Source organism: Anolis sagrei, chromosome 4, assembly GCF_037176765.1.
Source record: "Anolis sagrei isolate rAnoSag1 chromosome 4, rAnoSag1.mat, whole genome shotgun sequence".
Lineage (NCBI taxonomy): Eukaryota > Metazoa > Chordata > Lepidosauria > Squamata > Dactyloidae > Anolis > Anolis sagrei.
In genome coordinates this window covers 218,325,984-218,390,366 of record NC_090024.1, presented here as the reverse complement: position 1 = coordinate 218,390,366, position 64,383 = coordinate 218,325,984, and the positions used below count along the sequence as shown (strand labels likewise).

Sequence of the window (64,383 nt, the reverse complement as noted above, 5' to 3'; positions counted from 1 at the left end):
GGTTCTGGTAGGGAATTACTAGCAGATTACAGGATTTCTTGTTTTCCAAAGCACAGAAGTCAAATCCCAGGAGAGGAAAAGGGTCTCCAAACTTTTATTGTATCGATCCCCAAGGAAAAGATTAGATTAGTAGATTTCTAGTTTCCCAAAGTACAACATGTAACCCCAAGGAGAGGGAAGGGGCCTTCCAAAGTTTTTTTGTGTTGATCCCCAAGGAAAAGATTAGATTAGTGGATTTCTAGTTTCCCAAAGCACAACATGTAACCCCAAGGAGTGGAAACGGGCCATTATAAGTTTTTTTTGTGTTGATCCCCAAGGAAAATATTAGATTAGTGGATTTCTAGTTTCCCAAAGCACATGTAATCCCAAGGAGAGGAAACGGGACTTTATAAGTTTTATTGTGTTGATCTCCAAGGAAAAGATTAGATTAGTAGATTTCTAGTTTCCCAAAGTACAACGTGTAACCCTAAGGAGAGGAAAGGGGCCTCCAAGCTTTTATTGTGTTCTTCCCCAAGGAAAAGATTAGATTAGTAGATTTCTAGTTTCCAAAAGTACAACGTGTAACCCCAAGGAGAGGAAAGGGGCCTTCCAAAGTTGTATTGTGTTGTTCCCCAAGGAAAAGATTAGATTAGTAGATTTCTAGTTTCCAAAAGTACAATTTGTAACCCCAAGGAGAGAGAAAACCCTTAAAAGTTGTATTCCCTGCTTCAGGAAGGGTGACAGGATTGGGGAAAAGGGTGTGCGTTTTTATAGTGTGTGTTTCACAAAATTGTATAGTTCTTTGTTTCTTCATATAACGTATAACCCTTGCTAACTGTTGTTCTTGTTTACAGTCATTCCTGGACAGACCGTATATTTCTGGAGGACAAATGCAGTGGCGTGTACCTCCTCCATAGCCTCCGGGCCTTTGATGGTTGTCAAGGTTCCTCGACAACCATCAAAGGCTCGGAGGCTATGGGGGAGGGTGAGAAAGAACATCTTCGCCTGCTGTACTTGCAGACATGAGGAGGAGGAGAAGGAGGAAGAGGAGGAGGAGGAGGAAGTGAACCTGAAAGAATCTGAGGAAGTGGTGGAGGTAGAGGAGAAAGAAATGGTGGATGATATCTTGGAATTAGTGGATGTGGAGAGCAAAGAACTTGAAGAGGAACAACTTGAGAAGCTAGAATCGGAATTGGAGGACACGGAGGAAGAAAAACTGGAGGAGGAAAAGCCAGTGATGAAGATCTTGGTGGAGGAAGTACTGGAACTGGTAGATGTGGAGGATACAGAACTCGAAGAACTGGATAAGATAGTTTTAGAGGTGGTGGATGTGAAGAAAGAAAAGTTTGAGCAGAAAGAACAGGAAGAGGAGGAAGTGCTGGAATTGGTAGATTTGGAGGACGACAAAGTGGAAGTGGAAGATCTTGAGAAGACCGTGCTGGAATTAGTAGAAGTGCAGGAGGAAGAACCTAAAGAGGAAAATGTTGAGAAGGTGGTTTTTAAATTGGTGGAAGCGAAGGAGAAAAAATATAAAAAGGAAACACTGGAGGATAAATTTTATAATCTATGTACTATGAAATAGAGTAATGCAGGTCTTAAAGTTCGTCCTTGTGTTGAACATCGAACCTGCCATTTGAGATGTAAGCAAAGTTTTTGTTCTGCTTAGCTTCTTTTTTTTCTGGTTATAATTTTTTATTATACATTTATTAAGTGTGTTTCTTCTCCCACACTGATGAAAAAACAAAGTCTTTTATTTAATAAACAACTGTTGGAAAGGCTAACCAAGTACAGCATTCTTAAAGCTTAATGGCTTAAACATTTGCAATAATTTGAAATACTTTCCTGAAAACTGGAAGTTCTTTTGGGATTGGAAAGAACCTTGTGGGTCACCCAGCCTTCCATCTTCTTTCTAGCAGGATTGATTTTGTTCTTCTTTCAAGCCAGCCAGAAATGCCAGCAGCCTCTGTACAATCTGCCCTCTTTATTTGGTTTTATTTTTCCACTAGTTCTTACAAACAGGTTGTAAATATAGATGGACAGCTTGCAAAGGGATTGACTTGACTTGACTTGCCACTGTTTGGATTACGTGCTTTGCTTTTTGAGGAAGAGGACAGAAGAAAAGTGAAAAGTATTTATTTGCACAGTTAATTTCCAACACAGAGATTCCCTGGCCAACATCTTCACTCAATTCAGAAATCCTCCAAGCTCACACGTTCAGCTCTGAGTTTCCACTTGAATGCCAAATTAACCAAACTATGGGCAGGGAACATAAGCAAAGAAGACTCCGCTGATTAGTACATTTCTCCCATCCATAAGTTGTGAGCATCTTTTTGTTTCAGGACAGGGGGGAAAGCACTGGGTGTTCTGTGGAGCATCCTACTGGAACAAGTACTGAAGTTGTAAAAGAGTTGGGTAATCCAAAGAAAACATTGCTGCTTAATTTCCAGGGCACACTATCACAGGTGGTCCTATATTTGGTAACCTTCTGGATGAACCAGGTGTACACTGAAACAAAAGTGTTCGTTTAGATTCGCATTCCCTTGTATCTCTAAGGCTCAGGGTAGGCAACAACATATGTTATACTGCTGTGTATAAAATTAGCTTTTGGAGAACTCTGAGCCAAACGAGACAATACAACACCGGTGCCTCAATTCACCTCTTTTTAATCTTTCCCACGAACTATTGGAAAGTCCATAATCCATTGGAAATTCTGGTGCACCATAACCTTATTGCAAAGGTAAAAATGATGTCACCTCCATTTGGCAAAATGTGAATCTCTATGGACATAGAGACCACTTGAAAACCACAAGTCAAGAATGGTGTGACCTTGTTAGAAGTCAAATCTTAAGACATGTGATATTCATAAAGTATGAATGTAATAGCACCAAAGGTAGCTCACCTGTTAAACTAAGAAACCATATCTTTAAAGGATAAAGACTGGGCCACTACAAAAATATATCTGGTTAGCAGGGATGGTTGTTTGAAGTAGAATTTGCAGTTGTGATTGCTGTTGCCCAAAAGATATCAACTCCCTTAAAACATGCACTCAAGAGACAAAACAAACTAGTCTTCTTTGAAAAATAACATATCTTGTTTACTAACTTGAATATATTCAGTATACAGGCACATAGTCTTTTAAAATGTCTTTAAGCATATCTTTACTCACTAAAGTCCATGGCACACACATCCATCTCCAATGAAGTTGTAAGCAGACTTACTACATTGAAGTTCATGAACAGACATCTACCTCATTGAAGTCCAAAAGCAAAATAAACACAAAATTGAGTCCTGAGTTTGCACATGCTCGGTACAATCACATCTATAACTCCTCCCACATCAAAGAGATAAGTCAAACTGGCAAACCAACATACACATAGAATGCAGGCTAACAATTGTATATACATTAGCAAACCATGAAGGCTTGGAAGGTTGCTATTTCCAACAAAAATAACCATTGCAAAGAAGTCTAAGTCATATTGGTGCAATGGCATGGAGGTGTCAGATGCCATTCATAAAAATATATGAGCATAGTGGTTACTATTGGCAAGGGAGCTAGAGTTATGGGCAGACAGTGTAGGTTTATAGGGTGCAATGATAAATTATTCCATCTCATTCAGCTGAACAAAATGCCAGCAGAAGCATATGATGAGTCAAGATGAGTGTAAAGGTGTTATATATGTATGTAGGTTTTTGTATGTTTCTGTTATTAGGGAAAGATCAAAGTTTCAAATGATGTGTTATAACAGAGCTGATAGAGAGGGTGGGAGGGAGGGGTGACAAATAGCTTAAGGTTAATGAAACACCAATTCCCTGCAACAATGTAAACTATGAGACTCTAAAGGAAAGGTAACAATCAGACAACTTAACAGGGGACAAACATGAATGTTGGACACGTAGATTAAGTGGGTATTTATTATACGTAGTGTTGATGTATTGTATGTTTTTGTATGTATGTATGTTTGTCGGGGCAAACATTGCCCCTTTTATACTATAAATCAATAAAAATTATTTTTAAAAATGCCAGCAGAAACATATACCAGTTTTTTTTTTTAAAAAAAAAAAATCAGAGCTTTAAAAAATTACTTTTGGGACACTAACATCCAAAATTACTTAGATAGAATGGCCAGGAGAGGATTTTGGAAATCTATCCCATATGAATGAATGAATGAATGAATGAATGAATGAAAACTTATTTATAGCCTGCCCTATCTCCCCGAAGGGGCTCAGGGTGGTTTACAAAAAATACACAGTGGCAAACATTCAATAGCAAACAATAATATGCAAACAAATAAAAAACAATTCAACAAATAACAAAACAACCCAAGTAAACCAAATGTGACACAATACACATAATTACAAACATATTAAATCCTTAAAATCTCATTAAAACATTTCTAGAATTAGGATAAAATTGTTGGAGGTAGATGGTAAACTGCGGATTAACAGGGTGGATATTAGCAGCTCGACAAGAGTGCATATAGATGTACTTAATCCTCCTCCTCTCCATAGGCTAAATTACATAGATGTGTCTTTAGTAGCTTAATCCTCCTCCTCTCCATAGGCTAAATTACATAGATGTGTCTTTAGTAGCTTTTGAAAGGAGAGGAGAGAGGAGGCCATTTTTAATTCTTTAGGGAGGGAGTTCCAGAAGTGGGGAAGGCCCTCTCTCTCGTTCCCACCAGGCACACTTGAAATGGGGGTGGGACCCAGAGGAGGGCTCCCTCAGCCGACTACAGTGCTCATGTTGGTTTGTATACAGATATCTGGTCTTTCAAATAGTCTGGGCTCGAAGTGTCCATATAATGTATGTATTCCTTCTTTGGTTTTGCATTCCTATATGAAAGTGAGTTGAATTGGATGGCCCTTGTGGTCTCTTCCAACTCTGTGATTCTGTAACTCAGTTGAATAGATATATAGCACAAGTCTATGTATATTTTTACAGATACGTTTTAATTTTTCTGAGTCGCTGTTCTGGCCATACTGTCTGGGGAATTTCCAAAAGCAGCTTTTCCGAGCTCTGCTCAGAATTAGATTGCAGTGCATTCTGTACAACCTACTGCCCAATAAGTGGTCATTGGATTGCAGCCCTAATTAAGCATGTTAATGGTTGGTTGGTATTACCTAGAAAATAAATGGCAGAATTGTGCTCTGATGTCCTGAGTGAGTGGTCCTTGTGTGTAAAATCATGGCAGGCGTAGCCCTCAGCTGTTGCGGATCCCAAGGGAACTCAGCAGAATCGTAACCTCTCCACTTGGATCCTGCTAAAGCTTTTTCCATGGAAAATGACACCATTGTTCTTCACACACACACACATTAATCCTGTGGCCACTGAAATGAAAGGAATGCCTTTTATGTGTTTAATTTCTCTGACAAAAAAGCACAGACTGCTCAAAAAACTAGCGGTATAGATAAGTATATGGTAGAAGCATGGCAAATTGGGAAAGGGGCAGTGGAAAAGAAAAACAAATGGTTGGACCTAAGTCCACACCATGCTGAATGAGCTGTTTCATTCAGCTTCCAAAGACTTGACAACTTGTCTCTATGCACCAGTCAGCATAAAACAGAAAATGTACAGTATGTAAAATTTAGCAAAACATGGGTTTTCCTAGGAAAGATGGAGCTACAGCTTGTATATTCATCAGTTAAGCAAATGCAACCCCATTCAAATTTCACCTGCTTCTAAAAGCATGTCCTGTCCTTAAGCATGCCATTTAAGTTGCATATTCTACAGATTAGGCTTTACAAATGGTGATTAGTTGTTCCTGATTGTTTCTTGTCTAATCATCTCTCAACAAAGGATTCCCCCAGGCTGGAACAAGCCACACCTAAAAACTGCCAGGCCATCAAATGTTAATCAAGGTGGCCAATCGAAACATTCACACCTAGCTCCAACAAACAAGAGTTCTTTCTCCCACCCTGGACCTTCCACAGATATATAAACCAGATTTTCCTAGTTTCCAACAGACCTCACATCTCTAAGGATGCCTGGCATAGCCGCAGCCAAAACGTCAGGAGAAAATGCTTCTAGAGCATGGCCATACAGCCTGAAAAACCTACAACAACCCAGTGATTCCGGCCATGAAAGCCTTCGACAATCCTATTCCAATGCATTTGGGCTCATAAGTGAATAACAATAATCTCTCATTGTCTAGTTGAAAAAGCAAAAGAACAGCTGCAGATCTGGCCACAGAACAGGTTGCACAAACATTTCAAGAGAATCTGCAACTCAGCTGCTTCTACAATCCCGGAAGGGTTGTCCTAAATGGTGTTCACTCCAGATTCACAGTAGTTAAACAATACTGCAGAAAACTACTGAAGGAGGTTGCTATACCATATGGCTGAGAACCCCATAGCCTTCCAGTTACTCTGAGGGAGTCTACCGTATGCCATATAGTTGTGGTCAAGTCTACATAGGGACCACCAAATGCAACGCCCAAGGAACATGAAAGTCACTGCAGACTACTTGAACCAGAGAAGTCAGCCATAGCAGAGCACCTGATGAACCAACCTGGACACAGCATATTATTTGAGAACACAGAAATGCTGGACCACTCTAACAAGTACCATGTCAGACTACACAGAGAAGCCATTCAAATCCACAAGCATGTGGACAATTTCAACAGAAAAGAGGAAACCATGAACACGAACAAAATCTGACTACAGTATTAAAAACTCTAAAATAAGGACAGTAAATAAAGAGGAACACTCAAACAACAGGGGAATTCCTGGGATGAAACAATCAGGGCCAGCTAATACCTCTCAACCAAGAATTTCCCTGGGCAGGAATCAGCTTATCTTTGAAGCTGCATGGCCATTCAATGCTAATCAAATTGGCCAATTGCAACATTCACACTTGCCTCAAGCAGGCAAGAGTTCTTTCTCCCACCCTGGACATTCCACAGATATATAAACCTCACTTGCCTAGTTTCCAACAGACCTCACAACCTCTGAGGATGCCTGCCATAGATGTGGGCAAAACGTCAGGAGAGAATGCTTCTGGAACATGGCCTTACAGCCTGGAAAACTCACAACAACCCAGTGATTCCAGCCCTGAAAGCCTTCAACAACACATCTTCCAGATGCTGTTGAATTTCACTTTGTTCCAGCCAGCGTATTTTTTTTCCAATTTATTTATTTTAAAAAATCAAAGAATAAAATTAAAACATAGAATAAAATTAAAACATTAGCAATTGTTATATGCCACAAGTTATATTTTCATGATCTTGAGATGCAAAATTAATCCCTTTGTGGTTATTTGTTCTAGTTCATTCTTTCGAGATGGTTTTGTGGGAAATGATTTTCCTTTCATTAGCCTGAGTCACGTAAGAATCTGAGGAAGTGGTGAAAGTAGAGGATGAAAAACTGGAGGAGAAAGAAATGGTGGATGAAATCTTGGAATTAGTGGATGTGGAGAGCAAAGAACTTGAAGAGGAACAACTTGAGAAGCTAGAATTGGAATTGGAGGACACGGAGGAAGAAAAACTGGAGGAGGAAAAGCCGGTGATGAAGATCTTGGTGGAGGAAGTATTAGAACTGGTAGATGTGGAGGATAGAGAACTCGAAGAACTTGATAAGATAGTGTTAGATGTGGTGGATGTGAAAAAGGAAAAGTTTGAGCAGAAAGAACTGGAAGAGGAGGAAGTGTTGGAATTGGTAGATTTGGAGGACGACGAAGTGGAAGTGGAAGATCTTGAGAAGACAGTGCTGGAAGTGGTAGACGTGCAGGAGGAAGAACCTGAAGAGGACAATCTTGAGAAGGTGGTCTTTAAATTGGTGAAGGAGAAAAAACATAAAAAGGAAGAACTGGAAGATAAATTTTTTAATTTATGTGCTATGAAATAGTTTTTAAAGTTAGTCTTTGGGGTGGAGGACGTAGCTGCCAATTGAGATGTAAGCAAAGTTTTTGTTCTGCTTAGCTTCTTTTTTTTCTGGTTATAATTTTTTATTATACAAGAGGCGAAGCACCCAGGTTACCGGGTGACATAATCCAGGGTAACCTTATTAGCCAAATGTGTTGGAGGAATCTTCCTCAAGGATATTGAGGTAAGACCCTCCCCATTTCTAGCTGTTTTCCGCCACAGGATGCGGACAAGTGTCTACTTTGTCCCATCCCCCCACACCTTAAAACAGCTTGTATAACCTGCTAGCCTGTGGTCCTAAGAAGTTGCCCAACATATGAATGTGAATTAGCTTTGCTGTATGTGTAAATATGTTATATTTTGCTTTTGTATTATTTCAAATAAACTAAGTGCGTGAGTATAAACCGCATAATGAGTCACATTGTATTTGATGAACGGCCTTTGTTTGATAGCATTGTGAAAGTGTATAGCATCATGGTGGGGCAAAGGCTGGGGGTTACACCCAGTCCTCAACCAAACAACGTTATCCATCTTGTATTGTAATATTGTGAACATAGCTTAATCGCAAGGATTCCTTTATGATAAGCCTCTTCACTCCACCATGGGATCTGCCATACCATGACCCGATCAACCGCATCGTTGATGGCGATGTATGCAGACTAGGCGTCGCCTGGCATCCAAGCCACATCTCCGTCGCTCCGCCCCCGCGACTGAGGTCACCGCTCCATATGCCAAACCGGCTGGGCTGTCAAACTCAAACAGAAAGCTACACAACCAGGGAAGAGGGCACCGAACCCTTCTTCCCCCACAAGTTCCATTATCACGCAGTGTGACCTCGTGATACTTTCTCATCAGAGCACCATATGTCACGCGCCTCATGGTAATTCAATTGCAAACAGGTCGCCAAATCGTGCCTGGGTACGATGCCTGCAGCGTTGCTGTATCTACCCCCTCCTGTGGTTTGAGGATGATGGTAGCCTTCACCTATATCCTTATGGGCAACTTAGTGCGATTGCAACGCTCTAACACCTTAGTTAGTGGTTGGAATGCCAAAATTATATTTGAAATATTTTGTGCATCCGGTTAACCTAAACTGATATTGGAGCATAATGAAATAATCGGGCTGAGCTAATGGTTGGTCTAATATGTGAAGTTATTGTCTCTGGCTATCGCCCAGATTGCTGGCATGAGGTCCCGATTAGTAAAATGACTAGTAGTGATTTGTTTAATATTAACACATAACCAGTTTAATCGTTGTATAACAACATTCTTAAACATTTGTCTGACATTTATAACACAATATAACAAACAATCCTTGCGGCCCGTTATAATACAATATGGATAGAGACTACAGTCACATATATCGTATAAGAGAATATAAAATGGGCGCCTGTGTATGGAATAATTTCTCTGTCACGCTGCATAAGCGTGACCTAACTAACCATCCGAGCGTAGCTGTGGCAACTAAAAACATTAGTATTATCTTTTGGTCCGAGACACATGGTGGAACGTGGGACCTTAACCTATCGAGATCACTTTAAGCTTCGTATAAGTTGTATCTTGTATTTCCATGAACTTAAACCCTGGTGGAATCAAAGATTTGGGATTAGGCCACGGGACTACCAAATAGTTGCAAAAATGGGCTCTGGTATTATGGATTGAGCCTGCCGTCTGGACCGGCTTGTTTAGTGGGGCTCTCCATGGTTTATAACTAGGATTTTGTTCGACATAGGAACCCCTGTAGCGCCACAGACAAAACGTGCGGGTATTGTGGGCAGCATGGTCTGTTGTATCATAACCACCCTATTAAGTAACCTAACAATAGAAAAAGACAAACTTAGGAATGGTGACACCCCGCACCCTTAGGGGAAACAAGGGGGTGGGCAGCGGGGGTGGGTGGGCTTTCTTTATCAGTCCCCCACTTTGTCGTGACCAGACAGTCTCTGGATGAAAGCGGAACCGTCGCCCATGTTACAGCGGCGTATTTCCAGCTAATAAGCCAATTAAGGCTATGTTAGAGGCCCTATAATAGCACATCTTCGCAAACCCGCCAAGATTGCTGCTAAATGCAGCCGTTGCTCAAAAAGGGGCAAGACTGTGCCTAATCCCCCCAATGACACCCCTTAAACCTGGGAGCAGCGGAACAAACTGTCACTATATGGAGACCCGAAGGGAAGGGAAACATGACCTGCAAGGCGCCCCAAAAGCACACTTAACGGGCGCCATAGCGGCGCGCCACAACATCGCGCCAGGCCCTCCATGGTCCTCGGTGGGGCAGGTCGGGCCTATCCACCCCCGGCAACCCACCAAGCCAGGAGCGCAGGGCAAGAGAAAAGCTCAACGAGCTGCCCTGGTACCCTTATCAAACCTTCGGCCTCCAATGGCGATCAACCGGACCCGGCATCAGGCGGGAGCCAAAGGCCTTGCCTCCCTCCCAGGCCCACCATACCGACCTGAGCCGCGTGTCCGATCTTCTCGACATCAGGAGAAGACTGAACTGGAGGAAGGCTATTCATCCCCAGGCTCCTCCCCTCAAAGTAGTTCCGGCCGGAACTACTTTGGGTTATTCTCTTCCTTGGGGGGAGAAGGCAAAGCCCTTTTACCTCTCCAGCTTGCTTGGATCGGGGAAAGGTAATTCTTTGCCTTGCTGTGCTGAGATCTACATTGTCAGTGGTTATGGGCACCCAGCAAGCTTCCACTGCTGTCCTGAACCTGCTCTGAACCTGTGCCGAAGCTGCTTTGAACCTGCGTTGAACCTGTTGTGATTGATGGTGAGTGGGGAGATAAACTGCCAGAAGTAACCAGACCAGTTCCAGGATGCTGCAAGAGTGACTTCATATTTGGAACAAACTCTTGATCACAGACAAGATATATGTCACACCTCAGAGTAGAACCACCTTGCTTATGACACCAAAGAACACACCAGCAGTAGTCTTTATAGTTTTATTAAAAGAAAAGATAAAAAGTTCAAAAAGCAAAAGTATTTTTCCAAAGATCAATCCAAGGTAACATAGGCAAACAAGATCCATGAAGGCATAGGCAAGGCAAAGTCCCATGAGAACATGACAAAGTCCTGAAACATGAGCATGAAAAGCTGCAAGATAAATCCAAAGCCTCTTGGTTGAAACGTGAAGTTGCTCTCACAATAAGGTACATTCAAACAGACTGTTGAAAACCCTTGGGCCAACATGAAGGCGTTCCTATGGCCTTGGGCCTCTCTCTCTCCGGCAATCCTGACACTCCTTCGCAATTTCAATTCCAAGCGATCAGCTCTATCTAAACCACCGGCCCCATCAAGGTCAAATCCTTCGTTAGCTTGCTGAGAACTATCTCCCCTTTCCGCATCCTCCTTTCTTTCATCAGGTACCTAGCTCACACTCTCAGTAGTTTCACTTTCCCCAGCGTCAACCCTTGCTGTGGGAAACAACTGAACTCCTGCCCCCTGGTCCTGGTCTTCCTCGTCTAACACAGGAACATCCTTGCTTTGCAACTGACTCTGAATTTGAATCTCATCATCCCCATCCGAATCACTGACACCATCACTCTGTGATTCCAGCTGAGTCACAACAATATACTTCCAGTGCAAGTGATGGTTTTTCTGCAGGTGTAAAAAAGGCTGATGTAAGAGAGAGCTCTCAAAGGGGAAAGAGCAAGAGAACAGTGACATGATGACTTTTAGGTGTTTTTAAAAAATAATATCTCAAAAACTATTAAAAATAATTACATGGGGTAAAAATATTAAACTACATAATAATATCTATAATTGTGCTCAAATTTCACAAAAATGTTGATTAGAATCAGAGATTCAGCATTTTGAAAAATCTCTTATACAGATATTTTCACTTGAAATTGGAATATCTAACAATCAAAGTTTTTCTTTTGGAGTTTAACCTGGGGAGTCTGATTTTGATGTCAGTTTTGGTGGATTATGTCATCTTCATGTCAAAAAAAAGTTGATTAAACATCTGCGATGTCAAAACTTGGGTTCTTCCACTATGTTGGCTATTTCTGCTATTGCAGAGTAAATCGGTGTGAATAAATTATCCAAATTTGGTTGAGGTAGTACTAGCAGTTCTTGAGGAACTCTAATTTTTGCTTTTCATAGACTTAACATGAGGTTTTGGTTAACCAGTAAAAATTCATGAGTAAACTAGGGTTTTTTAACCTGATTTCTTTTGGAGGGTGGTTGAACTCATACCCTCCCTCCTAGGCATGGGGTTACATGGAGTGCATACTTTACTTGCCTAAATTCCTATAACACCATGTAAAAAAATGAACAAAAAATCTATTGCTGGTTTGAAAGTGTTATTTCCCGTTTAATTGTGCAGTACTTGCTTTGACAGTAGTTGTTATATTCCAGAAGCTTTGTTTTTGTGGCTACCGCTAACTATGTTGATTTGATTGAGACTCTCGTGAGATATTCACTAAAAATCTATAACAAAATGTGCTGCAGGATATCCCACAGAAACAAAGTTTTGGCAGTTTTTTAAATTATAGAACCAATTAGGAAATGGCATTTACAATCAAGGAACAAAAATGGTGTTACATAGTGTAATCAGTCCATGGTATCTCCATTTATGACATTCTTAGGCTGGAGCACAGAAAGGCCTCTGTTTATTTGTTTATTTATTTATTTACCACATTTATATCCCACTTTTCTACCCCTAAGGGAACTCAAGGTGGTCTTACAACAGGCAGTAATTTGATGCCATACATACAATATCAAATAAACAATTTCAATTAAAACCAAACAATTAAAACATGAATTATTAAAAATAACAATTAAAATCACACCAACCAAAACATGATCCAGGGCTGCTCCATTTATCGATCACATTGTTTCATAATCACTAATTGCCCTGCTCCAATTACTTATCAACAGCTTGGTCCCAAAACCATGTCTTAAGTTTTTTTTCCTGAAGGTCAGGAGAGAAGGGGCCGATCTCACCGGGGAGGGAGTTCCACAGTCAAGGGGCCACCACCAATCGCACATGTCAGGTTATGTATTCACAGAACCTGACATGTGCAAGAATATCTTTTTCTTTTCTTCAGCACATGCAAAAACATAATTTTCTTTACCGCCTATAGATGTTTCCTTTCTTACTGAAATGAATGGATATGCACTGTACAGTCCAGTATACTCCAGTGTGCAGCTCAAGTAGATGGGAAAGCTTGCTTGGTGTTTTGGGGAGATTTGAGCTAAAGTTCAATTATTCAATCTTCCATTGAAGCTTTTTGCTTATCTGATGTTCCATTCATATTTATGTGCAAAGAAATCCCCTGTTCACCTGGCTGGAAGTTCTCTGCACATATATATCAGAACCACTGGACATGGTGCTTGCATGAATAGCTCCTTGCATAAGAATCTGTCCACATTACATTCAGACTGCTGTATCTACATATATATTTTCCTGATTATTTATCATTACACAAAGGAAATGTTTCCAAAATACTGTGAATCTGATCCACCAGCTCCTTAGAGAAACAAGAGCTCTGGTTCACACTATGAGCTAACTGTCCATTGATAACAGTAGAAAGGTCAAGACTATTGAATGGGTAATAAATTTTCCTTGAGTTCTTCCTCTGGGAGACATTGAGTTTTTGTGTTCTGAGCACTGACATCATCAAATGATGTTGCTATTTTAGCAAGTAATGAGATACTTCATTGAAGTATTTTGCTTACCTTGCAAGGTTGCTTGCTTGCAGTCTACACAAAACTCATAGTGCAAAAGGATATTATGATTTTGGAACATACAAAGAACAAACATCAAATAAAGTGCACACTGGAGAGAGACTTTATTAAATGTGTCGATTCACCCTTGGCTTCTTTTCTTAAGAAAACTCTGAAATTTTTGGGACACCACAAGTCGACAGATGATTTAAAGGCACACAAACAGAGGATGCACTAAACCAGGAGTCCTCAAACGGCCCTCCACGGTCATTTACCCGGCCCTTACTCAGGGTCAACCTAAGTCTGAAATGACTTGAAAGCACACAACAACAACAACAACAACAACAACAACAATCGCATCTCATCAGCCAAAAGCAGGGCCACACTTCCCATTGAAATACTAATAAGCTTACATTTATTAAAATTGTTATTTATTTTAATTATTTATTGTTTCAAAGTGTTTTTGCATTACAAATAAGATATGTGCAGTGTTCATAGGAATTCATTCATGTTTTTTTCAAATTATAATCCGGCCCTCCAACAGTTTGAGGGACTGTTACCAGGCCCTCTGTTTAAAAAGTTTGTGGACCCCTGCTTTAAAGGATAGCTTTTTGCACCACAGTTTGAAAATTCCTCATCTACTGGACATGCTAGAGAAAGGGAAACTGTCAGTTATGATCCCAAAAGACTTTTTCCCTCAGAGCTTTGTTATAGATATGGCTAAAGAAGACCCAAAACTCTATTTATAAAACACCTATGAACAGATGTACATGATTTTATAGTAACAAACAATAAGACCAGTACAATGCATTTCAATATAGAATACATGTAGACTTATAAAACTGTAGACTTGGAGAAATACTAAGGGTAAACTAGTCTGGCAACTCCTCTCTGCCTTTGAAACATGTTCAGAAATTCAAATCAGGGGCAGGCAACTCTGGCAGATCTTGGGGTGGAGGTTTTTTTTACCAGGAAAAATGCAAAACAAGAAGAAAAGAAGTAAAGGAAAGGATTGAAGGAAGAAGTCTAGAAGTCAACTGGTTTTGAAGAATGGATACTTTTGATGTTAAACAGTAACCTAGGACCTGCAACTTATTTAAAAGGTAAATTGCTGCTCTTGGAAACTTCTGGGAGAAGTGAGTGATCTTTTTTTCTGACCAGTAAAAGAGTAGGGGATTCATGAGGGGCCAATGGTGACAAAACAGTTTTCTGATGGACACATGGATCACACTTTGCCCACATTTGCTTTAATTATTTGCAATTGAATCCTGACAAATGACCTCCAAAAAGCAGAGAAGGGTGACCAAAATGATCAAAGATTTAGAAACCAAGCCCTATGAGGAAAGGCTGGGTATATTTACCTTGGAGAAAAGAAGGCTGAGAAGGGACATGATAGCTATATTTGAAAGGATGTCACATTGAGGAGGAGGCATGCTTGTGGTTTTTTTGTTTTTGTTTGATTTGTTTGTTTGTTTTTTGTGACGGTGTGTGTGGCGCCACATATATGTAGAACTGTTAGTTGCAGGATTTAAACTGTCATTTTATTCCTATCTACCTTGTATATGTATGGTTAAATTTTATTGGTTATTATAGCTGTCAATTTATTGTTGTTGTGCACCAATTGGCTTGTTTCCCCAGTTCATTTGTTTAGGCTCCGCCCCTTCCAAGGGAGAAAGGAAAGGTATCCCTCTCACCTTTTTTACCTCAGAAAAAGACTCATTGGATGGACGTGTGCAAAGCTTGGCCCAAAGCCCCTGGTCAAGGCATTTTTTACCACCAACTCTTAGGTTTTTACCCCGGAGACTTATTCTTTATGTTCAGACCACCCTGAATGGAATTGGGAAGTCTCAGGCTCCTTCACACCGGTTTTTTGGCACCATAGGAAGGTCTTGTCCTTCAACATAGGCCATTGAACTGGGGTTGTGGTTTGCTCCGGCATTCACAGCCATTGAGAGAGAGGGAACAGGAAAAGCTTCTCAGCTTATAACTCCTAGGACCCTGGACTTTAGAGTTTATAAAGTGTTTTTCCCTGTTGAAACATCAAGTTTGTGCCTAAGAAAGAGAACTCGTTGTCATCAATAAATACTATTTCGAGTTACCTGTTGTGTTCTGGTCCTTGGGAGTTCCAGTTTCCCTAAAGGAGGGCAAGAAGCAATCCCCTGGGGAATGACGTCACGTCCATGCCTCTTTCTCTAAGGTCTATAACCCCCAGGCGCGACGGCACATTTTTGCTGCTCTGGAAACTAGGACATGGAGCAATTCAAATTGCAGGAAAAAAGATCCCATCTACACATTAGGAAGAACTGCAAGAGCTGTTCAGCAGTGGAATATTGTCTGGGAGTGTGGTGGAGTCTTCTTCTCTGCAGGTTTTTAAGCAGAGGATGGATGGTCATCTGTTGGGTTGCTTTGATTCTGTGTTGCTGAATGGTAAGGGGTAGGACTGGATGACTCTTGTGGTCTCTTCCAACTCACTGATTCTGGTGCATGGGGGAAATATATTCAGCATCTTGAGACACTTCTACACTGTTGTTATATCCCAGGTTCTGATCCCAGATTGTCTGCTTATCCCAGATTATCTGGCAGTGGAGACTCATATAATCTAGTTCAAAGCAGATAACCTGGGATCAGTTCCTGGGAGACAAGGACAGTGTAGAAGGGGCCTTGGTTATTCCCCTAAAATTGAGACTAGAACTGGAAGGAAATTCACTGTTTCATTGACATGAGAGCCCCCAACTTCTTTGAGAAGAGCAATCGAGTGTTTCTCTACTATGATCAAAGCTTGAAAGTAGTACCGCTTTGCAATTACTTGATTCTGAGAAGTATAGTCCAAAAGGTAACATTCCCAAGCTCTGGTTGCAATATGATATATGAAAATATATTGAGATGACCACTGGTACATGGAAAAGCTATCTTGTATTCGGAGGAAAAGGCTTCCTTTTTTAAGGATATTGTTGTTTTTGTCAACTGCTATCAATCTGGCAGTTTAAGAAAAGTGGCAGTTAGCCATTTCAATCTGTACTGCTTCCCAGAATATTTGTAAGGCATCAGCCCTTTCAAATCCTGCCTTAAGCTTTACCTTTCCCAGAATGATTTCATATGAGTTAATGGTGATGGAACTTTTTGACCAACTCATCCGAAAGTCACCAAGTTAGGAAAGGTTGCCTACTGTAACTTACCCGGAACAAACCTGTTCTCTGTAAAGCTGAAACCATTGCCTATGATTCCTCATGTTTACACATTTTTGCCTTTCTCCGTTGTTTCAAATGTTGGATTTATGTTCCTAGGGGTAGGAAACAGTCCCTTTGAACAATGTCAAGTGCTATCTACACTGGAACGGTTACAATAAATTACACAGCCCAACAAAATAATGTGCTGGTGTCCTGGTTGGGGTTATTTGGGGTGCTGATTCAGAAAATTACATTGGATGGACTGCATCAGCTCTAGTTTCTTAGAAATGGTTATCATGATTCTTTATGGGTGAGCAGATGGCGACTGGTATATGGCATGTGATCTGTATCTCAAAAACTAAAGCTGACAGGGGAAAATAGGTACACTATAGATCACTGTTGGAGTCAGCAGGTACACTATACCCAGAAACAAGCCTAACATTTGAGGCACCAAAATGTGGGTTGGACAGTGTTTATATATTAGTTTAACACACACACTCACAAACACAAACACTGTTGGCAATAACACAGTTAGCAGCGAAAGTATGAAAATTCTAAATAAACCAAAGTAAGAAGGGAAATAGGAGAAAGGTCTGGAATCTTGGGTTGCAAACATTTCCATCCTGCATTACAAGCAGATTGACAGCAGAGTTAGTTAGACACAGTGCTGACGTCATGCTGGTGCATAACAAGTGGTCTGAGTGGCAGTTCTATAGTGGGAATGCAGCGGCATCAGCAGGATCTTTTTATTACTCTTCCCAGGAGCTGAAATGCTGACAAAGCACAATATATAGTGGCCCAAAGGAATTAATTTTTCTGTCCAGAAATTTATTGCCCCGTTTATTAAAATCTCACCAAGAACATTATGGAAATACCTTTTTGTTTGTTTTGGCTGAGCATTATGTGACTACTTCTTGCCTAAGACAAGAGTGATTCTTCTCTAGCACTGTGATATTTCATCTATCTGTCATATTTCCACTGGGCCAAACGAAGTGTAACATTTATGTTACTGGTTAGTAATGTTTACATTCCCCTTTTAATCCCATGAATTGAAGGGTGTAGAATCAATGCAGTGTGCCATTACTTGCTTAATGCTATGGAATCCTGGGAGGTGAAGTTTGGTGAGGAACCAGTATTCTTTGGCAGAGAAGGCGAAATAGCTTGTGAAACTACTACCCTCAAGATCCCAGTGTAGCTGAGGGTGACCCCCACTTCCGATAAAAGATAGTTTATAATCAGGGAATGCATCGTTTTGCCAAACGATGTAATGGTGCCTGGATGGTGCCTGCAGACACCCATGAACCCCAGGCCTCTGTCAGGCCCTTCTGATCAATTTTCTGATCAAGCCTCTGAGGGTCAAGGACCAGGCCACTTGAGGACTGGAGACCTTTGGACTTGCTAAATCATTCTTCACAAAGGACATTTCCCCTCTGTGAGGTGAAGGGAATGTCACAGTTTCCCAAACAATGACATTCCCTCTTCCCACTAAACTGGATCACAAGATCCCATCAAGATATCAAAATCGCTGTATCTCTGGACAATGGCCTGGGTCCGACTCACCAGAAAAAAAAATGTTTCAAAGCTTCATGTCAATAGCCAGGTCAGGCTTGAGGGCTCTCACAATCACCCAGATCTCCTTATCAATAGGTCCGGGAAGGGCCAGTCATAACCCTATCATTTAAGCAACTATTTTCTTTTTCTTTTCTTTTCTTTTGCTGTTGTTGCACCTTCTCTCACACCATTGGCTTAGCAGCCGAAGCAGAACCCGAGCTCTCATTGGTGGGGATGCACGAGCCTCCAGCTGCTTCTCCCGGCCTGCTGACGTCAGGGATTCCCCTGACCAATCACAGCAGAGCCAGCTGAAGCGGCGAACATAGGAAATTCAAACACTGAAAATGTATGAAAGATGTATTCTCCTGTATTGGGGTATGTCGGCTTCTTCAGCAGATTACTGCAGCCATCATCCTTTTCCAGCTGGAACAGAAATAAATACCTCGGTGGCTTCTGCTTCAACTTGGTGAGATTTATTCTGGAATATTGGCTTCTTTTCTCACCAGGCTAAACCCACACTGGCTTGGATCTCATTATCCACTATTATTCTAATTTCCTCAATAACACAATTACATGGAGCTACAACAGTTAAAGTGGTGTCTAACTGTATGAATTTTACAGTGTAAATGTATCCTACAAGAGACTACCTCTATGAGTCTATCATCGTCATCGTCATCACCAGCACCATCATCATCATCACCACAGCAAATTAGTATAATTGCAAAGAAACTCCAGCTGAGTGAAAGAGGGTCTAGCCTAGCAAACCTTTTGTATATGGGATATATTGAGTATGGTGATCAGATCATGATATGAATAAACATAACAGTTTAAATAATGCACCAGTAAGGCCTTTTCGCAAACCACCATGAGAATTTCGGGGGGGGGGGGCTGAAGCCCCCCGAGCACACACACACACACCCCCCCCCCCGGCTACATGCCTGCAGCTTTCCTCCTGTGGGATCCATCCGTGGAAAAAGTCCTCCTGGTTTCTCTGGCGCATTGTTCTCAATGCCTGAGAGCATTCAACTCAGGAACTGCTTCTGGAAAGGTGTGAGCAGCTGAGGGACCCAACAAGCAGATACCTTGTGCAGGTGAAGATGGTCTTGGGTGATTTTTTCAACAGACCCCACACTAATCTTCCCATTTTGGACCGGGTTGTGGCACAGATGGCTGGGAGTCAGCTGCATTAAAATCACTACTGACCGAGAGGCCCGGGTTGGAGTGAGCTTCTGGCCATTTGTCTAGCTTGCTGTCAACCTTTGCAGCCCGAAAGACAGTTGCATCTGTCAAGAAGGAAATTTAGGTACCACTCATGCGGGGAGGCTAATTTAACTAATTTACCACACAACAAAACTCTCCAGCAGTGTGCAAAGAATGAGAAAGTACTCCATCGGTGTCACAAGTGGATGGTGAAGCTACAGCTCCCTCGGTGGTTGGAATTCAAAATAGCATACTCTCATGAAGCTGGAAAGTTAAATAGCCTCTGTGTCTGTCTATAGATATTGCGTGTCTATGGCATTGAATGTTTGCCATGTATATGTGCATTGTGATCCATCCTGAGTCCCCTGTGGGGTGAGAAGGGCGGAATATAAATACTGTAAATAAATAAATAAATAGTATGGCGACCTCCACTTGATGGATGGTGTGTTCAACAATACCAGAGTGGGGTCACCCTGGATTTGGAGCTGTTTCCACTAAAATCCGACCACATTGGAACAGACGATGACAGTTCTAGACTCCATCCTGTGATGGGGAATCCTCACCATCAACCTCTTCCATCTCGTCGAAGGTCTCCTTTGGTGTGTGGCCTTTCAAGTCAAGGAACTTGGTGTCTGCTCTGTATTCCACTGGGTCCATTCTCAAACCTCACTCCACTTCAGCACCTGTCCCATCAAGACTGTGATCAGGCCTGAGATGTGCATTGGCACGTAGCCTATAGAGACTTCTATCATGACGCATGTACAGTTTCAGCATCCTGTGATAAATTGAAGTGGGTCAGGGGACGTCTTTAATGAACGCCCCCCGTGTGTAATGGATGGAGGATTTAAATGGGAAAGTGTTAACGGGATTTCAGTAGGACCGTGGTTGGGATGATTGAACCGTGGTTGGGATGATTGTGTTTTGTTGTTCATTCGTTCAGTTGTCTCCGACTCTTCGTGACCTCATGGACCAGCCCATGCCAGAGCTCCCTGTCGGCCATCACCACCCCCAGCTCCTTCAAGGTCAGTCCAGTCACTTCAAAGATGCCATCCATCCATCTTGCCCTTGGTCGGCCCCTCTTCCTTTTGCCTTCCACTTTCCCCAGCATAATTGTCTTCTCTAGGCTTTGCTGTCTCCTCATGATGTGGCCAAAGTACTTCAACTTTGTCTCTAGTATCCTTCCCTCCAATGAGCAGTCGGGCTTTATTTCCTGGAGGATGGACTGGTTGGATCTTCTCGCAGTCCAAGGCACTCTCAGAACTTTCCTCCAACACCACAGTTCAAAAGCATCTATCTTCCTTCGCTCAGCCTTCCCTATGGTCCAGCTCTCACATCCGTAGGTGACTACAGGGAATACCATGGCTTTGACTGGGCGGATCTTTGTTGCCAGTGTGATGTCTCTACTCTTTACTATTTTATCGAGACTGGACATTGCTCTCCTCCCAAGAAGTAAGCGTCTTCTGATTTCCTGGCCACAGTCTGCATCTGCAGTAATCTTTGCACCTAGAAATACAAAGTCTGTCATGGCCTCCACAGTTTCTCCCTCTATTTGCCAGTTGTCAATCATTCTTGTTGCCATAATCTTGGTTTTTTTTATGTTTAGCTGCAACCCAGCTTTTGCGCTTTCTTCTTTCACCTTGATTAGAAGGCTCCTCAGCTCCTCCTCGCTTTTGGCCATCAGAGTGGTGTCATCTGCATATCTGAGGTTGAAGAGTAGATACATGGACATAAAGTTGGACTTTCTCTTCCAACAGAGCAATCAACTTAGCCTTGCTGCAAGTGTAGCCACCTACATCTTCGGCCAAGAATACAAACATTGCACAGCTGTTGTAGGTTGACTCCTTCACCATCCATATTTGGCAGTCATAAGTAGATATTGAACCTCTCCTTCAAATTCCCCCACTCAGAACCCATGCAAAATGCCCCTGTCTGGACTTCCTTGTTAATGAGCTCTTTCTCCACAAGCTATAGGACCTTGTGCTGCAAGTATCCAACACAATGCAACTCACTTCCTCTCTTGAAGTCTTTGGTTTCTTTCCAACATGGCATTATCATTCTATCAACACATTCTATATAATCAAAACCTTGGAGCTTAAAAGTGACCTGAAATGTATTCTATGCATCCATAAGAGTTATGTTTAATTTTATTGTAAGTGTCTGTGGGCTTTGCTTCAATCTGAAAAGTGTATTTGGCTCCCTCTGCTGGCGAAACACTTGAAGTGCACAACCTGGCCAGAATGCATTCATTGATGATTAATAATGAAAACAGTCACCCATTTTCAACTTTTCTTCCCTACTGAAAAACAAAACAAGAAAAATTGTAATAGTTTTAATATTTTCACTTATAATGACGTGGTCAGAAGAATGAGGCAAGCTTTCATTTTTTTAAAAAAAGGGAAGTGTCCTCATTCAAACCACATTTGTGTTCAAGCAACTTGAATTGAAGCCCAAATTGTTGCACGTATTCAGCCATTCAGACATATTTTTTCTCATCATATATAATGGGATCATAATGGCGATCATGATGGCAAGCTGTTTAACCTCAGCAGACTGAAAGCCAAAACCAAGGTTACAACAACATCTGTTATAGAACTCCAGTATGCTGATGACAATGTCATCTGTGCACATACAGAAGATCTACAAGCCACTCTAAACACCTTTGCAGAAACATACAAGAAGCTCAGCCTGTCATTGAACATCAAGAAAACCAAAGTGCTGTTCCAGCAGTCATCAGCCAACCCCTCTCCAATGCCAGAGATACAGCTTAATGGTGTAACATTAGAAAATGATTATCATTTCTGCTACCTTGGCAGCCACCTCTCCACCAAAGTCAACATCGACACTGAAATACAACACCGCCTGAGCTCTGCGAGTGCAGCATTTTTCCAAATGAAGCAGAGAGTGTTTGAGGATCGGGACATCCGTAGGGATACTGTAGGACTGGTATCCGTAGGGATTACCGTAGGACTGGTAATCATGGACAACGAATTTTGGATTGTGATTTTAGTTACGAGATGCATGGGATTATTATTGGTGGCCCAATAATTTGTATTGTATATGTGTTTCATGTTTTAAATTGAATACTGTTTTTTAATTGTTTTTAACTTTTTAGTTGTAAACCGCAATGAGTCGCCGACTTAGGCTGAGATATTAGCGGTATACAAGCGCATAAATAAATAAATAATAAATACCAAGGTGCTTGTTTATAAAGCTATTGTCCTCCCAACCCTGCTCTATGCCTGCGAAACGTGGACTGTCTACAGACGTCACATGCAACTCCTGGAACGATTCCATCAGCGCTGCCTCCGGAAAATCCTGCAAATCTCTTGGAAAGACAGGCGGACAAACGTCAGCACGCTGGAAGAAGCAAAGACCACCAGCATTGAAGCGATGGTCCTCCGCCATCAACACCGCTGGACCGGCCACGTTGTCCAGATGCTCAACCACTGTCTCCCAAAGCAGTTGCTTTACTCCGAACTCAAGAACGGAAAACGGAATATTGGTGGACAGGAAAAGAGATTTAAAGATGGGCTCAAAGCCAACCTTAAAAACTCTGGCATAGACACAGAGAACTGGGAAGCCCTGGCCCTTGAGCACTCCAGGTGGAGGACAGCTGTGACCAGCAATGCTGCAGAATTTGAAGAGGCACGGATGGAGAGTGAAAGAGAGAAACATGTCAAGAGGAAGTCACATCAAGCCAACCCCGACCGGGACTGCCTTCCACCTGGAAACCAATGCCCTCACTGCGGAAGAAGATGCAGATCAAGAATAGGGCTCCACAGTCACCTACGAACCTACAGCCAGGACACTGAACTTGGAGGACCACCATCCTCGGACTACGAGGGATTGCTGACAGCCTTGTATTCTCAAGCTCATCCAAGGCTCAACACACTTCTCTAACAGTCATTCCCTCCCTAACTGTCCTCCTGTTTAAACCAGAACATTTTAAACTGTCACTGAGTAAGTCACTTCTCCTGCAGCCCCTCCCACTGCTTTAGGTATATAGATATAAGGTAACTACAAAGCAAATAAGACATAAACTATAGGACACATTACAAAACAGACCAACATCATATAGAGGAAGCTAGAGAAGGTTGTTTCCCCAACATCCAAGTTTCCATACATTTTTATGAATAGTTTTATTACATTTCCATTCAATTTCATTACAAAATACAATATTTATAATTCATATATTTATTTCATGTCATTCCCTCCGTTGTGCTCTTCATTTCTTCTGGTAAGGGTTATTTCCCATCTTCTTTTCTCAATATTTCTTCAATTATTTTTTTCCATATTCTTTCAAAATCGTTATTTCTCCTTAGGCCTTTTTTAAACCTGTAAATTACATGTTAATGTATCATTTATTGCTAATTTCCATATTTCCTTGTACCATTCTTCTATCTTAATTTCTACCCCTACTTTCCAATTATCCCCCCCCCCTTTTTTTGTGTGTGTGTGCTATTAATGGCCTTGCTGTGTTTAACAACATGGTTATCACAAGTTTCTATACATTTTGATGGAAATGTCCACACTTTCAGAAGACTGGCATTCTTATTTCTATTCCCCATCATTACTGATAAAAGAAGAGAATGTTCTAGAGGCATTTCTCCTGACGTTTCTCCTCAGGATGCTTGCCATAGATGCAGGCGAAACATCAGGAGAAATGCCTCTAGAACATGGCCATATAGCCCGAAAAAACCCACAAGAACTTAGTTATTCCAGCCATGAAAGCCTTCGACAATATATATAAAAAAAGAACTTTGAATTGACTCTGTAGTTTAAAAACTCACAGAATGATCCTTAGACATATGTCACATTCCTCCAATTGTGTTCTTCCATAGGTCACATTCCCCCAATTGGGTTGCTGTGAGTTTTCTGGGCTTGTATGGCCATGTTCCAGAAGCATTCTCTCCTGACGTTTCACCCACATCTATAGCAGGCATCCTCAGAAGTGGAGCCCCCGGTGGCGCAGTGGGTTAAACCCCTGTGCCGGCAGAACTGAAGACCGACAGGTCGCAGGTTTGAATCCGCGGAGAGCGCGGATGAGCTCCCTCTGTCAGCTCCAGCTCCTCATGCGGGGACATAGAATCAAAGAGTTTGAAGAGACCTCATGGGCCATCCAGTCCAACCCCCTGCCAAGAAGCAGGAATATTGCATTCAAATCACCCCTGACAAATGGCCATCCAGCCTCTGTTTAAAAGCTTCCAAAGAAGGAGCCTCCACCACACTCCAGGGCAGAGAGTTCCACTGCTGAATGGCTCTCACAGTCAGGAAGTTCTTCCTCATGTTCAGGTGGAATCTCCTTTCTTGTAGTTTGAAGCCATTGTTCCGCGTCCTAGTCTCCAAGGAAGCAGAAAACAAGCTTGCTCCCTCCTCCCTGTGGCTTCCTCTCACATATTTATACATGGCTATCATATCTCCTCTCAGCCTTCTCTTCTTCAGGCTAAACATGCCCAGCTCCTTAAGCCACTCCTCATAGGGCTTGTTCTCCGGACCCTTGATCATTTTAGTCGCCCTCCTCTGGACACATTCCAGCTTGTCAATCTCTCTCTTGATATTGACCAGAATTGGACACAATATTCCAGGTGTGGTCTTACCAAAACGGAATAGAGGGGTAGCATGACTTGCCTAGATCTAGACACTATGCTCCTATTGATGCAGGCCAAAATCCCATTGGCTTTTTTTGCCGCCACATCACATTGTTGACTCATGAGAGAAGCCTCCCACAAGCATGGTAAAAACATCAAAACATCCGGGCATCCCCTGGGCAACGTCCTTGCAGATGGCTAATTCTCTCACACCAGAAGCAACTTGCAGTTTCTCAAGTTGCTCCTGACATGACCAAAAAAAAAAATTAAAAAATCCTCAGACGTTGTGAGGTCTGTTGGAAACTAGGCAAGTGAGTTTTGTATATCTGTGGAATAATGTCCAGGGTGGGAGAAAGAACTCTTGTCTGCTGGAGGCAAGTGTGAATGTGGCAATTGGCCACTTTGACTAGCATTTAGTGGCCTTGCAGCTTCAAAGCCTGGCTGCTTCCTGCGGGAATCCTTTATTGGAAGGTGTTAGCTGGCCCTGATTGTTTCCTATCTGGAATTCCCCAGTTTTTTTGTTTTTTTTTTTTACTGTCCTGATTTTAGATTTTTTTTTTAATACTGGTAGCCAGATTTTGTTCATTTTCATCTCCTTCCATGTGTCAACACGTCTTCGGTGAGCACACAGCTTCTTTCTTCTCCTCTTCTCACCAAGACAGAATTACCCAAACTGGAACATCGGGAACCGGAAGTATAGCTTGCAATCAACAGAGCCTCTATGTCTCCTCGTCACGCCGCCTTGGGGATTTCGCGCATGCTCAGTCGGACCCGTTGGCTTTGCCTCTCCGTGGGCGACGGTGGCTTAGCAACGGCAGTGGAGTGCTTCCGGGTCAGGTCACGGCCGGTTTCCCCTTCTCCTTTCTTCCTCTTCAGTCTCGCTAGCGCTGGAGTTGGGGTGAGTATGGCTGAGGCGGCTCTTCTTATTTGGTTGTTGTTTTTGATGAGTTGGCTTTCTTCCTATCAGCTTTCTTCACTGTTCATCTTTACAACAATTTATAGATCAGGCCTGGGCAAACTTGGGCCCTCCAGGTGTTTTGGACTTCAACTCCCACCATTCCTAACAGTCTCAGGCCCTTTCCTTTCCCCTCTCAGCCGCTTAAGCGTTAGGGATTGTGGAAGTTGAAGTCCAAAACACCTGGAGGGCCCAAGTTTGCCCAGGCCTGATCTCTTGAAAGGGGAGATATGATGACACCAATAATACTGACTTTAGTCTTCAATTATTTATATATATATATACACACACATACACACACACACACACATACACACACACATAATATCTATATGTATGTTTACAAATGAGACTCTACCTGCCCTTCCAAGTTCATGTCTTCCTCTACTTTTTTGACTGCAGTCCCCATTTTGATTCACAACTTGAGCCAAGTTACAGGAAATCTTATTCTTATTTCAGTGTTGCTATTATTTATTTATACATACCCCCAAGGGAGAGAATAAAATAATAACAATAAAAAACCAGAACAGTGTGTGAATTAAAATACCTGGAGGGCCCAAGTTTGCCCAGGCCTGATCTCTTGAAAGGGGAGATATGATGACATCAATAATACTGACTTTAATCTTCAATTATATATATATGTATATATATATATATATATACACACACACACACACACACCTACATAATATCTATATATATGTTTACAAATGAGACTCTACCTGCCCTTCCAAGTTCATGTCTTCTTCCACTTTTTTGACTGCAGTCCCCATTTTGATTCATAACTTGAGCCAAGTTACAGGAAATCTTATTCTTATTTCAATGTTGCTATTATTTATTTATACATACCCCCAAGAGAGAATAATAATAATAATAAACCAGAACAGTGTGTGAATTAAAACCTAACCTCAGCAGACATTCAAATGAGGCATAAGACCAACTCAGGATACTCATGTGGTGTTTTTGCAAATTTTTTACATTGGTTTTATTGATTGCTTAAATACTTCCAATGTTTAACCCAGTGGTTCCCCAACCTTTGGGCCTCCAGGTGTTTTGGACTTCAACTCCCAGAAAGCTTACCATCAGTTAGGAACTGTGGGAGCTGAAATCCAAAACACCTGGAGGCCCAAAGGTTGGTAACCACTGGGTTAAACATTGGAAGTATTTAAACCAGTGGTTCTCAACCTGGGATACCCAGATGTTTTTGGCCTTCAGCTCCCAGAAATCCTAATAGCTGGTAAACTGGTTGGGATTTCTGGGAGTTGTAGGCCAAAAACATCTGGGGACCCCAGGTTGAGAACCACTGATTTAAACAATCAACAATTTTTTTAAAAAAAAATACACGAAAACACCACATGACGTATACTGAGTTGGTCTTATTTATTTTATTTATTTATTTGCTATACTTGTATACCGCTGCTTCTCAGCCTAGCCGGCGACTTAGCGCGGTTTACAACAAAATATAACAATCGGCAATATACAGTTTAAAAGCATAAAAAACATAGTACACAATACATATATCAACAAACAATCCAATTCAACTCCTGACTAAAATCGTAATCCAGTTTCGTCGTCCATATTGCCAGTCCTTTAATCATTACATTCCTTGCACTGAGTTAACCGAATGCCTGCTCGAACATCCAGGTTTTTAGTCTTCTAGTCTTTATGTATTTATATTTATATCCTGTGGTGTCTCACCATACTGACACTAAAAACGGCTCACAACTTAAGACATACCTATATACAATAATAAAACAGTACAGGTAAAGATTTCCTCTTGACATTAAATCTAGTCGATTCTGACTTTGGAGGGTGGTGGTTGTTGTTTATTCATTCAGTTGCTTCTGACTCTTTATGATCCCATGGACCAACCCACATCAGAGCACCCTGTCAACCGTGGCCACTCCCAGTTCCTTCAAAATCAAGCCAGTCACTTTAGCGGGTGGTGCTCATCTCTATTTCTAAGCTGAAGGGCTGACATTGTCCATGACTGCATGGAGTGCCATTACCTTCCCTGCCAAAGTGGTACCTATTTATCTACTCACAATTGTCCTGATATTTTACTTGTACTCAGAGCAGGGGGTTGCTGTTTGGGCAGAATACAAAGAAGTGGAATGGTTTCAGTTTGGCAACTTTCCCTGATCCAGTGTTTTCATTGTCTACCCTAAAATTATGTAAATTGTATGTGGTATTTATTTTTATTTTCTTAATGTCCAATTGGAAACCCATGTTTGCACTTTCTTCCTTGATTTCCCCCTTTCCCCAGTAGTCATTCCAAGCCTTTGATATTCCCTGTAAGTAATACAGTTTTGTTTATATGTCTTAGAATCATAGAGTTGGAAGAGAGACCACACGGGTCATCTAGCCCAATCCCTTTAAATTGTTGATGCTTGTTCCTCCTATTTGCACAGCTCTTCCCTCAGAATCTAATCCGGATTTGCATATGATAAATTCAGCATACCAGTTAAAAAATACCGTGATTTTTAAAAAGCTACTGGGCAGCAACATTTGAGGGGTAACACTGGTAAAGACTCACACAGAGGTAATAGCTCTAAGGACACCATAACTAATACTTGTTAGTGTTATATATAGAAGAAGGCCATGGTAAATGTCTCCTGGAGCCCTCTGCCTTGACAACCCACTGATAAGACAACCCAAAATGAAATATATACATCTTTGAAATACTTATGAGTAGTTATGGTTTCAAGGAAGCTGGCTGCTGTAGCCAGAATGGAATTTTGTTTGCACAGAGTAAATTATAAATCACTCCAGGTGAGTAATATGCTATCATAACCAGAGCTATAATTATGATTTACATCGCATAGGACATTGTTCTGTCTCAGAGCTGGCTAAAGAAGCTCTTAAAACTGATTGTTATGATCAGATTGAATCAGGTTGAGGTATATGTTGCTCCTTTCAAATCTACTCTATTCTTTAGTGACTCTGGTTTATGGAGTGAAGGGATCCATAGACATGTGGATGTTTAACTACTAAATAAAATACTCAGGTGCTCCTAGAGGGAGCTCAGACCATTTCTGCTTGTTACCAGTTGATCAAGCAATTTGTGGTGGGAGATTAATGAAATTAAGGGGAGAAGGAATCAGAAAATAGCAAGCAGGGAAACAGTAAGGCCTTTACATAGCCCTTTGTAGACAGTGACAAACCTACGGCCCTTCCACACAGCCCTATATCCCAGGTAGGAAATCCCACAATATTTGCTTTGAACTGGATTATCTGAATCCACACTCAGATCATGTGGATTTTCTGTCCTGATATTCTGGGATATAGGGCTATGTGGAAGGGCCCAACATGGATGTCTATTTGAAGACAAAAAATAAATGAAATTTCCCCACTTTTAATTCTTTGGGTTGGTAAGAGACACTGACATATCCAATCAGAATCTGGCAGAAAATATTTTGTGTGCATTTTGCATAGGTAGGTGAAAGCTGATTAAAGTTTATCACTTCTTATCATAAAAAGGATCAGTAAGAACTGAGTAGACGTTTTCTTTCTACAGCTTGTCAACAGAAGACTTATAGCCAGTTTAGTTAAAAAAATTAATGGATATAAACAGGTGTCATCTCGGTGAGTGCTGTTGTCAGCAATGATGGGTCTGGAAAGTTGTAAAATAATGTAACTGATATATTTAGCCCAGCAAAACAATATTTCCTATTTCAGATGTCTCAAGACATACCTGTAAGACTGGTTGGATGCTTTCAGGCCCTTGCTGTCTTACTCCTACATCTCTTTTATTTATTTTATTTTTTCCCCTCTATCCTTGCAGATCTTTCCTTTAACCAATGTCAGGAGATGGTGATGGTGCCCTTAGAAGTCCCTCTGAGGGATCTTTATCAGGAATTGACATCCTGCCAGATGAGTCAAAGTATGTTTGCACACTGTCTGCAGAGCTTATTGCCAAAGCACGTGAAGAGCTGCAGGAAAAACCTGAATGGCGGCTTCGAGATGTGCAAGCCCTCAGAGACATGGTGTGCAAAGACTATCCTAACTTGGGAACCTGTCTAGATGATGCTTTCTTGCTCAGGTTCCTTAGAGCCAGAAAGTTTGATTATGATCGAGCCCTTCAGCTTCTTGTGAACTACCACAGTTGTAGGAGAAGTTGGCCAGAGGTTTTTACAAACTTGAAACCATCTGCTATAAAGCCAGTTTTAGACTCTGGTTTTGTCACTGTGCTTTCTCACCTAGATGATGAAGGGCGCCATGTTGTCTGCATTCGACCAGGTATGATTAACATGTCATTGGTTATCCTTCTACAGTATTTCTTGAAAGTATCTGCTTTTTCTTTTGAGGTAATAAATTGCTCATATGATGAATTCTGTTGTCTTGGTCAGTATTACAAATTGTGTGTTGTGTAGTAGAATTTCCAATCAAATTAGATGGAGGTTTCATTGCAGAATATGATTCTCCCCCCCCCCCCAATTACTTAAGATTTAATCTCTTTTCCACCCCCTTCTTTTTTCTCTCTCCACTGGATAATTAACCAGCGTATTGGTGGGTTTTTTTAACCATTAGGCTATTTTTAAATATATGTTTTATCTATTTATATTTAATCTTTTAAATAAATATCTGTTGTATGTCATCTTGGGCTCCCTGAAAGGTTGGGACATGATAAAAGCAATACATTGCTGTAAGCTTCAACCTTCATCTCCTCAAAGATATGTTTGGTGTTTACTTCAGAAATCCAAGCATATGGAATATGAAAATATATACAGTTGGCAGTGGATTTTTCAATAAGAAAAAAAAACTTATGTGAAGAAGGGCCTCAATGATTAAAAGATGGCTATCATCTATAAGGCATATAGAACATTCAGTCTGGGAATGTACTGTAGGTTTTCTGTTCAGCTTTGTAACTTACCATCTCTGTCTTATAACCATAGACAGATGGACACCAAGTAACTATCCGATTACTGAAAACATTCGTGCCATATACTTAACCTTAGAAAAGCTCATACAGTCTGAGGAGACCCAGGTGAATGGAATTGTAATCCTTGCAGACTACAAAGGAGTCAGCTTATCAAAGGCATCTCATTTTGGTCCCTTTATAGCCAAAAAAGTGATTGGAATTCTTCAGGTAAGATCTGAATTGCTAGAGCGTGAAAATGTGTGTAGTATTCATGATTGCATCTTCTTACTTTTTGTCTCTTAGTGGTCCAGGTCTTTTGTTTTCTCTAAAACACATTTCTTTGGAGGAAGACTCTTCCAAATGCTAGCATACTTTTGCAAAGGAAAGCATAACATCATATTTGTACTCCTTGCTCCATTTAATAAATGGCATGTCCCAACTTACTTTAAAGCCTCAAAGTTGCATCATACAGGCATTCAGTGCTTCAACATGAACAGGTAGGATTGGAGATGCATCAGACAGTATTTTCCCCAGAAATTGGGAAATAAAATAATTACAGAATCACTGGGATCTCTAGAGGACCCCGCTCCTCAGAGCTCAGCAGTAGTGTAATTATTGTGCACCTGGTTTGGGGGGGGGGGGGGGCACTAGCCAGACCTTCCTTTGTCCTACCTTCTCACATTGAAGTACATAATGCCTTTAGGAAGTGGTTCTGGTGCTTTACAGTTAATTGGGAGGTGGCATATGGGTCAGCATAGCAAAAGGTCTGTATGCAGATATTTTACACTGTGCACAGGGGATGTTGAATTGAGGCCAAAACCAGAGCCCTAAATTAAAATGACAACAGCATGCTGGTTCTGATTTTGATATTGGAAACTAAACAGCTAGTAAACGTATAGCCAAGGCTGAAGTTCTGCTCAGCGTGATAATACTACTTAATTTCCTTGCAGACAGCCAATTCTCTCACACCAGAAGTGACCTGCAATTTCTCAAATTGCTCCTGACATTAAAAAATGCTAATGGATGCAGACAGGTTATTTTTGTAGTACTCAGCTGAATTTCATGGAGCTGTAGCTAGTATGAACTGCCTCCTGTTAGGCTAGTATGAACTGCCTCCTGTTACAGCTGAAAAGTTAGTGATTTTGTGGTGAAAGAGATACCCCTGAAGAAAAAGAGGGGAGAAAGCAGATAATATCAGTTATGTGTTTGGAAATAGGCTATCCGTTGAGTTGGTGACCTTGCTGACAGTAAAATGGGAGCAGAATACAATCTCAGAATTTTCTTCAGAAAACTTTAAAATACAGAGGATATCTGCTTAGCAAGTCTGTATGGCAATATCACCAGAGTGTTTTTCAAAAACCTTAGGAGCAGTGCACACTTGAGATACACAGAACACACAATTTCCTAGTGGTTGATAGGCATTTCCTAGTGGTTGGTTACCAGTTGGTAACTGCAAACTAAACCATATGACCCCTTTGTTTGTTATGCTTGTATGTTACAACCTCGGTGCCAATGGCTTATGATATGGGTGATGTATGCGCTCATATGTAGTAGACTGTCAACTTATGGGCACTTGTGAAATTCATAGTGTTTTCTTTGAATGCAATTTTCCTGCATCTTCTCAAGGGGTTGGACTGGATGGCCCACGAGGTCTCTTCCAACTCAATGACTGAATGATTCTATAATTCTATGACTCTTGGGCAAGAAATATTCAGAGACGCTTTCGGCAATCCTTTTCTCTCAAATATAGTCTACAGTCTTGGCATTCATTGGTGGTCTCCAGGTACTGACTCTGCTTAGCTTCCAAATTCAGTACCTGTGCCCTTAGAGTATTTAGAGTACTACTGAGGGACACATAAGACTCTAAACCTGTTTCCTTTTCTTTTTTTTAAGGATGGTTTTCCTATTCGAATAAAAGCTGTCAATATCATAAATGAACCTCGCATATTCAAGGGCATTTTTGCCATCATCAAACCTTTCCTCAAGGAGAAAATAGCAAATCGGGTGAGTGGCCTTCATGTTACCTGGAACAATACCAATGATGTCCTAAGGGTTACAGTAAGGTAGGGCTCTTGTCTGTAAATCTGTGTTGGAAACAGGGTTTCTTTCAGACAATGTTGCTTCCAGTATTATCTGCTAATGCTTAAAGTTATGGCTTCAAAAAAGAGGTGGCGGGGTACCACTGACCTGTGAGTTTTCCAGTCTCCTCTGAATCCGTTCTCTGCAGTGTTTCACCATCCCACTCCATCCACTGGATGCATAAAAACACCTAGAGGTGCTTCCTAAGGACAACATCAGTTAAATGTTAGGGTCCAATCTCTTTCTCCATCTAAAATGAACAACCAGGGGACGCTGATTTTGTAAGAACTAGATGATGTACATGAATTTCAGACGTCCTTATTTCTCTGTACCTCTTCTTGCCTTCAGCATACAATTCAGTTTTTCCTTTCCAAAAGTGATGTGCAGTAATTGGGGTATTGTGTGTCCTCTGCGTTTCAGCATCTATCCAACAACCCTTTTATGTCCTCATTCTGGACCTTTTAGGAAGTCCTGCTCCTACCTTTTCCTTGGAAGTTTTGAATTTGTCAAGTACTGACAGTAGGATATAAAACTACTTTAATGTTCACAGGGGCTGTTTAAATTACCTCTTTAAATGCAGTAGAGGTGATTGCAGGATTGGGAGCTCTTGTAACTCCTGCGGATCAGTCCTTGGAGACTAGTGTTGCTCATGCCAACCATTGTCTGACTTTGAAACCAACATTGAGTGTATATTTCAGAAATATCATGATTAATAATGGGTGTGTGTATATCCTATTTTGACTGAAGCACCAAAGGCTATTTTCTAACCTCTTGTGCCCCACCCAGAAGCTGGCAAGCAACATGAGGCTACTGCTATGATGGAGTGCCAGCTTTCACCCAGAAAGGGAGGGAGGGCAGCAGGGATCCCCTGATGGGCCATGTGTGAGACTTACAGAGGAACAGCAGCATTATTTTTCTGCTTCTCTCTCCTCAACTGCATGGGGCATCCGAGGTAGTTACACCACCCAGTTGCCTCTCTCCCTGTTTCAAATCCACAATCATTTAATTGTCATTGTAATGCTCTTATAGGTTTGATGGCTGTGTGGGTGGAAGTTGGGCTTAGAGCTGCATGCAGGGAGAATGTACACTCTGAGCTCACCATCTAGGAATCTGGGCTTATAAATCCCATTTTAGAGTTGTAATTTCTCTTCTTTTTCTTAGTTTTTTCTTCATGGGTCAGATCAGAGCTCACTCCATCGCAACCTTTCTCCAAGGATCCTTCCAGAAGAGTATGGAGGCATTGCAGGGAAACTGGATATCTCTACCTGGAATGAGCTGCTGCTTGCCTCAGAAGATGATTTCCTGTATGACGTTTCTCACTTGGCTATTTCCAGTGACTATATGCCTCATGACCCATTAATGAGTGGGGAGATAGATGAGAAGCAATGTGATGACTCTTTGCGAAGCTTGAAAACACAACTCTACTCCTGCTATTAACATAGCCGTAAAAGCTTCCGAAAGGTCATTCTACTGTCTGCAAAGGGATTATGAATTCTGCCTTGTTTCTTAAGCTGTAGCCAGATGTGGAGACAGCTGAGGCACTTTATATTGGAACCAAAGCATATTTTTAAAAGAAGCCGTGGAGGAAGGGTGAGGCTCTGTGGCAATCTGGCAAGAGGGTGCATTTGGAGCCACTGTCAGTGTTTGGGCCTCTCTGAAATGAATTCCCCCAAATAATTGGCTAATTAGGTTATATTGCTAAGGTTCAAAGCACAATTACTTGAAAGCAAGAAACACTAAAATTAATGGAATGCATTTCCAAATAGATATGGTTAAGGTTAAAAAACTAGAAGCTCTCAAACTGAAAGGGGAAGAAATGCCTTACAATTGAGGGAATATCTTGGGACTGGGCCGGACTGTGCAACTTGAGTGTTTTGGTCTAGCAGTCCCATCAGCAATAGAATATCCAATGTCAAGGGATTATGGGAGCTGTAGATGAAAAACAACTGAAGGATTACTTTTGTCCTCTCCTGTCATATTGCCATGTTGCCCCTTTTTTTGTGGAAAAAGGCACAAATGTGGTATATAAGACCAGTTGGTTATTTGATGTCAGATAAACTTCATCCTTTTATATTGGTTGACATGTTTCCTTATACATTCCCTTCACATACAAACATATTAGATTTTTGTTTTTCATATGGAGTATCCCAATTCACATTTACTTGAATCTTGTAATTGGCAGATGCCATGGTTATTGCTATAATTGAATGAAAGCACACACTCATTTTGCATAAAAGAAAGCATCAAGCAGTTTATGACTGTTTTTGATACCCATACTTGAACTTGTAAAATAGTTAGGAAAGGAATTGAAAGGAAAAGAAAGAATTTATCATAATTGTTCAGCTGTCAGTTTGTACCCCGTTTGTTAAAATTACATTTTGGTAGAAGGGCAGATAAATTATTGTAGATAGTGCTAGATATCTGTCCCATAAGAGAAAATAATAGTTGTTTAGATACCTTTATTTTGGGGAGATAGCATTTTTGGAGTCTCTGCGCAAACCAAATGTAGACAGGGTGTTGTATAAGCACAATTTTTGATTTGTAAATGGCAATATTTTACATACAATGTGCAGTATTTTGTCCATGTTGTTTTGATCTTGGTATCTTTCAGTTTTGTTTCTGAAGTCCCATGCATCAATGTTTCAGATCTTCCTTTATTGTTGGTTTACTTTCAAGGTGTGTTTTGTGTTCACAGTTGAATGTTCATCCCTATTTCATCCTGTCAAGTTGTAGATGAAGCATTTGATCCCTTTCTTCCCATGCCTCCAGTGCTACAGGATGAAACTTTGATGGGGATTGGAAACCTACACATGTTGTCTATTGTTCCAATGTCAATATTGGAGCAAGTCAGCACTCAACAAAATGGGATTTTGATATCACCTTTTAAACAGTTGGAGCTGTTTGTTGAGGTTTTTAACTTGGTGCCAACTACGACCAGAAACTGGTGCTTATTGTAAATATGAACTTTTAAGGTCTTAAGATATACCATTGTATTATCAGTGCCAAACCTGTATTATTATTATTATGAATAACAACCACCTGCCTCTGTATTGCCAAACCTAAAGGACTGCTACATTGAAGTATAGTTCCCCTTTGAGTAGGCGTGTTGTATGGTATAGTAACTATCCAGAAGGCCGTGAATCCTATTTCTAATTCCTACTGCAGGTCTCCATTGTATTGGTTGAATAGGAACAGTATATATTTTCCATGCTTTATACAGCTGCATTACATAGTACTACATGGATATACAGTAATTAGTAAAAAGTGATTTACCCTTTGTCAGTAAGAGAGATACTTGGTAGGAAGACTTCTTAGAGGTGCATAAATAGGAAAATATGGTCGATGGCATGCAAGGTAGTACTTGCCAGATGTCTTAAAAGACTTTTAAGCCATCATGGCTCAATCAAGAATGGTAAGGATTACAGTCCAAGGCTAGAGTCATGCAAGAGGCATAATCTTTAGTTATGCTGCAATGTATATTTTGGGGGTATTCCACATGAAGGTATTTGATACTTCCTTGCACAAGACACCTTGTCCCAGCTGTGCAGCAACAATGATTAAGGACTGCTGGTGTAACTCCATCTTCCCCTTCCACACACACATAGGAGCTACAGGTGTGTGCTATAGCAGGTTCACTTGCCCACTGTCTTTCCTCGGTACACTAGTCATGCTGAATATATCCAGGAACCCAGCTAGACATGGGCTGGCATGATGGAACTGCACCCAAGAACTCTCCGTTACGCAGCTGGGGAAGTAGATAAAAGAACATCTTCCATTCCCAGCACTAGTGAACTGGTTGCCAATTTGTTTATTGAATTTTGGCCTAACACAGGTCCCCCAGTCTCTAGACATGACTAATGGTAGATGTAGTCAGCAATTTGAAAAGCTACATGTTGCCAAAACATGAACATCCTTTTTAGTGAAGTAAAAATCTTTCATGGCTGTGGTTGAAGTGTACTGCTTAAAACAGCCATTCTGAATCATAGTTCTATTAATTAGTGTACTGTTCTATAATGAGGTTCCACGTGTCAGAAGTTCTAGAAACCAAGTTGAGGTTCTCTAGCCTGCCTGAATATTTGTGAAAAGATTTTCCCAGCTGCTTCCTATATTTTGGTGGCCGCTTTAGACACTTCTTTTGAGCTATTTCTTTTGAATGAGGAAGCTCCAAATAGCACTGAATGGCAAGGTTGATCATGTGCAACAAAGAAAAAAAGGTATTAAGTTTGTTACATTTCATTTCTCTTAAATCCATGTCTACATTTCTCTTAAATCTTTTTTTCAATAGGTCATCCACTGCAGTTGCTCTCAGGTGGAAATATACTGGAATTTCTGATGAGTTGTATTAAATGAAAACAAACTTCTACTAAGAAACTAGTTTTAAGATTTACGTTTATTTTTTTTCTCTTGTATTTTCCCAGCATGGCTGGACTAATAAGAATTTGTAAGGTCGTAGAAATAGTTCCCAGTGGGCTCTTTTTTGCAGTACATACAATGTCCTCCCAGCTCTTCTGACAAAAGTCAGAGAAGTCTTAACAGACTTCAGTAGTATCCGCTTTACAAGTTACTTTTGGGAATATTCATTAACTTAGACATATTAGGATAAGCTCATAAAACAAATGTGTATGTATTTTACAATTAAGGCACACACTTATTTTAAAGGTGTACTAGAAAACTGAACATATCGTATGCATCCTCTGAATCCTTGGTTTAAGGACTCTTTGATAGTATTGAAACTTCTAAAAATATCATTCCAAGCAGAGCAAGGGTATTGAAGGAATACCAGGCCTTAAGCAAGACACATTGGTAACTAATCATAATTGTCAAATTGCCTTCTAAGTGTATCGACTTAGGAAATATAAACTATAAATGAAATACTTGAATTTATACTGTGGATTGGACTAGCAGCTGAAAGCCTGATGTTTTTCCAGAGGTTGTTGAGGTGCTTTGTTTCTACTGGTCGGTCAGCTTTGACATGTTTCTCAGTAATTATTCTATATGAATTTGATTTTGTCTTTTGCAGTATGTAGAATTCAGATGTTTGGTTGAAGCAGACACCTTTTGAGAATTTATTTTTATATTGCACTTTATACAATGATTGTTCTCAGTGTAACTGTATGCATGTGTGGATATTAAACAATTCTACCGTGAAGCCGCTTCTCCCTAGTAGCTTCAAAGGAACATTTGGTGCTCCCTCATTTCATCGGGTTAACATTCCAAGAATGCGACCCTACATGGCATGGGCAGAGGGCAAGTGGTTCATTTGTGTTAGTTTCGTCTGTTTTCTCCCCATGACAGCAGGCACCTTCTGATAGCTGTTGCATGTTTGTTGTTGCTGGAGAGCTGCAGCATCCCAGCTAGTTATGGCCTGGGCACCTGCTCTTCTCACCCAGAGATTAAATGGTGAATGAAGTGTGCTCCAGGTCTTGGAAGCTGCCTTCCAACTGGTGGCCATAGCATTTTGGTAGAAGGGATCAAATATCCCTTTCCTCAATGCTTGAAAAGCGACGCACTCTCACACGACACCGATTTTTGGTTTTTCTTTTAATTGTGTCAGAAGTGACTTGAAAAACTGCACGTTGCTTCTGGTGTGAGAAAAACGGCCATCTGCAGAGACGTTGCCCAGGGGACATCCGCAGGGTTTTGCCATCCTGAGGGAGGCTCCTCTCATGTAGGAAGCTGAAGCTGACAGATGGGAGCTCACTCCGTCTTGTGGATTTGAACTGCTGACCTTCACGTCAGCAGTTCAGCTAGCACAAGGGTTCAACCTATTGCACCAGCGCGATTCCAAGTTATGTCAACATACACGACTATCGTGACTCTGGCAAAAATGTAGCAACAAGTGCAGTTTAAGACATTATCCAAAATTGAGCTTTTCACTGTGTTTTTGAAAAATGATAAATGCATTAAGGACTACACACAAACCCATCCCAAGAAAATAATGGGGCTGGAGTTGGAGTAACAAAAAGCAATCATGGAGTTCCATTTCAGCCCCCAAAACTATATCCAAGAATAGTAACAACTGGAGCAGGCACATAATGTAGCGTAGGGGAATGTACTTTTTAACATATGTGCCTGATGAAGCTTGACATCACATACATTTTGTTATGTATTACTCTTAATAATGAGTTAGAGGGCAAAAGGAAAGTATAACTTAATAAAACAATACTGAACACAATTTAATCAAACATGTTTATAGTGCAAATATTAAATGTCAAGATGGACAAATGGTCACTGTCTTTTACAAGCATTGGTCGTATTAGAAAACAGCACTTCAAGAAACTTCATTTCAATAATTTGTTTAAAGCATACTGAATACAATGAAATCAACTGACAAATAGGACAGTTTGTTTCCTACAGTGATCTAAAATTGCTAATTCTAACTCACAACATCGAACACACTGTTCTCTATTGAGAAAAGCAAATTTTACCCATTAAAAAGAGCACTCTTAGACACATTTCCTGGAGTGGAATGTACACTTGCAGTATGTCTTTCATATCCATATGCTGAAGCATTAGAACTTTTAAAATATATTACTTTGCATAATAATAATAATATGTGTGTGGTGTTTACAATATAGGCATTTACAAAACTTTAAACAGCAAAGCTGTAATAGATTAATTGTAAAGGCTAGCTTTGATTTAAACATATCAAGATGTACACATTTTAGATCTTGCATTAAGCATGAAATATGCGAGCAGCTTTCTGTTCATCTGTATGTTGCAGGAGAGACGACTGGAGTCTTGGCTCCAAGAAGCAATACAGAACATTTGGCTTTCAGCAGAGTGAAACGTCATGTTTCTATGCTTTCAGAGAAATTATCATTTAACTGAAGTCCCGGTTGGTTAGGACGAGAGGTGCCACTAAGCTCCAGAGGTAAAGGAGGAGACAGACCCAGCTTGAGGAGATCTTCACCCAGACAGCTGGCCACTTACTTGTCAGCGTTTTGGTTTCAGCATCAGGGCTGCATAATGAATAAAAGTAGTAAAGATATAAACCTATAGCTGGACATCTCATTAACACTAAAGAGAAGAAAAAATGCCAGAGGTTTTTTTTCTTCTTCATTTTTTTTTTTTTTGCACAATAGAAAAGGTAAAACTGATTTTATAATTACAAAGGTGTTTATTTTAGGACTGCTATTTTTAAGGCATTGGGACTCAACATTGAAAACAATCTTAGAAACATAACTGGTATCCTATTAGTTAGATTTGAGTCCTCATAATTCTTTCCCAGTCACATTTGCAATCCATACATTATTATGGCTTTTAATTTTAGCCACTTTGAGTTATTATTGTTAATAATACAGAATGCCCCCAAAACCTTAAAATCCAGCCACGTGTCACAAAGGATGGTGTTTGCTGCTCTGGTGAGAAGTATGCTAAAGGATGATGCATCCAGTCCCTGTCACAGTTACTGCAAGTGCACCAATGACTTACAATGGGACCCCACAGTGATCCTTATTTATGACTGGCACATCATTGCTGCTTAGGGGGTGGGGTGGGGGGACTGGATGTGCCATGCTTCAGTGTCCCACCTGCCCTCGGTGCAGCTGGCTAAATTTTAAGCTGGGCTTTGAGGGTCAGATTGAAAGATGGAGTATAACTGTGACATTGTGGCTTGATGTCTGCTGCAGAATCTCATCCTAGGTCAGTGGTTCTCAACATGTGGGCCCCCAGGTGTTTTGGCCTACAACTCCCAGAAATCCCAGCCAGTTTACCAGCTGTTAGGATTTCTGGGAGTTGAAGGCCAAAACATCTGGGGACTCACAGGTTGAGAACCACTGTCCTAGGTCTTTAATTTGAGAATACCTGGGACTTTAGAATTAATCTGAGGCAAAGAGCTGCTTTGTTTTCTGAAAGCTCAGGTGTCTCCCACTATTATCTACAAGATAAGGAGGGGGGGGGGGCAAGTCTAATACTTTTTCGGCGGGCTGAACTGGATTAACTCCCTCCAACAAAATAATTGCTGGAAGTTAGTGGAAACTTTATATTAAAATGAGATTAATTCATCCACAAAGAAGAAAAAGGAGTGAAGCCATGTTCCCTTCAGATTTTCCTGCAAGACACTGCCAAACAGGAGCTGCAGTCTCCACCCAACTCAAAGCTACTTCCCTTGCAAACAAAAGTGTGCTGGGTGAAAAAGTGAAATTATCAATCATAGAATGAAACCACTCTACACCAAGCATTTTTAACAGAATTGTAGAGAAATCCCAAAGTATATCACTTTAAAAAAACATCCTAAAACAGATCAAAAGCTTTGGATGGAGGCCCCTCAGATTCCAATATTGTTCATTTATCTCCACAGTGGCAATGTTTTGTTCTAGATTTGTGCAATTAATTTTGCCTGCAGCTTGCTGTGCCTAACATCTGGATGGCTACAAGGTTTTTCTTTAATAGGATATGTTTAAAAAGGACTTAGTACAGAACACACTTGTATCACATGTAAATGATGCCAAAGACCAATGCACTGGCGACAAGAAAACAATCTCCAAATAAAATGCCCCCGCAGCATTCTTACCTGTACCAGTTGGTAAGTGTCATCATGATATACAGGGAGGCAAGAAACAGCATGGTGTGGAAGACACTATAGCTATACTGGACAGCTTCCTTTTCATTGTCCAAGACCCTCTGGACCTCACCATCTTCTACATCACCTCCAGCCGCACCAGGAGTGTCATCCAGAATGACGCTGTCACTTACAGACAGGGTCAACTTGTTTACTTGGCTGTTGCTAGAAGAGCGGATGCTGCAAAACATTCAACAGAACTTTCAAAATTTTCAAATTGAAAAAAGCTGTAACTAACCAGAGAGTTGCTTAGCTTCATCAGCATTCCAGAATATACTAATCATGACCACAATGTTATTTTACTAATCATGCCAAACTTGCCTTGACCGTATAAGCTGCTTGGCAAAATGACTGCAGTAAACGAGATATAGGCTACTTTGAGTTCTTCAGAGGAAACATGGATTACAAATGTAACAAGAACATTTAAAAACAAAACTTTAGAATAGTCAGTGGAGACAAGACTACCGGACAAAGTTATTTGCAAAAATACACTTGTTAAGTTAAAATGCAGATAGAATTTGAAATCTCGCTCAACTGCATTATCAGTGCCATTAAAGTTATGTCCTACACTAATTCTGCAATCACGCATTACACAATTTTATATTCACTTAAAGCAGGATTTGATCATGTGTGGCTGCCTGCAAATAGTAAATACCAATCTTAGATCTTACCTGGAATACAGAAGACAAAGTACGAAGATAATCAGCCCAACAATGCTCTGTGCGTCCCACCACTGTGGGGATTTCAGTGGTGCAGAAGTGGGAATGACAGGTACAGCAGTGGCATTCACTGGGAGAGCAGTAGGTGCAGCTATTTGGCTGATGATATTCAGAAGACTTGGATTACAATGGCGGTCTGAAAAATAAATTCCACAAAACAAGCATATGAAGGCAAACCATCTGTATAAGCAATCATTTGTTGCTTGAGAATAGAGTGTTTGCTATAGCAAATGCCCTCTAGCAATGCAAGTGGGGAAATCTTTTCAAGTTAGGATCCAATTTCTCATTTCAGAATAGCTTCATGAGGGTATACTGCAGCACTAAAGGACATTCAGGCTAAAGCAAAGTAGGACCAATTCTTATCACTTTGGATGTTTTCCGTACAACGCACTAGAATTTATGTGAGTGATTGTGGGCGAGTGACACTCTCTCAACCTTAAGAAGGCAAATTTGAATCCCCTTGAAACAAATCTTGCCGAGAAAACCTCATGATAGGGAAGTTGGAAATGATTTGAAGGCACAGAGCAACATGCAAAGCACAGTTCAGATCTGTATCTGCGACTGAAGGAGGAGATAAATGCAAATACTTAGAAAATATTCCCTTACGCTCATTGCTGAATATAGATGAAAGTGAAAGCAGATCATAAAAAGGTGAGAAATGCTTTGGGCATAGCCATGGCTTCCACCCGATTTACAAATATGTCCTTTCAAGATAACTACTTCAAGTCCATAGTTACCAATGTCTAAGTCGATAATTCTCTAGCAAAGTACACACTAATCTCATACTTTGCTATGAATTGTGAAAGTTTGCAAAGCACATCCTGCTCCAGTTTTCAAAACTGTTGAAAGGCTCCTTTTTATCCTTCCTTATCTCCATTGCAACTACTATTTTGAATACATATATTTTTTTACATATGGGAATGCTTACCAGGCTCATTGGACATGGCAGACCAAGTGAGGTACATGGTGTAGAGAGTAATGACAGAAGACTGGAGAAGGCCAGAATGAGGCTGATTTTCCTGTTGCGTCAACCAAATGTAAGCATCATGATAAATGTAAGTCACAGTGTTGCTCAATAGTTTAATCGGAAATATTTCAGTTCTACTACAACATCAATACTGAATGGGGAAAAAAGAAGCATAAATGCATATTGGGGAATTTATGAGCATCATGCAAGCATTACATTCACCTATGCCTCACAAATATTAATCCTATATATTTAAATACATGCAGAAAATGGCTCTTTCAAAATCCCCAAATCTGCTTCCCTTTTATTTAGTAATTCCTGCCCTGACCAGAATGGCTACTGTCTAATCATTTGTTTCCTTTGTTCCCTGCCCTCCTTCTACAACTAAATCAAGCATCTGCTTTCATGCTACATCTGAGCATCAACAATTTTAGAACCCATATTCTGTTAAAATTGTTCTGAATTTTAGCTATTTATATTTCAGTGAAATAGCAGACTATATGACCACTAAATTTAAATGTCTTGTACATCACATAGGTACAGCTTTAATGAAAGTAAGTTTGCAACTAGTTTTACCACAAGAAGCCATAAACTGTGTCTTCTGCCCATGTATTTGGAGGGCAAGTATCACACCTATCTAGACAAAGTTGTCATTTAGTAATGTACAAGCCCAAGTATGTCAGTCACTTCTCTCATGTATACCCCACACAAGAACCCCATGGAAAAAATCTTCATACCTGGACTTTAGGAAGGATTGATGTGATAGATACAGCAATGCACAAAATCATATTAAAGCTGATGAAAAACTTGTTCTCAATACAACCCTCAGGTTTTGTGTAGAAGACATAGAAGAGCACAATGGCAATGAGTGACAGGATATAGTTCAAGCATGTGCAGGACAGCAGAGCTGAAGAAAAAGCACATCATTACAAAATGAAGCATGTTATACACAATATTTTTTTTACTCAGATTTCTGGAGAACCTATTCAGACTGTTTAAATTTTAGAAGAGAGATCTTGAGTTTCGACTCTAAAAGGTCTACTTAAGGTACAAGTAAATTACTGTCTAAAATGACTACTTCTATTGGCTGCCTTTCCAACTTCTCCATATTAAAAATCAAGATTCATTATTTCATTTTGATTGTCACAACATCCTACATAATACCCAGAATAAATCTGCCTGCAGTTGTGGTATTTCAGCAATGGTACCTGCAGATGCTATGTAATCATATTTCGATTACTAAATATCAAAATGGTCACTACCACCGATAAGTTGATCTAACACAGAGGCTGGCTTTCTGTTCAGTAATCCGATGTCATAAACCAGTGTGGTGAACTCTGGGAGACCAGGGTTCAAGACCCTGCTTTGTTTTCTCAGCCTTAAAGGAAAACAATGGTTACCCTTCTCTGCCTCTGATCAAATCCTGCCAAGAAAACTCAGGCTTGCCTTAAGTCGGAAACAATTTGAGGACACACAGCAATAGAAAAGCCTAGTTTATGACATGGCAATTATTCCAAAGAACATTCATGTGCTCTGCACTATTGTGATGACCAAAATGCATCCCCCATTATTAGTAATGATATTCCCAGCCTTCTCCCAGTTGCAGATTGCACTGAAACAACCAGCTGTGATAGAATGAGGAGAAGGTCATTCACCAGTCTTCAGTCATCTTCCCCAGTATGTTGTGGTTGCAAGAGGGCTGGACATGTCATTACTCACTCCCCCACTTTCTAGCATCTCAGAAATGGTTGCATCCAAGGATGCAAACCTCCAAAGATAGGATTTGAAAGGGTAGCATTGGAAGACACTGATGTAGCTACAACTCCCAAAGAAAGATTTCAGGCAGAGTTGTCTACTGAAGCAGAACACAATGTGCTTCCTGCCTCTTGCCCATTTGTGCTGCTCATCAGATAAACACCACTTACCTGCATACCAGCACCTGGGGTTTCCCTCTTCCATTCGTTCAACCCAAGATTCATTCCAGGAATGAGCAAAATCAACAAGCAGAATCAGTTGGATGAGAATGAAGAGGAAGGCACCACAGGTGCCAATTACAAATAATGCTAGAAGGAAGAAGAGAGAGTTAAAGCAAAAGCATTTAGCATATGAAAGCCTCTAACTGAATATATTTAAATCAAGTAGGAAAGTGACTGAGTCTTGATCTACAAATTAAATATGTATGCATGGGTATGTGCCTGTGCATGCCTCTCCCCGGTCACTTCCCTACATCTATCAATTCATTAATAAATAGATCTGCACACATTTCAGAGAGGTAGCTATGTTGGGCTTAGTCAAAACCAAAGGCTTCAAACAGAGTGTATATATCATTTCCTTTTTGCAAAACCACACATTGGATTACAGCATGCCCAGTCACCAAACAAACAAAAAAAGGCAAGGCAAGAACTTTGCAGATTTCTTAATAAATAACTTCTTACTTTGAATATCTCATCCATTTAATTATTACATAATTGCCCCACTATTCCCTCAAGCATAGCAAAGGTAAAGGTCAGGGTTTTCCCCTGACATTAAGTCCAGTTGTGTCTGAGGGTTGGTGCTCATCTCCATTTCTAAGCCGAAGAGCCTCCAAGGTCATGTAGCCAGCATGACTGCATGGAGCGCCGTTAGAAGCGGTACCTATTGATCTACTCACATTTGCATGTTTTTGGCAGAAGCTGGGACTAACAGCAGAAACTCACACCGCTCCCTGGATTCGAATCTGTGACCTTTCGGGTAGCAAGTTCAGCAGCGCAGCGGTTTAATCCACTGCGCCACCAGGAGCTCCCTTCCCTCAAGCATATAGCAGCTTTACTCCATTCTCTTTCACAATCCTGTGAGTTTGGTAGGCTAACCAATGGTGATTAGCTCTAGTTCATCCACTGTGTTTCACAGCTAGGATTAAGGCAAACAAACAAACAAACAAACACTTCTCATGTCAAAGACTAGGGATGGGTGGTCCCCCGTATGTGGTGAGACTGCAAATCCCAGAAGCCCAAGCCAGCATAACCAATTGTGAGAAATCACTAAGAGATGTCGTTCATGGAGGCTTTTAAATAGAGGCAGCATGGCCACATGTCAAGGGTGTTTTGATTGTGCTTTTTCTACATGACAGGAGGTTGGACTGATGGCCCATGCAGTCTTTTCCATATGCCATCCTGGACTGACATTCCAGCTGCATCACACTGCTTTTAAGGTTAATGATTGAAAATATGCAGGAAATAGCTTTTAAACTGTTTTGTGGGTGGAGGAGAGGTCATCTAAAGAACACAAGTGGGAAATGAGGCCTTTTGAAGCCTATCCCACTATATCTTCCCCACCCCATCTCATTAAACAAGCAATTCAGCAAATGCATAGTTACATTTTGCCTTGCCATGCAGGTAAGTTACAATCATGGTGGAACTTAGGAAGAGTTTACAAGGCACCACCATGTGGCATACAATCATGACTTCACCTTTAGTAGAGATTTAATGTCAACATCTTTCCAGAGGGCAAAAGGATGGCATCAACTGGATGCCTTCTATGAAAAAAAAACAAATAAAAGAAAACCACACATTCACACACAATTGAACATGATTTCAATTCTTCAAAAAGATTTTATTTACTTATCCATGAGATCATACCTCTTGTGAAAGGCCCTTCCGGAATGTAAAATGCTCCAACCATGATGCCAACAATTGCAGCTATCTTGAAGAACCAAAATCTATTTTAAAAACACAACAGAAGACTAATACGCACTTATTTTTCTACAATAAATCCTCTAAACCTAACAAAACTAAGTACTAAGATTATCTAACAGTTATAGGTTAAAAAGGGTAAGTATGCAAGCACACTTTCTTAGCTTGCAATCTTATTCTCAGGCATCTGAATTGTCACTCAGCTGCTTGTGCTTATATTTGTAAGCCATGGCTTACTTTTACATCTGAATATAGTGCAGTCATCAGATCTGACTATCGTGGATTTGATTATTCATGGATTGGATTATAAAATTCATTACAGAGATCTCTAGGTCTTCCAGTGCAATTCTATGGCCAGCTTCCAGCAGAAGCTCACCATAGATTAGTGCTGGAAGACCTAGAAATTCCTAAAGAGGTATATTCTCAGGTTTAAAAATAGCAATTTTGAAAAAATAGCATTTTTCATTTTCACAGAAGTCCTGTGCTTTTAAGTCCAGTGAATGTGAAGAGTTGGCTGTAATTACTGGCCCTTAACAATTAGGTGCATTTGCATCAAACTAAGCATGTATGTCTAATGTTTGTTTTAACTGATTATAAGTTTATAGTTATATGTAGTAATTAGTTATTATGATTTCTTTGTATGCTGTATGTTGGCACTGAATTTTTGCCATTAATATGTTGTAAACTTCCTTGAATCTCCCCAGGGGTGAGAAAGGCAGTATATAAATACAGTAAATAAATAAATACTGTAGTCCTTTAAAATGAAAGAAAACTCAAAACCTGGCAGATATGCTGAGCACAGGTCTAGTATATATGCTAAACCTCTTTACCTTGGGCTCAAGACAAGATAGACAGGAAAAGCATCCAAAGATTAACTCCAGCCAAAGATGGTATTTATAAGCAAGCAGGTTATAAATTTTATGTAGCATAAAATTTAATTCTTATTACATAATAAATTATTTTATTTTTAAAAGATAAACTTTAGAAGTTGTCTGCACAAAATTTGAAAAAGGATTATTTTACATTAACTCAGGATTAAAGCAAGCTATTCATTTTCCACTCAGTTTTAAGCAATGGGTTGGAAATTCATGAAATTCTTCTACGGATAATGGAAAAAAGAATTCTGAACATAGTTAAAAGCTGAAACTAGTGGTTGTTGTTTTTGTTTTGTTTTTTGCCCATGGGAACATATTTATACAGGTCTGGAACAATGAAGACATTTCTATATCCAACTTAAGACACATCACTATAAATGAAAGCACCCATTCCAATATATCTGGATTATATACTCAAGATAGAATAAAGAGTAGCCTACCCATTATGTACAGCAGCCCTTGGATCTTTACTTGATTTCACTTGTATCATAAGAAGGGCAAAGAGGAAGAAGAATACGGCCATGGCAAAACTGATTCGGTAGACTGCTCTATATCCAACCAAAGCTTCACAGTCAACAATGCCATCACAAAACCCAGGCACCTGAAAGAGAATCGATACAAATTTCCTAAAACTTTGTCACAGATGTATGGATTACATAATATCCACATCTTTTCTATGCTCCATTGTGTAAGCATAGAGCATCAAAAGGCAGTGCATGTCTTTTATCTTGGTTCTAATATCATTGCTCTAGATTATGTCTTTTACAATCTTGTCAGTATGCTATATCATAATTTAATATTATACTACAACACACAATAGAAAGCAGTCTAGAACACAAAAGCATAGGAGACATTGCTACTAAGAGTTGCAAGGTATTCTTCCTCAAACCCAGAAAGTTCCAAACACCTTTCTCTACACCCCATTCTCATTTCATTCTAAGATTTTTTTCTTCTTTCCCGTATGTAGATAGATTTGTGAACCAAAACAGTTTTCTGATTGAAGTTCCAAAATGTTCTCCCTCTATATCTCGTCTCCCCACTGCCCTCTACAGATGGAAAGAATATTTGAAAATATTTGATAAATGATTGAAAAACATTTCCATCACTTGCTGTAAGGAGATGGGAAACCCACCAGCCGAATGACAAAACCTTGAGACACCTGTTATGAATGTGGAAATCACAATAAGTGAACATTAATGTTTTTTACGTAACTGTCAAAATTAAGTTTCCATAACATTTTAGAGTATCTTTCAAGACATCCAGATTTAACAGATATGAATGTAAATGAAAACTGAAAGCTGAAGGTTTTTGTATCAATATATAGCTAGGTAACACCAGTATTTGGAGCTCACACATTATGAGTAAGTCAGACAGACAAGGTTTTATGAGGCAGTGAAAAATTCATCAAACATAGGTGTGTATTTGGATAGGTAAATAATAGGAATAGCAACTACAGGCCTCAGGGCCAAACAACCTCCCAGTCTAACTACCGAATGGAGAAAAGGTGCATTGAAAGAACTGAGTAGTAATCCACTATAACTATTCTATAAGGTATTTTACAGATAAGCTCACTCATTTGCTACCAACACAGATGCGACTATTCCCACAGTTAACTAGGTGTACTTTTGACAACTGCTTGTCCTGTTAGTGCAGTCTGTAGAAGTGGACATGATTTTTAAAGAGATAAAACTAATTACATGCACAATGGAGCCTTACTCATCCTGGCTAACAAAAGGAGCCAGAGACAGACTGCTCAAGTAGGTAACAGGAGTGATAAGTGCTTCTTTGTGGGAAAGGTTAGATCTGTTTTCATCTAGCTTTAGGCCTTGTTTTGAGATGAAGAGAGACTTGGTGGAGGATCTATATAGATGAGGAATTACAACACTCATAGTTCTGTTGGACATCTCAGAAGTTTAATAACACAGATCCGCATATTTTTCTGGAATAACTTGCTTTTCAAGTATAAGACTGAGGGCCTTGTTGCTACAGCAGTTAGAATTCTTCCTAGATGAGATGATGGTAGTAATGCTTGCTTATTCAATTAAGTTAGCCTTTGCAGTTTGTTTTTGTTTTTTTGGTCGTGTCAGGAGTGACCTGAGAAACTGCAAGTCGCTTCTGGTGTGAGAGAATTGGCCGTCTGCAATGACGTTGCCCAGGGGGCGCCCGGATAATTTGATGTTTTATCATCCTTGTGGGAGGCTTCTCTCATGTCCCCGCTGGAGCTGATAGAGGGAGCTCATCCACCTCTCCCCGGATTCAAACCTGTGACCTATCGGTCTTCAGTCCTGCCGGTACAGGGGTTTAACCCACTGCGTCACCGGGGGCCACCAGCCTTTGCAGTGATTCTCAACCTGTGGGTCCCCGGGTGTTTTGGCCTACAACTCCCAGAAATCTGAGCCAGTTTACCAGCTATTAGGATTTATAGGAGTTGAAGGCCAAAACATATGGGGACCCACAGGTTGGGAACCACTGCTTTAGGGTTTCCTCTAGGTTCATCCTTGTCCTCTGTGCCATTCAAACCATCTAAGAAACCATTAAGGAATATGATATGAATGTGATAATTCAGAATTAGAAACATGGAAATGACATCCATCTCATTTCAAAAACGCTGCAAATGCCCTGAAGAGTTCTGTGGACCATTAACATACTGAAAATGGGATAACGAATCCAAAACAGAGAGAAATGCTTTGATCCTGTCCAGATGTACTGGGGTACCATCTATATTTGGTGGAGTGGCACTTTTCTTGAAGTGCTCACAGTTTAGCGATTTTTACATACAGTTGAGAAAGCTGGACAAGAAATAAGATACGAAGAAATGTGTTGCAGGAGAAGAGTTCTGTAGAAATTGTGAGGATGAGATAGGACTCAGAAGAATGAGCCCCATAAAACAAAGTTTCTCTCTTCCCTCTTGCGTATTTTAAGGAAAACAGAAGTAACATGTTGTTGCTTCTGGTCTTTTTTGCACGCTATATATTAAAGTGGTAAATCAGTACACAGTCAGAGACAGAATTATGAAACCTCTCAGTACCTTTTTCAGCTGCTTTTCCATTCCTGGTGCCAGCATGATGCAAGCAACAAGAGTACTGAGGAGGAGAAGGAAGGCATAAATAAGCCGAGTCACCAGAGAATTCTTGCTGTTGGGACAACAGCGACACAGCAAACATGATGCACCGCCACACAGGCAGGGAATCTGCAAAACACAGGTGTCAAGTGGTAAGATTTCATCTTAATTGTTTCAAGTTTATCTTAAGTTGTATATACAAAAACACCTTGTAGCCATCAACTCTTCAAAGCAAGTTCTGTTTCTGTTTGAAAGACAAAGATTTCTGGGCAAAAAAAAAAGGAAAACAAAAGTATCATAAACATGCAACAACTGATAAATTTCCAAATAGAGAATACCACAAATCATTCTCAAGTTTTTACCCAAAGAAATGTGATGTTCCATGATAAATTACAAAAATTGCCTCAGAAACTGTGGCATGGTCACATGACAAATTTTCCTTGCTATAAAAAGTCATGCTAGTGAAAAGTCATACCAATAGAAGGGTGTTGGCTTAAAAACATGGCACAAGCATGCTGTAAATATTCAAGCAGCTAAACCAACAAGCCCAGAACACCTTAAGTGTTATCCTGAAATGCTACGCCTACTCTGAAGAGTATAACTATGAAAGCCCTCTTTGTTTCACTAACTATGCCACTTCTCCTACATTTATAGAGATTGCCAGTTCTGTTGCCATTTAATCTGAACTAAGCTTTCTTGCTCTAAATGCCACAAGGTCATAAAAGAGAAATAAATGTAGATTATTTCAGAACATGCCATTGCTTTAAAATGCTTGAAATAATTAAAAATCTAAGCAGTCTATTTTCTTTTCCTTCCATGAAGCCATAAGCATATTCAGAAAACCACAACAGTTAGAGCAATAGGGATACGACAGAGTCCTTCCACACAGCCATATAACCCAGAATATCAAGGCAGAAAATCCCACAATATCTGCTTTGAACTGAGTTATCTGACGGCCCTTCCACACAGCCCGATATCTCAGAATATCAAGGCAGAAAATCCCACACTATCTGCTTTGAACTGGAATATATGGCAGTGTGGACTCAGATAACCCAGTTCAAAGCAGATAGTGTGGGATTTTCTGCTTTGATATTCTGGGATATAGGGCAGTGTGGAAGGGCCCTGAGTCCACACTGCCATATATTCCAGTTCATAACAGAAAATGTGGGATTCTATTCAGCTGTGTGGAAAGGGCCACAGGTGGACTGTCATGTAAGATTTGGTTTGTAATACTTGTGTATAGTAAGTAATTACACATTAACTTGGATATAATAACTAGAATACCAAGGATATGAGTGCCTCAGAAGTCACTTCCTGTCTGAAGAAAAACATTCCTAAAATGAAACCACGAGCCTTAGGAAACATGAAGAAAAGGGAGCAACAGTCTCAATTTTAGATGCATCATTCATAAAAACTGAGCAAAACATTAAAAGTGAAAGTAATTCTATGTTAAGGATTGCAAGCACAGAGCACAGAGGCATCCAGTAAAAAATAAATTAATAACAACAGGTGAACGAAATGGGAACTACACAACCAAGTTTAACTAATAAGACATTGTGGGTAGGGAAACAGTAGGCATGGGTGAACTCTGGCCCTCCAGGTATTTTGAACGTCAACTCCCACAATTCCTAACAGCCTCAGAGCCTTTCCTTTTCCCTCTCAGACAGTTAAGCAGCTGGGGGGGGGGGGGGGGGCACGAAGGAAAGGGTCTGATGCTGTTAGGAATTGTGGGAGTTGAAGTCCAAAACATCTGAAGGGCCAGAGTTCACCCATGCCTGGGATACAGTATACTGTAAGGCAGTCTGGTGAAGTGGTTTGAGCACCGAACTACAATTCTGGAGATCATGGTTCAAATCCCCACTTGGCTATGAGACCCACTGGATCACCTTGGTAAGTCAAACTCTCTCTGACTCAGGGTCCTTCCACATAGCCATATAACTCAGACTATGGAGGCAGAAAAATCCCACAATATCTGCTTTGAACTGGGTTATCTGAGTCCACACTGCATATACCCCAGTTCAATGCAGAAAATTTGGGGTTTTATTCAGCTGTGTGGAAGGGGCCCCAGAGGAGGCAATGGCAAACATCTTCTGAATAAATCTTGCCAAGGAAACCCTGTGTAAGGGATGCTATAGTCTCAAAACACTTTGAGGGCACAATAACTACAATACTGCAAATAAATAAATAAATACTGTAATGTTAGTATTGAGATAACTCACCAATACATATCAGGGCTAATAGTCTAAATTTCAGAAGAAGGGGCAAGCGAAATCACCTCTGAAATCCTAAGAAATCCATGGGGTCACTATAAGTTCACAAGTTACTGGAAGGCACGCACATACATACACATAAGTGAAAACTGATGAAGATATTTATTTATTTATTTATATCCCACTTTCAAAGCAGCTTACTATTTATTTACTGTAGTTATCAAAAACAAACAACTATAAAACAGTATATCATTATATACTATTATATATGACTAGCTGTCCCCTGCCATGCGTTGCTGTGGCCCAATCTGATGATCTCGAAAATAATGAGAAAGTGTTGGTTTCTAATATATGTAATTTCTTTATTCTTGTGGGTAAATAGTACTTCTTGTTGTTTCTCTTGTCAGTGTTGATGTAGAGATTTTCTGGCTTGCCTACTCTGGAACATGTAACATATTATTGTCCTTCTTTAGGGATCCCTTTCAAATCTATGATATTATATATGTCATATATATATGTGTATGCGTGTGTGTGTGTGCGCGCGCGTGAATCGTATATATCTATCTATATCTATGGATGGATGGCTCTTTGTCAGGAGGGCTTTGATTATGTTTTCTTGACCCGGTGAAGGGAGCTGGACTGGATGGCCTAAGGGTGCATTTCTTAAACCTGGGGGTTGGGACCCCTGGAAGGGGGGGGGTCGTGAGGGGTGTCAGAAGGGTTGCCAAAGACTACCAAAAAACACAGTATTTTCTGTTGTTCATGGGGGTTCTTTGTGGGAGGTCTGGCCCAATTCTATCATAAGTGGGGTTCAGAATGCTCTTTGATTGTAGATGAACTATAAATCCAAGTAACTATTTATTTATTTATTTACTTCATTTATGTACCGCTTTTCTCAGCCCTTAGGCAACTCAAAGCGGTTAACAACAGCAAAAATTCAATGCTAAACATCATAAAAACAATTAAAGGACAGTTAAAACAGTAGCATAATAAACAATTAAGCATCAATATAACAAATCATTAGCGTCTCATCAGTACAGTCAAAATCCAATCTCATCATCCGTTATTCCGTGTTCCTATGTTCATTACACTGCTTAATCAAATGCCTGCTCGAACAACCAGGTCTTCACTTTCCTCCAAAATGCCAATAGGGAGGGGAGGGGAGGGGGGGGGGCGATCTAATTTCTGTAGGAAGGGCGTTCCACAGCCGAGGGGCCACCACTGAGAAGGCCCTGTCTCTACAACTCCCTAATGTCAAGGCCTATTTCCCCCAAACTCCATCTGTGTTCACATTTGGGCATATGGAGTATTCGTGCCAAATTTAATCCAGATCCATCATTGATTTGAGTCCACAGTGCTCTCCAGATGTAGGTGAACTACAACTCCCAAGGTCAATGCCCATCAAACCTTTCCAGAATTTCCTGTTAATTGTGGGAGTCCTATGTGCAAAGTTTGGTCCGATCCCATCGTTGGTGGGATTCAGAATGCTCTTTGATTGTAGTTGAACTGTAAACTACAAGTCCCAAATGACTATAAACTACAAGTCCCAAATGATGAAATCCATGTTTTTGAATGATCGTAGTAGTAGGGGTAGTAGGTGTATTGTGGGGTAGTAGGTGTATTGTGTCCAAAATTGGTGGCAATTCATCCAGTGTTTTTTTGAGGTATGTTAATCCTACAAACAAACATTTTATTTATTATAATATTTATATATATATATATATATATATATAAACATAGATAAGCAGTATTATATTTAATATATTAGTATTATTATATTAAAATATTATATATTATCATATTGTATCATAACTTGCCCCCTCTCCAGGTGTTTTGGACTCCCAACTCCCACAATTGTGGGAGTTGGAGTCCAAAACATCTGGAGGGAAAGGCTCAAGCTTGCCCCTGCCTGGTGTAGAGGCTTAGTGACGTCCGTGGGAAGCGAAAGAAGCATAGGGAGGCCCCAAAGGGGAGGCCTCGCCTCGGAAAGCCCTCTCCCCGCCGCCACTCACCCAGCTGGCCAGGGAACAGACGCCCAGCACGGCCCCCATGGCGATGGCGGCGACCACAACCGCGCAGCTTCCTCCCTTGGGCTCCCCTCAGGACCACTTCCGCTCCCCTTCTGCTCGGCTCGGTAGCTGTTGTTGTCTCCGCCCTGCGACGCCGCTCTGATTGGTTCCCGCTTCAGGCTGCCATGGGGAAAGGGGGCGGGGTTTCCCCAGCCGGCCAATAGGACGGCCTCGCCCTCAATCAGAAAGCGAAAAAGTCATTGCTCTCTGGGATGAGTCAAAGCCGTGACGCAAGCAGTCACTGAAGGCGCTGAGTGGATATAATATTTTGAAATGACGGGGCTATTGTCCTGGTCAGACCAATTGGAGAGCCGCATCTCTTTGAGGAGGCGGGACAAACATGAACTTTTCCTTCCACTAGGGGTAAATAGTTGCTATGGCAACAGCCTGCTTCAGTCTCCTGAGAAGGGAGCCTATGAGGCCCCTTCCACACAGCTGAATGAAATCCCACATTGTCTGCTTTGAACTGGGTTATATGGCAGTGTGGACCCAGGGCCCTTTCACACAGCCATATGACCCAGAATATCAAGGCAGAAAATCCCACAATGTGCTTTGAACTGGGTTATATGGCAGTGTAGACCCAGGGCCCTTCCACACTGCCATATGACCCAGAATATCAAGGCAGAAAATCCCACAATGTCTGCTTTGAACTGAGTCCACACTGCAATGTATTCCAGTTCAAAACAAAAACATTATTTATTTCCAACATTTCTACCTCGTCCTTCTCAACCTCCGAAAGGGGACTCAGGACAGCTTACAACAGTAGCAATTTGATGCTGACAACATACAACACATTACGTACAACATTATACAAAAAATAAAACACTGGATTAAAATACATTTTAAACATTATTATCATCATGTAGCCGTGGGATTTTATTCAGCTGTGTGGAAGGGGCCTTACATATCCTATACAATTATCACAGGCACTAGATATCAATATCATGCTCAAGCTGACTGGCACATCCTGGGGATCACAACCAGACACGGTGAAGATATCTGCCCTTGCACTATGCTACTCTGCTGCTGAGTATGCATGCCCAGTGTGGAACACATCTCACCACGCTAAAATAGTGGATGTAGCTCTTAATGAGACATGCCGCATTATCACAGGGTGTCTGCGCCCTACACCACTGGAGAAATTACACTGCTTAGCTGGTATTGCACCACCTGACATCCGCCGGGAAGTAGCAACCAATAGTGAAAGGACCAAGGCAGTGACATCTCTGGCCCACCCCTTGTTTGAGTATCAGCCAACACGTCAACGACTTAAATCAAGAAATAGTTTTCTAAGATCTACAGAGACACTCGCTGGAGCACCTCAGCAAGCGAGAGTCCAAAAGTGGCAGGCTCAAACCCAGAACCTCAACCAATGGCTGATACCAAATTAGAGACTCCCTCCTGCGCACACAGAAAACTGGGCGACTTGGAAGGCACTGAACAGACTGCTCTGGCATCACGAGACACAGAGCCAACCTTAAGAAATGGGGCTACAAAGTGGAATCCACGACAGGCGAGTGTGGAGAAGAGCAAACCACAGACCACCTACTGCAATGCAACCTGAGCCCTGCCACATGCACAATGGAGGACCTTCTTATAGCAACTCCAGAGGTACTCCAATGGCTAGCTACTAGTCAAAGGATATTTATTTGCAGCATTTCTACCCCGTCCTTCTCAACCCCCGGGTGGGGTGGGGAGGGGGGGAACAGGACTCAGGATGGCTTACACTTGGCAGGAATTCGATGCCATACATACAACAAACAACAATATAATAACAATTTGAAACAATGGATAAAACATTAAGTTAAAAACAGTTAAAAGCATTTTGTCATTTAATAGAATACCAAGTCTGCAAACTTTGTGTTTTGTTAGTTTGTTTGTTTTTAATGCAATACAACTGTTTGGTTTGCTCCTGACACAATAAATAAATAAATAGAGTTGTACTAGATTCCTTCAGCGGAGGTCTTCTGAGGCAGAGAGAGTGAGGGTCCTTCCATATAGCCCTAAATCCCAGAATATCAAGGCATAAAATCCCACAATATCTGCTTTGGAACTGGGTTATCTGAGTCCATACTTAGATAATGTGGGACTTTTTGCCTTTATATTCTGGGATATAGGGCTGTGTGGAAAGGCCCTCAGATAACTCAATTCAAAGCAGATATTGTGGGATTTTCTGCCTTGATATTCTGGGAATATAGGGCTGTGTGGAAGGGCCCTCACTTGAGCAGGGATTTGAATCCTGGTCTCCAGAGACATAGTTCAGTGCTCAAACCACTACACTACTCTGGCTTTCTGGCACACATTCTAGTTGCTTCTTCACCTTGCAGTTGTGTGCCTCCTAGTCATTTCCGACTATTGCGACCCTAAGGTGTTCCTGTCATGGGTTTTCTAGGGCTGAGATTATGACTCATTCAAGGTCTCTGGTTGCTTTCAGTGGCCAAGCAGGGATTCAAACCCTGGGCTGCAGGTTCAAACTACAATTGTTATAGATAACTAGGACTGCGGATAGAAGGAGCCGTGCCTAGTGAGCACAAGCTAAACCAAATGGGCCAGGTCACAAATGGCACTTCTACACAGCCCTATATCCCAGAATATCAAGGCAGAAAATCCCACATTATCTGAGTGTGGATGCAAATAACTCAGTTCAAAGCAGATATTGTGGGATTTTCTGCCTTGATATTCTGAGATATAGGTCTGTGTGGAAGGGCCCTAAGTTGAAGACAAGCCACAGAGGTTTATTCAATTTGGTCAAAAGGGATGCTAGTACAAGCGAGTGCTTCAAAGTGTACAAGCATAAAACATACAGAGGCATGTATTTTGACTTCATGCTAGGTCACATGTTGAGCCCTTCCTGGAAGACGCTGTTTGTTTAGCTGCCACACAGAATGCCATTTTCTACAGTGTTTGAGAGGACTTTCCAGGTCCTGCTTGCTCAGACTCATAGTCTAACCTCCTGAAAGGCACAGAAGTTAAGCAGTGGAATTCCTTTGTAACCATAAATTACCAATTAGGAGTCATTTTCAGTTTTTTCAAGAATTGAAACTTTGTAACTGAAATAGAAACATGATTTAATTAAGTCTATATAAAAATAGGGAATGAATCTTATAATTTAAATGGTTTTGTGTTATGGACCCCATGGCCGGAGTTGAGCGCAGCCTCCAGGTGCCGGAAATGGAAAAAGATGGGAAAGCCTTTACCTCTGTTTATGTATTGTCTGTCCTTGTTAATTGTATAACAGCACTGAATGTTTGTCGTATATGTGTTCTTTAATCCGCTCTGAGTCCCCTCGGGGAGACAGTGCGGATTATAAATAAGGTATATTATTATTATTCATAATTTGCAAAATTATTCATGATTCTCTTCTTTCAGTTCTGTTGTTTATTGGGACTTTCATAGAACAAGAGTAGACAGAAAACTGGTTCTGTTTTGCTAAAAATCCTGCGTTCCATTCTCTGCAATGATATGCAGAAGAGAAGCTCATAGAGATGAACCAGTGGATGCAAATGTCGGAGCCTGGGAAGTTATGTTCAGGGTGTGAGGAACTCTGAAGAAAAAATACAAATTCAATTTCACTCCAGCTTTCCCTGATGCATAACTGATTTCAGCTTCTTATTCTGACAGTAAAATAGAGTACTTTTTGTGTCTGCCTTTGCCCAGTTACTGGGAGTTAGAAACTTTTTCCATGAATCATGAAATTAAAAATAGATATGGAATTTCAGTAATATAAACAAGCCACTTATTTGCCTCCCTGTAGCATAGCCTTGCATTTATTCTGAAATTATCTCAAGTTAAAGTGCAAATAACTTAATTTGCTCTTTTATTCCTATATTGTGGCCTGACCCCTCTCTGTTGTCATTGTCATAGAATGTTGGGTAGGAAATTGTAAGGATTTTACCCTGTTTCTTGTAAATTTGTGTGTATCATGTTTAGTCATAGCAGTGGATATAAATAAACTATTCATGTTACCCAATTAGGATTGCTCATAATGATGAAATTCCATTGGTATGCCAACTCTTATCTGGGAAGGTCATTATTATATAAAACACATTTTCATATCCAGAAAGTGGAAGAGGCAACAAGGAATTCAGTTATTTTAAATCTGATTCAAACAACAGTAATAATCCGGTTAAGGGGACAGAAATGGTGGGATTATCAGGTGGGAGTGACCATGCTCTCCTTGAGTTTGTTCTATAGTGGAAAGGAGAAATCAAGCCTAGTCAGACATGCACTCTAGACTTTAAGGATGCTAATTCTAATAAACTTAGGAAAGTACTGGGTGTTATTCCACAGGCAGGAATACTAAAAGAGAAAGAATTTCACGATAGACAGGAGTTTCTTTGGAAGCTTTTAAACAGGGGCTGGATAGCCATCTGTCAGGGGTGATTTGAATGCAATATTCCTGTTTCTTGGCAGGGGGTTGGACTGGATGGTCCATGAGGTCTCTTCCAACTCTTTGATTCTATGATTCTATGATTCTGAAAAGTGAGATATTGGAGGCACAACTTCTAACAGTTACAGTGAGGAAGAAAAATGGGAAGTGTCTAAAGAAGCTCAAAATGGATGACTAATAGACTCTCAACTGAGTTATGATTTACAAGAGACGTGTACAAGAAATGGAAAACGGGTAAAGTCACCAAAAAGGAATTTAAACAAATAACCAGCAAGTGTAGGAAAAATCAGAAAAACTAAAGTGCAGAATGAGTTCAGACTTGCTAGAGGTGTTAAAACCAATGTGCACTTTTTTTTGTTAGCTCCGCAACCAAAGGAAGAACAAGGAAATTGTCAGGCCACTGCATGAAAGAGATGGTGAAGTGCCAACAAGGGACAAAAAAGGCAGAACTACCCAACATCATCTTACCCTCAGTTTTCTCACAAAACCAAAACACTGCTGGACTTGGGGATAATGGAGCAAATAATGCAGTAGAAGAAATGTGTCACAGAATAAGTAAAGAGGCAGTACAGGAATATTTGGCTATTATCTCACAAGACTAACTAAATGGAAATAAGCAGAAAAGATGCAATCTAGAAATATGTGGCTTGACAACATGGGAAAGAGATCTAGAGATCTTAATAGATCACAAGGTGAACATGAGTTAACTGTGATGCAGCAGCTAAAATTCTACACTGCATCAATAGGATTCTACACTTTTACACTGCATCCTATTGATGCAGTGTAAAATTACACTACAATTTTACACTGCATCAATAGGATTCTAGTGTTCAGATTCAGGGAAGTAATCAGTAAAGGTAAAGGTTTTCCCCTGACATTAAGTCCAGTTGTGTCCGACTCTGGGAGTTGGTGCTCATCTCCATTTCTAAGCCAAAGAGCCGGCGTTGTCCATAGACACCTCCAATGTCATGTGGCCAGCATAACTGCACGGAGCACTGTTACCTTCCCGCCAGAGCGGTACCTATTTATCTACTCTCATTTGCATGTTTTTGAACTGCTAGGTTGGCAGAAGCTGGGCATAACAGCAGGAGCTCATGCTGCTCCCAGATTCGAACCTTTGACCTTTCAGTCAGCAAGTTCAGCAGCACAGCGCTTTAACCTACTGCGCCACCAGGCGCCCTAGGGAAGTAATAGTATCACTTTATTCTACATTGGTTGGACTTCACCTGGAATACTGTGTCCAATTGTGGGCATCAGAATTCAAGAAGGATATTGACAAGGTGGAAAGTGTCCAGAGAAGAGTGGTCAAAATAATCAAAAGTCTGGAAGCCAAGCACTGAGGGGAACAGCCTAGGGAACTGGATATGTTTAGCTTGAAAAAGAGAAGGTTAGGAAGTAACACGAGAGCCATATTTAAATATTTGAAAGGATATCATACTGAAGATAGAGCCTACTCATTTTCTGCTTCTCCAGAGACTACGATACAGAGCCTCGGATTCAAACTACAAGAAAAGAGATGCATGTTGAAGCATTTTAACTCAACTATTTCACCTTGTGAGCGGGTAATAGCCCAGCCCATCCAGAAGCCAGGAACTCTCTCTTCTCTTTTTAAGAAGCTGAGAGAATGAGCTAATGCAGAAGTTGCCTGTAATTATATGCATGATGTAACCTCACCTTTTGCACTTTTGACCAATTATGTTAGATATTGACTTGGAAGCATCACAAAGGCCATCTCTACATTGTTTTACCTATAAAAGTAAAGGTAACTGTGTCATTGATTGATATAGTGCCCATCACATTCACTGTCACTATGATTACCCAAACTACACGCCTACTAGTCAAGACTCCATTTATCTTTCTGAGCAGAGATATATAAGATTAATCATGTCTCATAATGGACATTTGAAATACTTCTATAAAATGCTTGAATGGAACAGCTTAAAGGAAGTTACTTGTACAGATAACATAATTCATTTGCCTGGATGTTACAAGAGACATTGGGTGGAATTTTTCCCCAATATGAAGCATTGTGTTTCTGTTTAGTATCATCTTAAACCGCAGGGGGTTCGAGATAAGGGTGAAAGCAGCTCCCTGACTATTCTGGGAAAAGAAACAGAGAGTGCCAAAGGTTATCCCAATCAGCTCAGGCTGCAATAAATAGCTTGTCAGTTGCAAATCCCCCTTGACAAAATGAAATTAACAGCAATCTGTAGTATCTATAGAAACATTGGAATTATCTACCACTATTCTGCTAATGCCTTGAAATCTATATTGGATGTAGCTAGTGCATGTGAAAAGAATGTAATATATTTCCATTTGCATCAAAGTATATTCAAAATATGTTATTGGGGATTTCCAGTGTAGCTGAATTTTGGATAGGAAGACAGACATTGAGTAGTCTACCAAAAACTGTATCATAAGTCACAGCCCTTTTTTGCCCAATCTGTCTGCCTAGGAAGTTAGACAATGGAGTGGAGAAGTCCCATGCCAAGCATAGTCCCATGATTCATAACAGATCCTGTTCCGTCACATGGTTATCATGGTGTACAATTACTTGGATGAGAAACTGAATGGATCTGTACCCCGCAGGATTAGCACTTGTTGCATCCCTCCCACTTTTACCAAAACGTGGACTTCTCTTCCTAAGAGAAACCAGTTTTTCTGCAATACCTGTATAGGATATATTGCTCAAAGGAAGAATGTTGCATTATTAGAGTTATTAGTCAATGTGCACTTTGCAAAGTGCAAAGGGCAAAATGTAATTAACAGAAAAGTACATTTTAAATTAAATCCAGCATTAGTCCTACCTGCTGTAAATCCGTTAAGATTGTGGCAGCTTACATTAGTGAGAACTCATAAACCCCATTCATTTCAATACATTGGTTTTACATAAAAATAATTTTGGATTTAGCCTTATATTTATATGTGAATCAGTTCCTGAAACATATTTGTGTGGAAAGGGGGTAATTATTACCTTTAACTGTTTAGTCATGATGGCACGTACACTTAATACTGAGGCAATAGGAGTTGAAAAGCCACAAGGAGATCTTAAGAAACTCTTGTTCCTAAACCCTTGTCCAATGAAACCTCCCTCCCATTTTTGTATGTAAATACTAAGCAAAATGTGTACTAATCCCCCTTTTATATAGCCTTCTAAAAATAAATATGTGCAATCCAGTTCACAGTATAATTATTCTGCCCCCCACACTATCTTTACTACTTGGAAGGTGAACTGGCTGCACAGGGATCGGAGGCCATATAGCTGAATCAAACAATAATTTATTAACTGACAAGAATTTTAGACTTTCTCTCCTCCTGAGTCTCACTACATAGTCATGAGGAGAGGAGAGGTAAAGTCTTTGAGAGACAGACACAGTTCTGACCAAACTGAGGCACTTGAATCCATATTTCTTCTTATAGTCTCTTTCTTGTATGGTGTTCTAAGATGGTCTCAATATTTAACTTTGAATGCAACTCATTCAGCTCCAACTGGGCATGCTATTTTGTAGACCCTCTGGTCCTCCTCTCTCTTCACCTTCATCACAAAAAGTCTGACTTCTCCAAGAACCAGAAGTGCCTTGCCTAAAAGGGCAGGGCAACAGAAACTTCAAATGCAAAGAGGCTGTCTAGACTGACCCCCTCCCCCCAACTAAAAAGGGTTTAACTAGGGGCAAACAGTGAGAGTCTTCATGAGGCACGACAATAATCAACATAACAAACTTTGGTCTAGTTCTCACAGCAGTTGTAAATCTATGGCCCCTTCTACACTGTCATATAATCCAGATTATCAAATCAGATAATCCAAACTATCTGCTTTGAACTGGAGTATATGAGTCTACACTGCCGTATAAACCAGTTAAAAGCAAATAATCTGGATTTATAAGGCAGTGTAGACCGGGCCGAAGTCAATCATACTTAATTTGTACTGAAAACTAGGAGACAAATTAGTCATGCCTAATTTAAATTGCAATGACTCCAAGGGAATTAAAGTGAGATTAACATGCTTTGGATGCGGCTCATTGATTGCCATTGCTTTTTGACAGTCAAGCTCTTTTGTTTGTAATTCAGCTGTTCTTCTCTTCCCCTTGCTCCTCACTGGTAATTTATTTGTTTGTTTGCTTGTTTGTTTAATCTAATCCTGTACATTCTTTCTGGCATCACATCTGATGTTTTAGATAGATTCCAGATTTTTATAGGAATGTTAGGGAACATTTTATGTTGTTTACAGTGTTTCAAATGAGTCCTCAATCTAAGCTGCTCCCCCCATTCAAAAATAGTTTCACATGATCTTTGCCATGAAAACAAAATCTCTTCCTGTTTTTTAATTGGTAGAAAAGATTCATAAACTAACTTAAGCCCTTTTCCTTAGTTCTTTTATTTAGACACCTCTAGAAATTAAAATATACCTTTGGAACATTTCTTTGGGAGAAAACACTTGTCCCTGGATCTAATTCCAACATGAGAAAAATATTGTTCTGTATCCCATTGGTACAAAAAACTGGAAAACTGCTGAACACCTTTTTCTTCATTTTCACCCCATTTAATTTTTTAAAATGTATTTCTTTCATCCCCCACGCTCCACTGCTGTTCCTACCCAGGAGGAAATTACTCTAACTAGAAGCAAATAAAATTATTGTAATTAGCTAATAGATTTCTAATTAGAGAGGGAATTACTAATGGTAGTAACTGCTAAAGTATTGCACTATGAACCTGAGGCTAAGATCTAGCCTGATTTGGGATACTTTAAGCAAAATGAACTAGACAGGGATTTCATTCCCAAACTGCATACCAATATAGAACACATTTTCATCCTTATTTGTATTACTTGAGTGGTTCTTCTATAGACATTTAAATTTACACCCTATTTCCCCCTTATTTGTAGGGAACTTTTTTTACTCAAAATTCTAGTCGTATGCATCAGTATATATCAGGCATGGGCAAACTTTGG

At 40.5% G+C, this 64,383-nt stretch overlaps 2 protein-coding genes across 2 annotated transcripts; one reads left to right on the top strand and one right to left on the bottom strand.

The window, feature by feature from the left end:
- The first annotated feature begins 25,833 nt into the window (after positions 1–25,833).
- On the top strand, positions 25,834–38,088 carry TTPAL (alpha tocopherol transfer protein like). Its single transcript, XM_060772188.2, has 5 exons — positions 25,834–25,913; positions 29,755–30,209; positions 30,866–31,059; positions 32,725–32,835; positions 34,072–38,088. The coding sequence occupies exons 2-5, from the start codon at positions 29,771–29,773 to the stop codon at positions 34,345–34,347; spliced, it is 1,020 nt and encodes a 339-aa protein (XP_060628171.2). The 5' UTR covers positions 25,834–25,913; positions 29,755–29,770; the 3' UTR covers positions 34,348–38,088.
- A 997-nt stretch (positions 38,089–39,085) lies between these two features.
- SERINC3 (serine incorporator 3) lies at positions 39,086–55,124 on the bottom strand. The gene is made up of 10 exons (XM_060772187.2): positions 54,989–55,124; positions 50,734–50,895; positions 48,146–48,306; positions 46,777–46,856; positions 45,085–45,222; positions 43,897–44,066; positions 43,121–43,211; positions 42,145–42,328; positions 41,426–41,653; positions 39,086–39,872 (listed from the first exon to the last, which is right to left on the bottom strand). Exons 1-10 carry the CDS (start codon positions 55,025–55,027, stop codon positions 39,734–39,736), a joined length of 1,392 nt encoding a protein of 463 aa, XP_060628170.2. The 5' UTR covers positions 55,028–55,124; the 3' UTR covers positions 39,086–39,733.
- Between the last annotated feature and the right edge of the window lie 9,259 nt (positions 55,125–64,383).

Bases quoted from the DNA above. Each gene is read 5' to 3' on its own strand.
- TTPAL (XM_060772188.2), top strand. From the start codon at position 29,771: ATGTCAGGAGATGGTGATGGTGCCCTTAGAAGTCCCTCTGAGGGATCT. The intron at 30,210-30,865 runs GTATGATTAACA...TTATAACCATAG, and splicing joins TGTTGTCTGCATTCGACCAG to ACAGATGGACACCAAGTAAC. The intron at 32,836-34,071 runs GTGAGTGGCCTT...TCTTTTTCTTAG, and splicing joins AGGAGAAAATAGCAAATCGG to TTTTTTCTTCATGGGTCAGA.
- SERINC3 (XM_060772187.2), bottom strand. From the start codon at position 55,027: ATGGGGGCCGTGCTGGGCGTCTGTTCCCTGGCCAGCTGG. The intron at 48,307-50,733 runs GTACTGAGAGGT...ATTCTCTTTCAG, and splicing joins TGGAAAAGCAGCTGAAAAAG to GTGCCTGGGTTTTGTGATGG. The intron at 44,067-45,084 runs GTAAGTGGTGTT...CTTTTTCTTCAG, and splicing joins CCCCAGGTGCTGGTATGCAG to CTCTGCTGTCCTGCACATGC.